General features: G+C 59.9%; 3 protein-coding genes across 8 annotated transcripts in view; all 3 read left to right on the top strand.

Moving 5' to 3' along the window:
• Positions 1-5,789, top strand: part of LOC115640446 (guanylate-binding protein 1-like) — a 24,208-nt gene extending 18,419 nt beyond the window's left edge. For all 4 annotated transcript variants that reach the window (XM_030543187.1, XM_030543186.1, XM_030543185.1 and 1 more), the window contains 8 exons: positions 559-668; positions 896-1,098; positions 1,259-1,492; positions 2,232-2,509; positions 2,782-2,994; positions 3,948-4,050; positions 4,941-5,134; positions 5,275-5,789. In XM_030543187.1, the coding sequence (XP_030399047.1) occupies positions 559-668; positions 896-1,098; positions 1,259-1,492; positions 2,232-2,509; positions 2,782-2,994; positions 3,948-4,050; positions 4,941-5,134; positions 5,275-5,391 (1,452 nt within the window). In that variant the 3' untranslated portion in view covers positions 5,392-5,789. The remainder of the gene's footprint in view (positions 1-558; positions 669-895; positions 1,099-1,258; positions 1,493-2,231; positions 2,510-2,781; positions 2,995-3,947; positions 4,051-4,940; positions 5,135-5,274) is intronic.
• An 11,277-nt stretch (positions 5,790-17,066) lies between these two features.
• Positions 17,067-42,005, top strand: LOC115640449 (guanylate-binding protein 1-like). Its single transcript, XM_030543193.1, has 11 exons — positions 17,067-17,152; positions 18,319-18,522; positions 19,032-19,165; positions 34,031-34,140; positions 34,956-35,158; positions 35,538-35,780; positions 37,513-37,793; positions 39,390-39,602; positions 40,135-40,237; positions 40,357-40,550; positions 41,191-42,005. The coding sequence occupies exons 2-11, from the start codon at positions 18,336-18,338 to the stop codon at positions 41,404-41,406; spliced, it is 1,884 nt and encodes a 627-aa protein (XP_030399053.1). The 5' UTR covers positions 17,067-17,152; positions 18,319-18,335; the 3' UTR covers positions 41,407-42,005.
• Positions 42,006-48,195: 6,190 nt separating this feature from the next.
• LOC115640447 (guanylate-binding protein 1-like) lies at positions 48,196-65,957 on the top strand. 3 transcript variants are annotated; one of them, XM_030543191.1, is made up of 11 exons: positions 48,196-48,214; positions 49,112-49,194; positions 50,283-50,492; positions 50,600-50,727; positions 52,299-52,408; positions 53,106-53,299; positions 55,136-55,378; positions 56,298-56,572; positions 57,025-57,237; positions 59,196-59,298; positions 64,810-65,957. In XM_030543191.1, exons 3-11 carry the CDS (start codon positions 50,312-50,314, stop codon positions 65,232-65,234), a joined length of 1,872 nt encoding a protein of 623 aa, XP_030399051.1. In that variant the 5' UTR covers positions 48,196-48,214; positions 49,112-49,194; positions 50,283-50,311; the 3' UTR covers positions 65,235-65,957. The 3 variants fall into 3 exon arrangements, with proteins under 3 accessions (XP_030399051.1, XP_030399052.1, XP_030399049.1); XM_030543192.1 differs by lacking the exon at positions 48,196-48,214 and having other exon boundaries at positions 48,891-49,194; positions 50,309-50,492; XM_030543189.1 differs by lacking the exon at positions 48,196-48,214 and having other exon boundaries at positions 48,891-49,194.
• Positions 65,958-67,894: the final 1,937 nt, after the last annotated feature.

The following is a 67,894-nucleotide window of genomic DNA, read 5'->3' as shown; positions in this document are numbered from 1 at the left end:
CATCTGCTCCTTGTCCCCTGCCCAGCCCCTTCCTTCCAGCCGAGACCCCTAAATTCCTTCCCTCACCAGCCCCTCCTCCGCCCTTTGTCTTCAGTCCCAGGTTGACAGGCCGCTGAGCCCCTCTCTGCTGTCTGTTGTTCCCCCCTGGCTGGACCCAGCTGGTCAGGTCCCCGGGCCCCTCTCTCCTCAGCCCAGAACCGGCTGCTCCCCATCACCAGTTGCTGGGTCCCTTATCTCCAGACCAGTGTCCGAGGTCCTGGCTGCTGGAGGAGGTCACACCTGGCCCCCCGCAATAACAAACCCCCTCCCACCCCTTGTTACACATGCAGCCCCAGGGAAACTGAGGCACACACGGTGTTCATGCAAAACACTAAGAAAATAAGAAAATCCCCCACTTTGTCACACCCCACAACCCTGCTTCTCTGCAGTGGGGTCTGATGGGCCGTGTTTCCCCCTGTGGCCTGCAGGGGGAGCACAGCTCCCTGCCCAATATCCATCCTGCCCCGCCCCTCTGCAGTGGGGTCCAACGCTGCGATTTCCCCCCTACCTTCCCCGCAGGGCGACACCAAGAACGACACGTGGATCTTCGCGCTGGCCGTGCTGCTCAGCGGCACCTTGGTCTACAACAGCCTGGGCACCATCGACCAGCGCGCCCTGGAGCAGCTGCAGTATCCTGCCCCTGCTGGGAGGGACCCAGGAGCCTGGGAGGTGGGAGCAGCTGGGATTCCCCTCCCATAACTGGGTAGCACCTGTCACACCCTCTTGGGAGCAGGGCTCTGGGGTGGGTGCCTGTAGCAGTGCCACCGTTGGGTGCCGTTCCTGGGGCAGCGGGTGCTGGGCTCAGGGACACCCTGGCAGAGGGGCCTTCGTCTCTGGTTCCTTAGCTGGTCCCCAGCTACGTGACGGAGCTGACGGAGCGCATCAAGGTGAAGGCGGCAGGCGAGGGCAGCCGGCAGGAGGGGGAGGATTCAGCCGAGTTCGTGCGGTTCTTCCCAGCCTTCGTGTGGGCCGTGCGGGATTTCACGCTGCAGCTGCAGCTGGACGGGCGGGAGATCACCGAGGACGAGTACCTGGAGAACGCCCTGAAACGCAGACAAGGTGCCAGCCATGGGTGGGGACCGGGCTAGGTGGGCCGGGGTGCTGATCTGGGAGGCAGGGAGGGGGTGAGATACTAGGGTAGATGGGCTGTGGGTCTGAGGGGGCAGCAGGGCAGGGCTGGGGGTACCAGGCTGGCTGTGACCCTGGAGGTCTCTCCCAGGCCAGCCCGAGAAGCTGGATCTGCCCAAGAAGTACCTGCGCCAGTACTTCCCTTCCCGCAAGTGCTTCGTGTTCGACCGCCCAGCCCCGCGCCGCGACCTGGCCCGCCTGGACGAGCTCCCCGCGGCAGCACTGAACCCTGACTTCCTGGAGCAGGCGCAGCGCTTCTGCAGCCACATCCACCAGCACGCGGGCACCAAAACCCTCCCGGGCGGCCACCTGGTGACGGGCACCTGTGAGTGGGGATCGGGGCGCGGCCCTCGGGAGGAGGATTGGGGCACAGCCCTTGGGGGATGGGGATTGGGGTGCATCCTGGGAGGCTGGGAGGACGGGGATTGGGAGGCGTCGTGGAGGGTGGGGATTGGAGTGTGTCACAGGTGCAGGGGATAGGGAGTGGGGCACATTCAGAGCAGGACTGGGGACAGGGGATCCCAGTGCAGGAGGAGGGATGGGGGCACATCCCAGGCTCATGTATGTGCTGCGGGGTCAGGTCAGGCTGGGGCTGCTGGCCAGGGCTGGGGGGTCCAGGGCCTGTATGGGCAGGCTGGGGGAGGGGCTGGGTGGAAGGAGGCTGCCCCTGCCCCCCTCCGGCTGCGCTGGGCCCCCTGGCGCTGACCCTGCCCCCTCCCAGTTGCACTGGGCCCCCTGGCGCTGACCCTGCCCCCTCCCGGTTGCACTGGGCCCCCTGGCGCTGACCCTGCTCCCCTCTGGCTGCGCTGGGCCCCCTGCCCCCCTCCGGCCGCGCTGGCCCCTCTGACGCTGATTCTGTCCCTCCGGCCGCACTGGGGAACCTGGTGCTGACCCTGTCCCCCTCCGGCCGCACTGGGGCACCTGGCACTGACCCTGTCCCTCCGGCAGTGCTGGGGAACCTGGCGCTGACCCTGCCCCCCTCCGGCCGCGCTGGCCCCTCTGACGCTGATTCTGTCCCTCCGGCCGCACTGGGGAACCTGGTGCTGACCCTGTCCCTCCGGCAGTGCTGGGGAACCTGGCGGTGACCTACGTGGACGCCATCCGCAGCGGGGCAGTGCCCTGCATGGAGAGCGCGGTGCTGGCCCTGGTGCAGATCGAGAACTCGGCGGCGGTGGTGGAGGCCGTGGCTGCCTACGAGGAGCAGCTGGGGCTGCGGGTGGTGCTGCCCACGGAGAGTGTGCAGGAGCTGCTGGAGCTGCATGCCCAGTGCGAGCGGGAGGCGCTGCGGGTGTTCTTGGCACGCGCCTTCAAGGATGAGCAGCAATACCAGCGGCAGCTGAAGGTACCAGGGACCCTGCAATGGGAGCACAGCCCCTCCTGCCCCAGCCTGCAGTGATCCACAGGGGAATAGGGCATGGGGCATTTCCACTCCAGGGGTGCTGGTTCCGATCTGGTCCTGGGGAGGGGACTGGCTGGGTCTGTGGAGTGAGGCATGGGGCCTCCAGGGGAGCTGGCCCCAGGGCAGGAAACTGGCTGGCTCTCTGGGGCAGGGAATGGGGCACAGGAACTTTCTCCTCCAGGGTGCACTGGCTCCGATGTCCCCTCTCTCCGCAGGACAAGCTGGACTCCAAGCGCGCTGAGCTCTGCCGCCAGAACGAGCAGGCATCGTCGGACCGGTGCACGGCCGCGCTCTTGGAGCTGTCGCAGGAGCTGGAGGAGCGGGTCTGCGAGGGGAGCTACTCGGTGCCCGGGGGCTACCAGCGCCTCTTGGACGACCAGCGGGAGATGGTGGAGAAATACCAGCTGGTGCCAGAGAAAGGGATCATGGTGAATTGACTGAATAATATTAACTGGGGCTGGGAGCCAGGACTCCTGGGTTCTCTCCCTGGCTCGGGCGGGGGTCCGCAGAGTCTGGTGGGTTAGAGCAGGAGGGCTGGGAGCCAGGACTCCTGCGTTCTCTTCCTGGCTCTGGAAGGGGAGTGGGGGCTGGTGGTCAGAGCAGGGGGGCTGGGAGCCAGGACTCCTGGGTTCTCTCCCCGGCTCTCGGTGGGGGCTGGTGGTCAGAGCAGGGGGGCTGGGAGCCAGGACTCCTGGGTTCTCTCCCTGGCTCTGGGAGGGGAGTGGGGGCTGGTGGTCAGAGCAGGAGGGGCTGGGAGCCAGGACTCCTGGGTTCTCTCCCTGGCTCTGGGAGGGGAGTGGGGGCTGGTGGTTAGAGCAGGAGGGCTGGGAGCCAGGACTCCTGCGTTCTCTCCCCGGCTCTGGGTGGGGGCTGGTGGTCAGAGCAGGGGGGCTGGGAGCCAGGACTCCTGGGTTCTCTCCCTGGCTCTGGGAGGGGAGTGGGGGCTGGTGGTTAGAGCAGGAGGGGCTGGGAGCCAGGACTCCTGGGTTCTCTCCCCGGCTCTGGGAGGGGAGTGGGGGCTGGTGGTCAGAGCAGGAGGGGCTGGGAGCCAGGACTCCTGGGTTCTCTCCCCGGCTCTGGGAGGGGAGTGGGGGCTGGTGGTCAGAGCAGGGGAGCTAGGAGCCAGGACTCCTGGGTTCTGACTCTGGCCGTAGCTCTGAGCTGCACACACAGTCTGAAGGCACCCTGTGGGGGAGGTACTGATGATGTCGCTGGATCCCGCTGTGGGCTTTTGCTCTGGGCTCGTCCTGGCCTTACGGGATGAGAGGGCAGCCCAGAGGCTCCCACTGGTCTGGGGCCCCCTCGGTATATGGGGCGGGGGCAGGTTCAGGTGGGAGGGGCTGTGGGCCCCTGCTCACCCCCTTTCTCCCGGTGCCCCCAGGCGGCCGAGGTGCTGCAGCAGTTTCTGAAGTCCAAGGAGATGGTGGCCCAGGCCGTTCTGCAGACGGACCAGAGCCTCACGGACAGACAGAGGGAGATTGAAGGTGACTCCAGAGCTGGGGCTTATAGTCCTGTGACCCCCACAGCCCTATGGATTTGTGGGTCTCTTGGCCACAGACTCACCCCCCTGAACGCCATGGCCCCATAGACCCAGTGACCCCTGGCCCTCACGGCCCCATAGACCCTGTGACCCCTGGCTTTCATGGCTCCATAGATCCTGTGACTCCTGGACCGCACAGATACCAGGGCTCTGCAGCCCCATAGATCCAGTGCCTCAGGGTAGGGTCTCTGTGGGGGTCAGAGGAGAGGATCACAATGGTCCCTTCTGGCCCGGGGGAATCTAAGAGCCAGCTCGTGGGGTCTCTGAACGTTCCTAGGCTCCGAATACTTCGCCCTCCAGGGGGGACCCAGGGGGAAGGAGGGCAGAGCCGGGCTCTCCTGGGAGCAGTGGAGTCTCTCCCTGGGGATCAGGGCCGGCTCCCTGCATTGGCACAGGGCCACCGGGGCAGGGGGGGTCGGTGTTTGGAAGCCATACCCGCGCTAGCCCTTTCCCCTGTGTCGTGCTGTGGGGTTTAGTTTCACTTTCCCTGGCCCCAGGTGCGGCGCGTTGAGGGCGAAGCTAACCTGAGCTCAGGACCATGTCCTGCCTCCCCCAACGGCCCCGTCCCTCAGCCGGCCGGCTGTCTCCTCCTCGCTCCGCTGCGGGCTCCCACTGACCGTCCTGCACAGCGCCCCTTGTTGTGGGGGCGGGTTTGTTGTGGAGGCCTCGCTCCCCACCCTGCCCCGCTCAGCTAACTCCCATGACGCCGGACACCGCTTTTTGGCACCCCCCAATCTTGGCGCCCTAGCGATTACACCGGCCCTGCTCCTGGGTGCCAATGACCCAGTGACCCCGAGCCCCTGGCCCTGACCGTGTGCCCCCCTCACCCCCCAGTGGAGCGGGCGCGGGCTGAGGCAGCTGAGCGGGAGGCCCAGCTGAGCCAGGAGATGCAGGCCAGGACAGAGCAGCTGCTGCAGGACCAGAAGCGCAGCCACCAGGAGCATGTCCAGCAGCTGACGGCCAAGATGGAGCAGGACAGGAGGCAGCTGCTGGCCGAGCAGGAGAGAGCGCTGGCCCTGAAACTGCAGGTACCTGCCCCGGGCTCCTGGGGAGCTGGGCTGCCTGGAGCAAGGAGCCAGGACTCCTGGGTTCTCTCCCATCTCTGCTCCCTACTCCTGATCCCCACAGCTTTGTGTTGGTGGCACTAACCCTCGGCTCTGTCCCCCAGGAGCAGGAGCGGCTACTGCGCGAGGGGTTCCAGAAGGAGGCAGCACAGTTGCAGCATCAGATGCAGAACCTGAGGACGGAGATGAGCCGGCCCCAGGGCTCCTGCTCCATCTTATAGCCAAATAGTTAATTTATCATCCATTTATCATCTGCTGTTTCATGTGGATCCTGTGTATTTTTATCAGTGTAGCATTTTTGGTGGAGAATGCGTTAGAGGAGCAAGCATAGTATCCCCGATTATTATAAAAAACGGGGTGCACCCCGCCAGCTTTAGTGAGCCTGGCACTGTGGGAAAAAGATGAAAAACTTTCAGTTGATTAACCACATCAACCCTGAAGGAAATAGGGGTTTAGGTTTGGATATTATTACAATAGTGAAATTGCTGTTCCAGGAGTTAGGGGGTTATAGTGATTGATATTTGTCAATTTGGTTTTGTGTTGTGATTGGTTGTTGCTCACAATTGCTGGGAAAAATGTTTAAGAAAACACAATCTAAAGATATTCTTAGAGAAAAACAGGAACTGCTGTTGTTTGTACAGAAACCCACGCCCCCCTTTAAACAACCCTTCCAAAGGTTTGACCACAGGCTGTGGACTGAAGCGGGGCTGGGAGATGCATGCGCCGTTTCAGATTTAGCGGATAGGCTTGCATGGTATGTAACCCTGTACCAGCCTGCTCCCATCAACGGGATTCAGCAGCAGTCTGGCTTTTGTGGGACGCATGCAGGGACTTCTACTCCTGCCTGCCATCCTGCCGGCTGGGGGAGAATGCCTCCCTGCATGAAAAACTCGCTCAGGTGGAGAAAGAGGCAGAAAGCTGGAAAGCGATAGGGACAGGGGTGCAAAGCCAGCTAGACCCCTCAGGGAGGCAACCAGGGAGGGCAAACAAAGGGAACAGGTTGGAGGAACAAGTTGGGGAAGATGAAAAAATAGAAACAGAAAATCAAGTGTTGCAGAGTGCAGTGACCAAGGCAGGGCTCTCCCCGCTAATCAAACATCTTACGCAGAGGCTGGGATTCCCGAACCGCCAGACAGCACCGGTGACGGCAGGGGAATGGGATTTCGAGCCCCTGGCTGGGAGGCCACCCCGTGGGAATGTAGCGAGGGCTGGGAAAGAGAGATACGGGGCAGCAATTCTGAGCCCCAGGGGCCGGTTGCAGCCGTTACCAGAATTACTGTAACAGAAACGGACCCAACGGCAGGGAGGAGCGCAGCAGCTACACCCGTCCCTGTGTCTGCAGCAGATCGCCAAGCGATAGCAAATGCTGGGGCCCCTTAGCCGTGAACCTGTCCCAAAACGGACTCTGCGTGTGCTACAATTGGCAGGCAGAGAAAATGTAACCGTCCCTGAGCTTCAGCACCTCCTGACAGCCTGTGCAGCCCCAGAATGACAGGGAGTCGCTGAGTGAGTGAGAAGAGAAAACAGAAAATGAGACTTTCTTCCCTGTTTGCGAGCCGAGGGGAACAAATACGTCGCCCCATCTACTGCTGCAGGCGGCCAGCAAGATACAGGAACCTCATGAAGACCCTGAAGGGGACCCGTCCCACAGGGGATGAATGCGGGTCATGGCAGGCACCACCCCCCCTGCAAACACCCAGGGAGCATGCAAAGAACCCTGATACGGCACAAATGCCTTAAGGGCCTGTCACGGAGTCCCCGGGCGATGCTCTGGAACTGCTCCCCACAAAGCCAGTCAGGACTTTGGGGAGCCTCCTCTCCCTTGGAGCAGACTGTCTGGTGGGCACAAAGCTGGAGGGGAGGGATAGCTCAGTGGTTTGAGCGTTGGTTTGCTAAACCCAGGGCTGTGAGTTCAATCCTGGAGGGGGGCATTTAGGGATCAGAGCAAAAAAACTGTCTGGCAATTGGCCCCGCTTTAAACAGGGGGTTGGGCTAGATACCTCCTGAGGTCCCTTCCAACTTCCCATTCTCTGATTCAATTCAATTCAATTCTCACACACAGGGCCAGCTTTAGGAAGTGCAGGGCCCAGTTTCAATAGGGCCCCAGCAGGGATGACTAAAACAAAAAACCCCTTTCATTTCTTCCGTGTCTTATTTACTTTCCATGACTATATAAGTAATAAAATTATACATTACATATATTGCATCATATATTAATTAGCTGATTTGCACTTTCATATTAGGAAAATAATTTGTTTTGATAGTTGTACAACTGATTTTCTTCACTAATGTTTATTTTATTAAAATTTATAAAATATTTCCTTATTAATATAAAATTGCCCCCTCCTTCCTGCCCCCCAGCACCACCCATCCCCGTGGAAACAAACCCTCCTTCCCCAGCTCCTCCCCATCAAAATAAGTTGGGGGAGGGGGCACAAAGAGACAGCACACATGGGGTGAACAGATCACAGCAGTAAAATAGGACCTGCCCCCTCCCTGCTCAGCCCCACCATCACACCCCTTTTCACCCCCTAGCCCCCCACTGGCTTGCTGTATCCCTCCTAGTCAGTCCCCCACCCACCACTCGCCTCCTTTCACCTTCTCCCTCCTGTTGCCGGCACAGATAGTGCCCGAGGCCAAGCAACAGCGGTTCATTGCCCAGAGTGCGAAGCACCTATGAACACCACCATGGTGGAGAAGGAAGCAAAGTTTATTTGAGCTCTCAAAGCGGTGAAGGAGATGAACGCCTCAAATCACGCACCCCTACACAAGCGGCTTTTCCCTTTTTATACGTTTTTTTTTCTTTTTCTCCCCCCCCTCCCCCTGTAGCCGTTACGTAAGCGCAGGTGCATTAAGTAATCTTGGCCACGGCAGCTCGTTAGTAAGTTTTCCTTCTGCAAGTTGTCTTGTCCTTCTGCTAAAGGTGCACAGGCCTTATCACCACTGCTTTAGACCGGGTTTAGCTGTGCTGCAACTGATCACTTCCTGTTACACATTTCATTTCACAGCTGCTGGCTTTCTAGATCAAGCAGAGTTCAACATGGAGGAGCTTTGGTTCACTGAGGCCTAGATTTATGCCCAGTGACACCAACACTCCCCTGCCAGAAACCCCCATGGCCGCCCCTAGAACTCCTGCTGGCTCAGTGCTTGCCTCTTTGCCCCCCCCGCCACTTGCCCCCTCACCCTCCCACCCAAGTATAAAGCCTCATTCAAAGACCCAGGGGTCACTATATTACTGCACGACAGTCAATCAATGCTTTTGTAGATAAATCTCTGGATTATGCATTTTTGTATAACTTTTATATGACTTTGTATTGACCCTTAGTAATATGTTATAGCGGGCCCCAAAGGTAGTGTAATTAAAGTAAAGAAAAGTGTCTTTTTGCTAGGAGTAGAATAAGATTTTCCCCCTGCTTTGTAATCAATTGCCCTGTTGAATGAATGAGGTGTGAATGAGGAAGGTGTGGAAGGCAGCACCTCCAGACAGCTGCAACCCTTGGAGAGGGGCTGGGACCCAGACCAGGGAGAGCTTTGCCCAGGCTGAGTGGGACGGAGTTTGGGTGCTGGGTGCAGGCTCTGGGCAGGGGCATGGGGTGGGGTGCAGGAAGGGTGGAGGGGTGCAGGCTCTGGGAGTGAGTGCAGGCTCTGGGGACAGAGTTTGGGGGCTGGAGAGGGGGTGGTGGGTGCTTGGGGGGGTGGGGAGGGGAGGGGACTGCCATCACATGTGGCTTCTTCCTCCTCTGCTGCCCCTCACCACAGCCTCGGTGGGGAATGGGGCTGCCCCTTGTCGAGTGGTGGCTGGGGGGGGGACCCAGTCAAACTCTGGTTTCACTCTTTCGTTGATGGTCACTTTAACCCCTTACACACCCTTTCCCGCCTCTCTCACCCCCCTTTTCTACTGCGCTTGTTTGATCTTTTCGGTGGAGCCAGATGAAAACCACAAACCCCAGTGAGAGCAACAGGCTGGGAGACTAGACTGAACCCACCACCCAGCCTAGTCCATCCCAGAGCCCAGGACTGAGGGCAAATGTCCCCCCACCCCCAGGCCACCTGCTTCCACTCCTGGCCTCTCCCAGCGCTGCCAGTGATTCTGTGTGGCTGCATCCGGTGCGATTTCAACCGGACCCCCCCCCCGCTAAATTCACCCCTGTTTTGCAACCACTCTGCACCAAGAGCACCTTCCTTCCCTGCCCTAGAGCTGCTGGATGGCTAGAAAGCTGAGCTGGGCATTTGATTGATCTGGAATATTATCATGCCCCTCCCGCCCTCTCCAAAAAACCTTAATATCCAAACAGCTTTTGGGGGGGCTATTCGCCCCCCCACCAAAGCCGGTCTATTTTATTGTTGCAGGGCAAATGAAGGAGCCATAGTTTAATGGAAATATTCAGCCCCTACAGCGGTTTTGCAGCAGGGAAAGCAGAGTTGATGGGAAGGGAACTGGTTTGGACAGGAGCCCCAGTCCCCTTCCTTTGCAAAATAATTTGGAGAGGGGAATCAGATCACGCCGTGCCTCAGTTTCCCCTTCTGCAGGGGAAGGGGGGAGATAAAAGTCTCAGCCTGCCGTGCCATGTTGCAGACCTTTCGCATTCTCCCCTCTTGATGTATTTGATTTCCTCCTCCAACCCTCCCTCTCTCTCACCTGGAGTTCACAGCACTAGGTACCGGCTGGGGGCTTTTCTCCTGGGTTCCATGACATGATCCTGACTTTAGTTCTGAAACAGACCCAGACAGGCACAACCTCTCCCTCAAACACCAACACCCCGAAAACCACAACACCAACCCAATGACAGGGTCAGACACTCACCGCTGGGAGCCCCAGCAGCTGCTCAGGTAGGTGAGGTCACTGCAGAGAGTCCTGCCCCCTCGGCGTCTCCTCCAGGTGAGCGCTGGGGGGGGGGAGGCTGCAAAGCACATGTGCCGTGTGCCTTCTCCCCCCTCCTGACCTGCAACACCCCCGCGGCTGCCTCTGCCTCAGCCCTCTGTCTGCCGGCGTCTCTCATTGCCTAGCAGCAACAGCTGCTGCTTCGGGGAGAGACGCTGCGGCGCGGGGCCCCCTCAGGCACGGGGCCCAGTTCGGGGGAATCGGGCAAATCAGCCTAAAGCCGGCCCTGCTCCCACGGCTTCACCTCCTGGGTCTCTCCTTGGGGCAGACTTGTTGCAGGGCAAGAAGCTCCCACGGCTTCACCTCCTGGGTCTCTCCTTGGAGCATTCGGCATCCTCTGCACCTCCGTGCGCTTCCCCCCGTGAGCCTGCCCCGGTGGGGTCCTGGGGGGGCCAGAGGGTCCTGCACCCCCACTTCTCAGCCAGCCAGTAACACAGAGGTCTATTCAATGACAGGAACAGCTCCTTTCCTGGGCCAGGAGGTCACATGACCTCTTTGTTCTCCCCCACCTTTAGCATCCCCTGGCAGGGGGAAGGGCCCCGGCCATTTGTTGCCAGGAGACAGAGTGTCAGTGATTTATTCACACTGGCCTTTATCCCACCACCTAGAGACTTAAGAAATTCATAGGGGAAACTGAGGCATCCACCCAGTATTCAGAAGAAACATTAAGAACAGCCGCACTTCGTCACAGGGTCCATGCTGCAAGCTCAGCATGTGGGCACCTGGCCCCCCCGCCCCCGCAAGCATGAGATCTGGTCAGACAGATAGAGCTGGCGCAAAGGAGAGCGGCAGGATGGGGCGAGGGGGCTCTGAGGTGGCTACCGCGGACGAGGGAGTTACAAGCACAGGGGCATTATTCATGGTCAGGCCCCAAGCGTCTCAAAGGAAACCCAATGGGTCCTGTGACGAACTGGGAATGTTCTTAATGTTGCTGTGAATACGGTGTTGGTGCCTCAGTGTCCCCTAGGCAGTTATTAATATCTAGGTGGTGGAATCAGGGGGTGTGATTGCTGCAAAGCAAAGGGCCAGTGCACCTAAATGCCTGGCACTCTGTCTCCTGGCAACTGATGGCCTGGGCCCCTCCCCTGCAAAGGTGCCAGCTGAAGGTGTTGGAGACAAAGGGATCAGGTGACCTCCTGGCCCAGGAAAGGGGCTGAGCAGAGAGGAGGGGCAGGAGGGGTTGTTAGTCTGGAGCTGACTGAGGGCAGACGTGGGGGTCTGGCTCACTGCCCCCCAGAATGGACCCGGCCGAGGGGTCCAGTTTGCTGTACCTACAAGCTCTGTGTTAGATCCTGTTCCTGTCATCGAATAAACCTCTGTTTTACTGGCTGGCTGAGAGTCACGTCTGACTGCAAAGTGGGGGTGCAGGACCCGGTGGCTTCCCCAGGACCCCGCTGGGGTGGACTCGCTGTGGGAAGCGCACGGAGGGCAGAGGATGCTGAATGCTCCAAGGAGAGACCCAGGAGGTGAAGCCGTGGGAGCTTCTTGCCCTGAACAAGTCTGCTCCAAGGGAGAGGAGGCTCCCCAAAGTCCTGACTGGCTTGTGGGGAGCAGTTCCAGAGCATCCAGAGTCGCCCGAGGACTCCGTGACAGGTCCCAATGACCTGACGGTGAGGGACAGAATTCCTACGCGGCCCAGATCCGCCGATGGGCCTGGCAGGCGGTAATGCGACGGGGGGTGATCGCAGGACCGGCGCCAGTGTTTCTCACGCCCTAGGCGCATGGCCATTTTGCCACCCCCCGCGCTGATCCTGCGGCTCTGGAGGGGCTGCTGCAGTGGTGCCTGTGGCTGCTCCACCAGAACCGCGGATTAATGGACCCTCCGCAGGCACGACTACGGCAGGTCAACCGGAGCCGCCTGCTGCCCCCCCAGCAAAATGCCGCCCCCTCAATAATCCTGGCGCCCTAGGCGATTGCCTAGGCTGCCTGAACGGTGGCGCTGGCCCCGGGTGATCGGGAGCACTCGGATGGAGCCACAACCTGAGAGTTAGTCCAAGAAGCCCTAAAAACACAAGTGAACCAGGGATGTGTAACGAGCGTAGCCGTAAGGGTCCCCCAGCAATCAGAACAGGGGGGCTGGCTGGACACAAGCACCCCCAATATAGGAGTGCAGCAATGGGGCTCCCAGGTAACGTTTCCTGGGATTCTGGGGGGCGACCGAACATTTCTGCCCAGCAGGAGAATCAGGCCCCTTCTCTGGCTTTAGCTGCTCCCGGAGCTGCTGTCGCTTTGATTGAAGTGGCTCCACGGTCAGGGGAGAAAGTGAAGCGAGTCACTTCGGAGCGCGGCGGGTGGGTTCCCCTGGCTCGGCTCCGTGGCTGGGTCCCTGCGCGCAGTCTGCCCCTCGCCCTGCCCAGAGCCGGCAGGACTTGCGGGGAGCTGAGCTGAGGGGAAGCGCTGCCCGGCTCCAGATGAGAACGCTGCTGGGCGGCCGCGGTGTCGGCCGCGGTGTCTTGGACGCCCCACGAGGACTCGCTGTGGCGCCCTCCTGCCGCAGTGAACCCCACGGAGCTGGGAGCAGGGCCGCGGCAGGTCCCTGTGCGGCCGGATGGGCACAGAGGTTGGGGCTCCCCCGAGCGCAGCTGAGCCCAGGATGGCTCCAGGCTGGCCCTGCAGACCGAGTCTGGCCCTCCTTCTCTGGGATTCACCCCAGCAGCTCGTCCTTCGCAGCGCTCGATACACCCCAGTCTAGCCCCTCGGGGCAGCACCCACCCCTGGGTGTCCTTCCCCCTGATGATCTCCTGGGCAAACCTGACAGAGCCAGACAAACCCAACTGAAGGGAGTTTAATACCTTTGGGGTTCACTAACTCCCAGCACCCCCCTGCTCTAACCCACCAGACCTTCCTCCCCTCCCAGAGCCGGGGAGAGAACTCAGGAGTCCTGGTCCCAGCCCGCCCTGTTCTAACCACCAGCCCCCACTCCACTCCCAGAGCCAGGGAGAGAACTCAGGAGTCCTGGCTCCCAGCCCCCCCTGTTCTAACCACCAGCCCCCACTCCACTCCCAGAGCCGGGGAGAGAACTCAGGAGTCCTGGTCCCAGCCTGCCCTGTTCTAACCACCAGCCCCCATTCCCCTCCCAGAGCCAGGGAGAGAACTCAGGAGTCCTGGTCCCAGCCCCCCTGCTCTAACCACTCAACCCCACTCCCCTCCCAGAGCCGGGAGAGAACCCAGGAGTCCTGGCTCCCAGCCCCTCCTGCTCTAACCACCAGCCCCCACTCCCCTCCCAGAGCCAGGGAGAGAACCCAGGAGTCCTGGCTCCCAGCCCGCCCTGTTCTAACCACCAGCCCCCATTCCCCTCCCAGAGCCAGGGAGAGAACCCAGGAGTCCTGCTCCGTGTCTCCCATGGGGAATTAGGTGCCTGCTCTGGTCAGAGGGTGGGGGCACAGGCCAGGAATTGCTCACTGGGTGTGGAGTGGGTGAGGAGGTGTCCCAGCATCCCAGCCCATGTTGCTCAGCGTTAAAACCTCCCAGGCCGGGACACACAGGGCCAGTCTGGGAAGCCCCCGAGGCTCCCCGCAGCCAGGACCCTGGGAAATCCGCCCAGGCTGCTCTGTGACCAACCCACAGGGATTGCAGCAAGTGCCGGCCTGGCCCGCTACTGGCAAAGGCCATGCCAGGGGGTCGCCCGGCTCCAGGCCCAGACCCTGTGCTGGGGCAACTCTGCCCCATGGCACCTATGCGGCAGCTTGATGGTGGCTGACAACGCCGCCCGGTAGGGCCAGGAAATCCCTGGCAATGGGGCATTTAAATCTGCACTGGACCTATTGCTCCCTGCAGCACTGCACCCCCCTCCGAGACCCCCGCCCTACTCCCTGTGGCACAGCGTCCCCTACTGAGCCCCCCACATCCTGCAGTGGGACATTCCCAGCTAAGCTCCCCGCCCCTGCGGGACTGTACCCCCTGTGGCGAACTGGGGATGTTCTTAATGTTTTCTCTGAATACGGTGTTGGTGCCTCAGTGTCCCCTGTGCAGTTCTTAATATCTAGATGGTGGGATAAGGGGGTGTGATTGCTGCAGAGCAAAGGGCCAGTGCACCTAGATGCCTGACACTGTCTCCTAGCAACTGATGGCCTGGGCCCCCCCTCTGCAAAGGTGCCAGCTGAAGGTGTTGGAGACAGCGAGATCAGGCGACCTCCTGGCCCGGGACGGAGACAAAGCCCAGAGAGGAGGGGCTGGAGGGGGTGTCAGTTTGGAGCTGGCTGGAAGAGAGAGAGGGGCTCCCCAATGGGCCTTGGACTTCCCAACGGGGCTGTCGTGCCCCTGGGGGCGGGCCCCCAGATGGATCTAACTGGGGGGGATCCTGTTGTCTGTGTCTGCAAGACCCGTCCTGGCCTGTGTTCCTGTCGTCTGAATAAACCTTCTGCTTTCCTGGCTGGCTGAGAGTCCTGGGGAATCACAGGAAGTGGGGGTGCAGGGCCCTGACTCCCCTCACACTCCATGACACCCCCCTACTGAGTCTCCTGCCCCGCACCCCGCAGCGGGACATTTCCAGCTGAGCCCCCCGCCCCTGCAGCACAGCGCCCCCCACTGCCTCAATGGGCCCAGTGCCGCCAGCTGCCAGAACATAAGAATAGCCAGACTGGGTCAGCCCGACAGCCCATCTAGCCCCAGATCTGGTCTTCTGAGCGTGGCGGGTGCCAGCTGCTTTAGAGGGAGTGAACAGAACAGGTCGTCAGCCACTCACCCATCATCCCCTGCCACCCATTCCTAGGGACACCCAGCGCAAGGGCTGGCGTCCCTACCCATCCTGGCTAATAGCCACTGAGAGCCCGATCCTCCAGGAACTCAGCTAGTTCTTGCTGAACCCTGCTCTACTGGCCTCCACAACATCCCCTGGCAGGGAGTTCCACAGGTTAACGGGGCATTGGGTGAAGAAATACTTCCTGCTGTTGGTTTGAAACCTGCTGCTCATTAATGTCAATGGGTGGCCCCTGGTTTGGGTGACATGTGAAGACAGATTTCTCCCCACCAGTCATGACTGTACAGACCTTGGTCACCCCCAGCCCTCGGCGTCTCTTTGCCAAGCTGACCAGCCCCTGTCTTTTCAAGCTCTCCTCAGGAGGAAGCTGGCTCACACCTCCAACTACGTTTATGGCCCCTCTTGGCCCCTCTTCCAGTTCTAACGGATCTTTTTCGAGCTGAGCCCCCACAACTGCCCGCAGTGCTCACGGGGTGGCCCGGGCGGCCCCTGGCCAGCAGCATATGAGTGTGTCTGTCTGATTATCGCTCCCGCGCCTGCCCGCCCCTCCCGGCCTGTTCACTGTTCGGGCTGCGGCTGCCCATAGAACGGATGTTTTCAGAGAATTGTCCGTGATGCCAACTCACATACCAGGCCAATGATCTGCGTGTGGCAGCTCAAAATCCCCTGAACGTGACAGAGTCAGGTGGAAAGCGAAAGCAGCCGGAGCCTTTCCTAGCATGAGGCTGATTCCGGGAAACCTGGTGGTGGGGGTGAGAGAGAGGGTTGAGTCTCTCCAAGTTGGTGACCCTGACTGACCCTGCAGCCACCAAGCTGGTGGGGATAACCCGAGCCCATGGGGCCTGCGTCTCCATCCTGGGGGTGTGTAACCCTGAGTTTGCCACACCCACTTTCCAGGTGCAGAGGCAGATGCTGGTAGTACAGGGGCCATGACACACAGCACAGTGGTCCCGAGTGCATCTAGCAGAAGGCCTTGCTGCAAAGGCTCTTGCTGCCCCCTTGCTTAGAAGACAGAGTGTGCTGGGTGTGGATGCTGTGTCCAAGCCCAGCTACAGGCACTGCCTCACCCCCCCTTGCCTCAGTTTCCCTCCCCCAAACCACTCCCTGCCACCCGGCACCCCCTACTGACCCCCTGCCCTGCTCCCTGCCACCCAGTATCCCCTACTGACTCCCACCCAACTCCCTGCAGCCTGGCGCCCCCTACTGACCCCCTGCCCTGCTCCCTGCCACCCAGTATCCCCTACTGACTCCCACCCAACTCCCTGCAGCCTGGCGCCCCCTACTGACCCCCTGCCCTGCTCCCTGCAGCCTGGTGCCCACAACTGACGCTCTGCCCCGCTCCCTGCTGCCCAGCACCCCATAGGACTGCATTGGGGCCAGCCCTTACTGGGAGGGTTGTGGAGGTGGGCTGGGAGCCTGGACTCCAGGGTTCTCTCCTGGCTTTTGGAGGGGAGTGGGGGCTAGTGGGTTAGAGCAGGGGGGTTGGGAGCCAGGACTCCTGGGTTCTCTCCCCAGCTCTGGGAAGGGAGTGGGGGCTGGTGGGTCAGAGCAGGGGGGCCTGGGAGCCAGGACTCCTGGGTCTCTCCCCAGCTCTGGGAGGGGAGTGGGGGCTGGTGGGTCAGAATGGGGGGGCTGGGAGCCCGGACTCCAGGGTTCTCTCCTGGCTTTTGGAGGGGAGTGGGGGCTGGTGGGTTAGAGTGGGGGGTTGGGAGCCAGGACTCCTGGGTTCTCTCCCCAGCTCTGGGAGGGGCGTGGGGGCTGGTGGGTCAGAGCAGGGGGGGCTGGGAGCCAGGACTCCTGGGTTCTCTCCCCGGCTCTGGGAGGAGAGTGGGGGCTGGTGGGTCAGAGCAGGGGGGGCTGGGAGCCAGGACTCCTGGGTTCTCTCCTGGCTTTGGGAGGGGAGTGGGGTCTGGTGGCTTAGAGCAGGGGGTTGGGAGTCAGGACTCCTGGGTTCTCTCCCCGGCTCTGGGAGGGGAGTGGGGGCTGGTGGTTAGAGCAGGAGGGGTTGGGAGTCAGGACTCCTGGGTTCTCTCCCCGGCTCTGGGAGGGGAGCGGGGGCTGGTGGGTCAGAACAGGAGGGGCTGGGAGCCAGGACTCCTGGGTTCTCTCCCCGGCTCTGGGAGGGGACCCAGAGCGGGGGGTTTCCTCCAGGTCAGATTGGCAGAGATGGGGGGTTCGCCCCCCGCACTACGGGGCGGGGGACACCTGGAGGCTGGAGCCGGCTGTGGGGCCGGTCCCGCTGTGGCCGAGGGGCGGCGCCGCCAGGGGGTCGGGCTGGGTCCCGGGTCCCTGAATCCGAAGCGGTTAAACCGGCCCCGCCCGCTGCTTTCGGTTTCCATCGGACTCGCTCAGCTTCCTGGCTCGGCTCGGAGCCACCGAGCGGACTCCGCGGCCCGAGCAGGTGGGTCCCGTCCTGGGCGGCCCCCGGGGGCTCGGATCCACGGGGTCAGGGCAGGGGGAGCCGGGCCGGGCGGGGCAGCCATGGGCAGCGGGCGCCTGGGGCATCGCCGGGGGGCGGGAGCTGCCCACGGGGGAGGGTGGAGCCGGGCTGGCCTGGGGGGAGGAATAGGGGGCTCCCCCCATCCTCGGGCAGCCGGAGCGAGGGGCTGGGAGCCGCTCCTGGGCCGGGTCTGGACGCGCCGGGGGCGCCAGGCGTTACGCGGAGCCAGGGGCCGGTTCACGCAGAGTGGGGCCGGTTCACGCGTGGGCTACAGGGGGCGGAGCGCACAGTCCCAGTGTCTGTCCGGGAGGGGACCCACAGGAGACGCGGTGGCTCGAGTCTCCCTGGGGCCAGGAGGCATTTGGCCCAGCCTCCCCCCCCCCCCCCCCCGAGACTGTCTCTCACATGGGAGGAGACATGGGTTACTATGAGACCGAGAAGGGGGACAAGGAAGTGGTTGAAGGGGGGACGACAGCGCGTCACCCCAAAGGGGAACTGCCAGGCTGGGGAGTCGCTAGCGGAGCCCCTCCCGGCTCCCTCTTGGGACCAGCCGTATTTACTGGGTTCATTACGGCCCTTGTCCCACGGGGGGTTTGCGGCTGGCACAGGGTGGGGAGGCATTGGCAGGGCGGGGGAGGACCGGAATATCCCACCCGGGGACCTGGGCGACCCTGTAAACTGGAGTCACAGAAAGGGAACGAGATTTAACCGTGCAAAGCGCCAGGTCCTGCATCCAGGGCCTAACGAGGAGCGGAGATGAAAGTGGGTCGATGCGGCCAGGATGCAAACCCAACCCAACGGGGGGCGAGGAAATGGGGCAGCTGCCTCTGGGCCTGGCAATTTTAAAGGGCCTGGCGCTCTGCCTGCTACTGCAGTGGCCAGGAGCCTTCGGCCCTTCAAATCGCTGCCAGAGCCCAAGGGGCACCGGCTGGGGTCTGCAGTGATGCCCAGGAGCGCCAGGGCTTGCCTGCCCCGGGGTGAGCTGCTGCGGGCTACGCTGGGGTCCGTACGCTGCATGCGGGTGGGTGGAAGGGTCTCCCGCAGTTTGGGGGGCTTGACTCTGTGTCTCATTCCCCTCCCATGTCTCACCCCCCCCGCGCTGACCCTCCCCGCTCTGTGTCCCGCAGGCCGCCCCCCCAGCGCGATGGAGATCCCCATGCCGGCCCCCATCTGCCTGATCGAGAACAGCCCGGCGGGGGAGCTGCGGGTGCAGCAGGAGGCGCTGCGGGTGCTGGCGGAGATCTCCCAGCCCGTGGTGGTGGTGGCCATCGCCGGGCTGTACCGCACCGGCAAGTCCTACCTCATGAACCGACTGGCCAGCAAGAGAACGGGTGAGAGACGTGAGCCCGGCCCCCGGGTGCCAGGACTCCTGGGTTCTCTCCCTGGCGCTGGGAGGGGAGTAGGGTCTAGTGGTTGAGGGGGGTAGGACTCCTGGGTTCTCTCCCTGGTGCTGGGAGGGGAGTGAGGTCTAGTGGGTGAGAGGAGGGGGGAGGGGCTGGGAGCCAGGACTCCTGGGTTCTCCCTCTGGCGCTGGGAGGGGAGTAGGGTCTAGTGGTTGAGGGGGGTAGGACTCCTGGGTTCTCTCCCTGGTGCTGGGAGGGGAGTGAGGTCTAGTGGGTGAGAGGAGGGGGGAGGGGCTGGGAGCCAGGACTCCTGGGTTCTCCCCCTGGCGCTGGGAGGGGAGTAGGGTCTAGTGGTTGAGAGGGGTAGGACTCCTGGGTTCTCTCCCCGACTTTGGGAGGGGAGTAGGGTGTGATGGTTAGAGCAGGGGAAACTAGGAGCCAGGACTCCTGGGTCCCCTCGCTCTGCGTCTGTCCCAGCTCCGCCCCTCTCTCCCCAGGGTTCTCGCTGGGCTCCACCATCCAGTCGCACACCAAGGGCATCTGGATGTGGTGCCTGCCCCACCCCCACCCCCGCCGGGCCGGCCACACCCTGGTGCTGCTGGACACCGAGGGGCTGGGCGACGTGGAGAAGGTGAGTGGGGGTGGGGTGGGGGGCAGCGTATGAGAATCAGCCAATCTGCAGAGCAGGATGGAATGTCCCTCCGGATGGAGCGCCCCTTGCTGTTCCCAGGGACTTCTGGGACTTGTAGTTCCCAGGGGATGCTGGACATTGTAGTTCAGGGCAAGGCATGCTGGGAAAGGGGACGGCGTATTTAAGGGGCTCCCCCGGCTAAGGAACAGACTCAGCGAGCCCCATGTAGGGGAAGGAGGGGCTGTCTGATGTGGGGTGATGCCCTCTGAAGGGGATAGTGTCAGCGCTGGAAAGGCTGGGGATGTGGTGGTGGGGCTGAGAAGGGAGGCTCAGGGACGTGGCTGGAAACATTTGTCCTGCCCGGGGAGAACTGTTGAAATATTGAAAATGTTCCTTGTCCCACATCTTGATGAAAAGTCAAAATGGGAGGAAAGTGCCAGGGCCTGAAAATCGGAAACGTGTCCTGGGTCCAGGTCACACAAAAAACTTGAATAATTTTCAGACATTGCATTTTGATTGTCCACTTTTTTTTCTTTCTTAACTTGGTACAAATTTACCAAAACATTGGCAATGAGACGTCATTTTACCTTGACAAATGGAAAGTTTCTGTTTAGACAAATGGCCAGTCGGGCCATTTCTACAATTCTGAAACTTTTTTCCCACTAATTTTTCAAGTTGGTAAATTTGCCTTAAGTGACCCTGTTTCGCTAGTGATTTTGGTATCAACAATTCAACGTTCTCCTGTGACAATTTCCCAACTCGTTGTAGCAATGGAGGGCAGAGCTGGTATTTAGGAGAGCCGGGTTCAAATCCCTGCTTCACAGACCCTCGGTTTGACCTTGGACTCAGTTTCCCCACCTGCCTGCCAGAGGGAGTGTGGCGGTAAATACATTCGCTCTGGAGCGGGGCTCAGACACGGCTGATAAGATGGAAGGGCCGGTAATGCCAGCCAGCAAAAGGCAAAATATAGTTGGGACCCGAAAAATGTACGAGAGCAGCTGCAAATGCCGTGCCCTGCAGTGGGGGCTGCTGCAGCTGAACCCTGTGGGGCAGGGAGGTTTCACCTTCCCAAAGCTTTAATGCAGCCACATAGGTTGGAAACTTACTTCAGCAAGAGGGGAGCAATGAGAGCTCCCTCCCCTCCCATGTCTCCGGGAGCTGGGGATTTCACAGGGTGTGTGGGGGGAAATACCCCAACTCCAAAGAGTGACTCTCTGTGACGATGGTGCCTGTGGGAGCCAGCTGAGGTCACTCAATCAGGGTGACCTGCAAACAGACCGGGGCAGACAAACCCCAAACACTGGTGGATATTCCAACAAGGGTACGGCTACACTTGAAACTTCAAAGCGATGCCGCGGCAGCACTTTGAAGTGTGAGTGTGGTCACAGCGCCAGCACTGGGAGAGAGCTCTCCCAGCACTGCACGTAAACCACATCCTCTACGGGTGTAGAGAGCTCTCCCAGCACTGCACGTAAACCACATCCTCTACGGGTGTAGAGAGCTCTCCCAGCGCTGCACGTCCTCCACATCCTCTACGGGTGTAGAGAGCTCTCCCAGCGCTGCACGTACTCCACATCCTCTACGGGTGTAGAGAGCTCTCCCAGCGCTGCGCGTACTGCACATCCCTTACGGGTGTAGAGAGCTCTCCCAGCGCTGCACGTACTCCACATCCTCTACGGGTGTAGAGAGCTCTCCCAGCGCTGCGCGTACTGCACATCCTCTACGGGTGTAGAGAGCTCTCCGAGCGCTGCACGTCCTCCACATCCTCTACGGGTGTAGAGAGCTCTCCGAGCGCTGCACGTCCTCCACATCCTCTACGGTTGTAGAGAGCTCTCCCAGCGCTGCACGTACTCCACATCCTCTGCGGGTGTAGAGAGCTCTCCCAGCGCTGCGCGTACTGCACATCCTCTACGGGTGTAGAGAGCTCTCCCAGCGCTGCACGTAAACCACATCCTCTACGGGTGTAGAGAGCTCTCCCAGCGCTGCGCGTACTCCACATCCTCTACGGGTGTAGAGAGCTCTCCCAGCGCTGCGCGTACTCCACATCCCTTACGGGTGTAGAGAGCTCTCCCAGCGCTGCGCATACTCCACATCCTCTACGGGTGTAGAGAGCTCTCCCAGCGCTGCACCTAAACCACATCCTCTACGGGTGTAGAGAGCTCTCCCAGTGCTGCGCGTACTCCACATCCTCTACGGGTGTAGAGAGCTCTCCCAGTGCTGCACGTACTCCACATCCTCTACGGGTGTAGAAGGCTCTCCCAGCGCTGCGCATAAACCACATCCTCTACGGGTGTAGAGAGCTCTCCCAGTGCTGCGCGTACTCCACATCCTCTACGGGTGTAGAGAGCTCTCCCAGCACTGCACGTAAACCACATCCCTTACGGGTGTAGAGAGCTCTCCCAGCGTTGCGCGTACTCCACATCCTCTACGGGTGTAGAGAGCTCTCCCAACACTGCACGTACTCCACATCCTCTATGGGTGTAGAGAGCTCTCCCAGCGCTGCGCATAAACCACATCCTCTACGGGTGTAGAGAGCTCTCCCAACACTGCACGTACTTCACATCCTCTACGGGTGTAGAGAGCTCTCCCAGCGCTGCGCGTACTCCACATCCTCTACGGGTGTAGAGAGCTCTCCCAGTGCTGCGCGTAAACCACATCCTCTACGGGTGTAGAGAGCTCTCCCAGCGCTGCACGTAAACCACATCCCTTACGGGTGTAGAGAGCTCTCCCAGCGCTGCGCGTACTCCACATCCTCTATGGGTGTAGAGAGCTCTCCCAGCGCTGCGCGTACTCCACATCCTCTAGGGGTGTAGAGAGCTCTCCCAGCGCTGCACGTAAACCACATCCCTTACGGGTGTAGAGAGCTCTCCCAGCACTGCACGTAAACCACATCCTCTACGGGTGTAGAGAGCTCTCCCAGCGCTGCGCGTACTCCACATCCTCTATGGGCGTAGAGAGCTCTCCCAGCGCTGCACGTACTCCACATCCTCTACGGGTGTAGAGAGCTCTCCCAGCGCTGCGCGTACTGCACATCCTCTACGGGTGTAGAGAGCTCTCCCAGCGCTGCACGTACTCCACATCCTCTACGGGTGTAGAGAGCTCTCCCAGCGCTGCACGTACTCCACATCCTCTACGGGTGTAGAGAGCTCTCCCAGCGCTGCACGTACTCCACATCCTCTACGGGTGTAGAGAGCTCTCCCAGCGCTGCGCGTACTCACATCCTCTACGGGTGTAGAAGGCTCTCCCAGCACTGCACGTACTCCACATCCTCTACGGGTGTAGAGAGCTCTCCCAGTGCTGCGCGTACTCCACATCCTCTGCGGGTGTAGAGAGCTCTCCCAGCGCTGCGCGTACTCCACATCCTCTACGGGTGTAGAGAGCTCTCCCAGCGCTGCGCGTACTCCACATCCTCTACGGGTGTAGAGAGCTCTCCCAGCGCTACGCGTACTCCACATCCTCTACGGGTGTAGAGAGCTCTCCCAGCGCTGCACGTACTCCACATCCTCTACGGGGGTAGAGAGCTCTCCCAGCGCTGCGCGTACTGCACATCCTCTACGGGTGTAGAGAGCTCTCCCAGCGCTGCACGTAAACCACATCCTCTATGGGCGTAGAGAGCTCTCCCAGCGCTGCGCGTACTCCACATCCTCTACGGGTGTAGAGAGCTCTCCCAGCGCTGCACGTAAATCACATCCTCTACGGGTGTAGAGAGCTCTCCCAGCGCTGCGCGTACTCCACATCCCTTACGGGTGTAGAGAGCTCTCCTAGCGCTGCACGTACTCCACATCCTCTACGGGTGTAGAGAGCTCTCCCAGCGCTGCACGTACTCCACATCCTCTACGGGTGTAGAGAGCTCTCCCAGCGCTGCACGTAAACCACATCCTCTACGGGTGTAGAGAGCTCTCCCAGCGCTGCGCGTACTGCACATCCTCTACGGGTGTAGAGAGCTCTCCCAGTGCTGCGCGTACTCCACATCCTCTGCGGGTGTAGAGAGCTCTCCCAGTGCTGCGCGTACTCCACATCCTCTGCGGGTGTAGAGAGCTCTCCCAGCGCTGCACGTAAACCACATCCTCTACGGGTGTAGAGAGCTCTCCCAGTGCTGCGCGTACTCCACATCCTCTACGGGTGTAGAGAGCTCTCCCAGTGCTGCGCATACTCCACATCCTCTACGGGTGTAGAGAGCTCTCCCACCGCTGCACGTAAACCACATCCTCTACGGGTGTAGAGAGCTCTCCCAGCGCTGCGCGTACTGCACATCCTCTACGGGTGTAGAGAGCTCTCCCAGCACTGCGCGTACTCCACATCCTCTACGGGTGTAGAGAGCTCTCCCAGTGCTGCGCGTACTCCACATCCTCTACGGGTGTAGAGAGCTCTCCCAGTGCTGCGCGTACTCCACATCCTCTGCGGGTGTAGAGAGCTCTCCCAGCGCTGCACGTACTCCACATCCTCTACGGGTGTAGAGAGCTCTCCCAGCGCTGCACGTACTCCACATCCTCTGCGGGTGTAGAGAGCTCTCCCAGCGCTGCACGTACTCCACATTCTCTACGGGTGTAGAGAGCTCTCCCAGCGCTGCGCGTACTGCACATCCTCTACGGGTGTAGAGAGCTCTCCCAGCGCTGCACGTAAACCACATCCTCTACGGGTGTAGAGAGCTCTCCCAGCGCTGCGCGTACTCCACATCCTCTACGGGTGTAGAGAGCTCTCCCAGCGCTGCACGTACTCCACATCCTCTACGGGTGTAGAGAGCTCTCCCAGCGCTGCACGTAAACCACATCCTCTACGGGTGTAGAGAGCTCTCCCAGCGCTGCGCGTACTCCACATCCTCTACGGATGTAGAGAGCTCTTCCAGCGCTGCGCGTACTCCACATCCTCTACGGGTGTAGAGAGCTCTCCCAGTGCTGCGCGTACTCCACATCCTCTACGGGTGTAGAGAGCTCTCCCAGCGCTGCGCGTACTCCACATCCTCTACGGGTGTAGAGAGCTCTCCCAGCGCTGCGCGTACTCCACATCCTCTACGGGTGTAGAGAGCTCTCCCAGCGCTGCGCGTACTCCACATCCTCTACGGGTGTAGAGAGCTCTCCCAGCGCTGCGCGTACTGCACATCCTCTACGGGTGTAGAGAGCTCTCCCAGCGCTGCACGTACTCCACATCCTCTACGGGTGTAGAGAGCTCTCCCAGCGCTGCGCGTACTCCACATCCTCTACGGGTGTAGAGAGCTCTCCCAGCGCTGTGCGTACTCCACATCCTCTACGGGTGTAGAGAGCTCTCCCAGTGCTGCGCGTACTCCACATCCTCTACGGGTGTAGAGAGCTCTCCCAGCGCTGCGCGTACTCCACATCCTCTACGGGCGTAGAGAGCTCTCCCAGCGCTGCACGTAAACCACATCCTCTACGGGTGTAGAGAGCTCTCCCAGCGCTGCGCGTACTCCACATCCTCTACGGGTGTAGAGAGCTCTCCCAGCGCTGCACGTACTCCACATCCTCTACGGGTGTAGAGAGCTCTCCCAGCGCTGCGCGTACTGCACATCCTCTACGGGTGTAGAGAGCTCTCCCAGCGCTGCGCGTACTCCACATCCTCTACGGGTGTAGAGATCTCTCCCAGCGCTGCACGTAAACCAGATCCTCTACGGGTGTAGAGAGCTCTCCCAGTGCTGCGCGTACTCCACATCCCTTACGGGTGTAGAGAGCTCTCCCAGCACTGCACGTAAACCACATCCCTTACGGGTGTAGAGAGCTCTCCCAGCGCTGCACGTACTCCACATCCTCTACGGGTGTAGAGAGCTCTCCCAGCGCTGCGCGTACTGCACATCCTCTACGGGTGTAGAGAGCTCTCCCAGCGCTGCGCGTACTCCACATCCTCTACGGGTGTAGAGATCTCTCCCAGCGCTGCACGTAAACCAGATCCTCTACGGGTGTAGAGAGCTCTCCCAGTGCTGCGCGTACTCCACATCCCTTACGAGTGTAGAGAGCTCTCCCAGCACTGCACGTAAACCACATCCCTTACGGGTGTAGAGAGCTCTCCCAGCGTTGCGCGTACTCCACATCCTCTACGGGTGTAGAGAGCTCTCCCAGCGCTGCGCATACTCCACATCCTCTACGGGTGTAGAGAGCTCTCCCAGCGCTGCACGTAAACCACATCCTCTACGGGTGTAGAGAGCTCTCCCAGTGCTGCGCGTACTCCACATCCTCTACGGGTGTAGAGAGCTCTCCCAGCGCTGCACGTACTCCACATCCTCTACGGGTGTAGAGAGCTCTCCCAGCGCTGCACGTACTCCACATCCTCTACGGGTGTAGAGAGCTCTCCCAGCGCTGCACGTACTCCACATCCTCTACGGGTATAGAGAGCTCTCCCAGCGCTGCACGTACTCCACATCCTCTACGGGTATAGAGAGCTCTCCCAGCGCTGCGCGTACTCCACATCCTCTACGGGTGCAGAGAGCTCTCCCAGCGCTGCGCGTACTCCACATCCTCTACGGGTGTAGAGAGCTCTCCCAGCGCTGCACGTACTCCAGATCCTCTACGGGTGTAGAGATCTCTCCCAGTGCTGCGTGTAGTCCACATCCTCTACGGGTGTAGAGAGCTCTCCCAGCGCTGCACGTAAACCACATCCCTTACGGGTGTAGAGAGCTCTCCCAGTGCTGCGCGTACTGCACATCCTCTACGGGTGTAGAGAGCTCTCCCAGCGCTGCGCGTACTCCACATCCTCTACGGGTGTAGAGAGCTCTCCCAGCGCTGCACGTAAACCACATCCCTTACGGGTGTAGAGAGCTCTCCCAGCGCTGCACGTAAACCACATCCTCTACGGGTGTAGAGAGCTCTCCCAGCGCTGCACGTACTCCACATCCTCTACGGGTGTAGAGAGCTCTCCCAGCGCTGCGCGTACTCCACATCCTCTACGGGTGTAGAGAGCTCTCCCAGTGCTGCGCGTACTCCACATCCTCTACGGGTGTAGAGAGCTCTCCCAGCGCTGCACGTAAACCACATCCTCTACGGGTGTAGAGAGCTCTCCCAACACTGCACGTACTTCACATCCTCTACGGGTGTAGAGAGCTCTCCCAGCACTGCGCGTACTCCACATCCTCTACGGGTGTAGAGAGCTCTCCCAGTGCTGCGCGTAAACCACATCCTCTACGGGTGTAGAGAGCTCTCCCAGCGCTGCACGTAAACCACATCCCTTACGGGTGTAGAGAGCTCTCCCAGCGCTGCGCGTACTCCACATCCTCTATGGGTGTAGAGAGCTCTCCCAGCGCTGCGCGTACTCCACATCCTCTACGGGTGTAGAGAGCTCTCCCAGCGCTGCACGTAAACCACATCCCTTACGGGTGTAGAGAGCTCTCCCAGCACTGCACGTAAACCACATCCTCTACGGGTGTAGAGAGCTCTCCCAGCGCTGCGCGTACTCCACATCCTCTATGGGCGTAGAGAGCTCTCCCAGCGCTGCACGTACTCCACATCCTCTACGGGTGTAGAGAGCTCTCCCAGCGCTGCACGTACTCCACATCCTCTACGGGTGTAGAGAGCTCTCCCAGCGCTGCACGTACTGCACATCCTCTACGGGTGTAGAGAGCTCTCCCAGCGCTGCGCGTACTGCACATCCTCTACGGGTGTAGAGAGCTCTCCCAGCGCTGCACGTACTCCACATCCTCTACGGGTGTAGAGAGCTCTCCCAGCGCTGCACGTACTCCACATCCTCTACGGGTGTAGAGAGCTCTCCCAGCGCTGCACGTACTCCACATCCTCTACGGGTGTAGAGAGCTCTCCCAGCGCTGCGCGTACTCACATCCTCTACGGGTGTAGAAGGCTCTCCCAGCACTGCGCGTACTCCACATCCTCTACGGGTGTAGAGAGCTCTCCCAGTGCTGCGCGTACTCCACATCCTCTGCGGGTGTAGAGAGCTCTCCCAGCGCTGCGCGTACTCCACATCCTCTACGGGTGTAGAGAGCTCTCCCAGCGCTGCGCGTACTCCACATCCTCTACGGGTGTAGAGAGCTCTCCCAGCGCTACGCGTACTCCACATCCTCTACGGGTGTAGAGAGCTCTCCCAGCGCTGCACGTACTCCACATCCTCTACGGGGGTAGAGAGCTCTCCCAGCGCTGCGCGTACTGCACATCCTCTACGGGTGTAGAGAGCTCTCCCAGCGCTGCGCGTACTCCACATCCTCTACGGGCGTAGAGAGCTCTCCCAGCGCAGCACGTACTCCACATCCTCTACGGGTGTAGAGAGCTCTCCCAGCGCTGCGCGTACTCCACATCCTCTACGGGTGTAGAGAGCTCTCCCAGCGCTGCGCGTACTCCACATCCTCTACGGGTGTAGAGAGCTCTCCCAGCGCTGCACGTACTCCACATCTTTTACGGGTGTAGAGAGCTCTCCCAGCACTGCACGTACTCCACATCCTCTACGGGTGTAGAGAGCTCTCCCAGCGCTGCACGTAAACCACATCCTCTATGGGCGTAGAGAGCTCTCCCAGCGCTGCGCGTACTCCACATCCTCTACGGGTGTAGAGAGCTCTCCCAGCGCTGCACGTAAATCACATCCTCTACGGGTGTAGAGAGCTCTCCCAGCGCTGCGCGTACTCCACATCCTCTACGGGTGTAGAGAGCTCTCCCAGCGCTGCGCGTACTGCACATCCTCTACGGGTGTAGAGAGCTCTCCCAGCGCTGCACGTAAACCACATCCTCTACGGGTGTAGAGAGCTCTCCCAGCGCTGCGCGTACTCCACATCCTCTACGGGTGTAGAGAGCTCTCCCAGCGCTGCACGTACTCCACATCCTCTACGGGTGTAGAGAGCTCTCCCAGCGCTGCACGTAAACCACATCCTCTACGGGTGTAGAGAGCTCTCCCAGCGCTGCGCGTACTGCACATCCTCTACGGGTGTAGAGAGCTCTCCCAGTGCTGCGCGTACTCCACATCCTCTGCGGGTGTAGAGAGCTCTCCCAGTGCTGCGCGTACTCCACATCCTCTGCGGGTGTAGAGAGCTCTCCCAGCGCTGCACGTAAACCACATCCTCTACGGGTGTAGAGAGCTCTCCCAGCGCTGCGCGTACTCCACATCCTCTACGGGTGTAGAGAGCTCTCCCAGTGCTGCGCATACTCCACATCCTCTACGGGTGTAGAGAGCTCTCCCAGCGCTGCACGTAAACCACATCCTCTACGGGTGTAGAGAGCTCTCCCAGCGCTGCGCGTACTGCACATCCTCTACGGGTGTAGAGAGCTCTCCCAGCACTGCGCATACTCCACATCCTCTACGGGTGTAGAGAGCTCTCCCAGCGCTGCACGTAAACCACATCCTCTACGGGTGTAGAGAGCTCTCCCAGCGCTGCGCGTACTCCACATCCTCTACGGGTGTAGAGAGCTCTCCCAGTGCTGCGCGTACTCCACATCCTCTACGGGTGTAGAGAGCTCTCCCAGTGCTGCGCGTACTCCACATCCTCTGCGGGTGTAGAGAGCTCTCCCAGCGCTGCACGTACTCCACATCCTCTACGGTTGTAGAGAGCTCTCCCAGCGCTGCACGTACTCCACATCCTCTGCGGGTGTAGAGAGCTCTCCCAGCGCTGCACGTACTCCACATTCTCTACGGGTGTAGAGAGCTCTCCCAGCGCTGCGCGTACTGCACATCCTCTACGGGTGTAGAGAGCTCTCCCAGCGCTGCACGTAAACCACATCCTCTACGGGTGTAGAGAGCTCTCCCAGCGCTGGGCGTACTCCACATCCTCTACGGGTGTAGAGAGCTCTCCCAGCGCTGCACGTACTCCACATCCTCTACGGGTGTAGAGAGCTCTCCCAGCGCTGCACGTACTCCACATCCTCTACGGGTGTAGAGAGCTCTCCCAGCGCTGCACGTAAACCACATCCTCTACGGATGTAGAGAGCTCTCCCAGCGCTGCGCGTACTCCACATCCTCTACGGGTGTAGAGAGCTCTCCCAGCGCTGCGCGTACTCCACATCCTCTACGGGTGTAGAGAGCTCTCCCAGCGCTGCGCGTACTCCACATCCTCTACGGGTGTAGAGAGCTCTCCCAGCGCTGCGCGTACTCCACATCCTCTACGGGTGCAGAGAGCTCTCCCAGCGCTGCGCGTACTCCACATCCTCTACGGGTGTAGAGAGCTCTCCCAGCGCTGCGCGTACTCCACATCCTCTACGGGTGTAGAGAGCTCTCCCAGCGCTGCGCGTACTCCACATCCTCTACGGGTGTAGAGAGCTCTCCCAGCGCTGCACGTACTGCACATCCTCTACGGGTGTAGAGAGCTCTCCCAGCGCTGCACGTACTCCACATCCTCTACGGGTGTAGAGAGCTCTCCCAGCGCTGCGCGTACTCCACATCCTCTACGGGTGTAGAGAGCTCTCCCAGCGCTGCGCGTACTCCACATCCTCTACGGGTGTAGAGAGCTCTCCCAGTGCTGCGCGTACTCCACATCCTCTACGGGTGTAGAGAGCTCTCCCAGCGCTGCACGTACTCCACATCCTCTACGGGCGTAGAGAGCTCTCCCAGCGCTGCACGTAAACCACATCCTCTACGGGTGTAGAGAGCTCTCCCAGCGCTGCGCGTACTCCACATCCTCTACGGGTGTAGAGAGCTCTCCCAGCGCTGCACGTACTCCACATCCTCTACGGGTGTAGAGAGCTCTCCCAGCGCTGCGCGTACTGCACATCCTCTACGGGTGTAGAGAGCTCTCCCAGCGCTGCGCGTACTCCACATCCTCTACGGGTGTAGAGATCTCTCCCAGCGCTGCACGTAAACCAGATCCTCTACGGGTGTAGAGAGCTCTCCCAGTGCTGCGCGTACTCCACATCCTTTACGGGTGTAGAGAGCTCTCCCAGCACTGCACGTAAACCACATCCCTTACGGGTGTAGAGAGCTCTCCCAGCGCTGCACGTACTCCACATCCTCTACGGGTGTAGAGAGCTCTCCCAGCGCTGCGCGTACTGCACATCCTCTACGGGTGTAGAGAGCTCTCCCAGCGCTGCGCGTACTCCACATCCTCTACGGGTGTAGAGATCTCTCCCAGCGCTGCACGTAAACCAGATCCTCTACGGGTGTAGAGAGCTCTCCCAGTGCTGCGCGTACTCCACATCCCTTACGAGTGTAGAGAGCTCTCCCAGCACTGCACGTAAACCACATCCCTTACGGGTGTAGAGAGCTCTCCCAGCGTTGCGCGTACTCCACATCCTCTACGGGTGTAGAGAGCTCTCCCAGCGCTGCGCATACTCCACATCCTCTACGGGTGTAGAGAGCTCTCCCAGCGCTGCACGTAAACCACATCCTCTACGGGTGTAGAGAGCTCTCCCAGTGCTGCGCGTACTCCACATCCTCTACGGGTGTAGAGAGCTCTCCCAGCGCTGCACGTACTCCACATCCTCTACGGGTGTAGAGAGCTCTCCCAGCGCTGCACGTACTCCACATCCTCTACGGGTGTAGAGAGCTCTCCCAGCGCTGCACGTACTCCACATCCTCTACGGGTATAGAGAGCTCTCCCAGCGCTGCACGTACTCCACATCCTCTACGGGTATAGAGAGCTCTCCCAGCGCTGCGCGTACTCCACATCCTCTACGGGTGCAGAGAGCTCTCCCAGCGCTGCGCGTACTCCACATCCTCTACGGGTGTAGAGAGCTCTCCCAGCGCTGCACGTACTCCACATCCTCTACGGGTGTAGAGATCTCTCCCAGTGCTGCGTGTACTCCACATCCTCTACGGGTGTAGAGAGCTCTCCCAGCGCTGCACGTAAACCACATCCCTTACGGGTGTAGAGAGCTCTCCCAGTGCTGCGCGTACTGCACATCCTCTACGGGTGTAGAGAGCTCTCCCAGCGCTGCGCGTACTCCACATCCTCTACGGGTGTAGAGAGCTCTCCCAGCGCTGCACGTAAACCACATCCCTTACGGGTGTAGAGAGCTCTCCCAGCGCTGCACGTAAACCACATCCTCTACGGGTGTAGAGAGCTCTCCCAGCGCTGCACGTACTCCACATCCTCTACGGGTGTAGAGAGCTCTCCCAGCGCTGCGCGTACTCCACATCCTCTACGGGTGTAGAGAGCTCTCCCAGTGCTGCGCGTACTCCACATCCTCTACGGGTGTAGAGAGCTCTCCTAGCGCTGCACGTAAACCACATCCTCTACGGGTGTAGAGAGCTCTCCCAGCGCTGCGCGTACTCCACATCCTCTACGGGTGTAGAGAGCTCTCCCAGCGCTGCGCGTACTCCACATCCTCTACGGGTGTAGAGAGCTCTCCCAGCGCTGCACGTAAACCACATCCTCTACGGGTGTAGAGAGCTCTCCCAGCGCTGCGCATACTCCACATCCTCTACGGGTTTAGAGAGCTCTCCCAGCGCTGCACGTAAACCACATCCTCTACGGGTGTAGAGAGCTCTCCCAGCGCTGCGCCTACTGCACATCCTCTACGGGTGTAGAGAGCTCTCCCAGCGCTGCACGTAAACCACATCCTCTACGGGTGTAGAGAGCTCTCCCAGCGCTGCGCGTACTGCACGTCCTCTACGGGTGTAGAGAGCTCTCCCAGCGCTGCACGTACTCCACATCCCTTACGGGTGTAGAGAGCTCTCCCAGTGCTGCGCGTACTCCACATCCTCTACGGGTGTAGAGAGCTCTCCCAGCGCTGCACCTAAACCACATCCTCTACGGGTGTAGAGAGCTCTCCCAGCGCTGCACCTAAACCACATCCTCTACGAGTGTAGAGAGCTCTCCCAGCACTGCGCGTACTCCACATCCTCTACGGGTGTAGAGAGCTCTCCCAGCGCTGCACGTAAACCACATCCTCTACGGGTGTAGAGAGCTCTCCCAGCGCTGCACGTACTCCACATCCTCTACGGGTGTAGAGAGCTCTCCCAGCGCTGCACATAAACCACATCCTCTACGGGTGTAGAGAGCTCTCCCAGTGCTGCGCGTACTCCACATCCCTTACGGGTGTAGAGAGCTCTCCCAGTGCTGCGCGTACTGCACATCCTCTACGGGTGTAGAGAGCTCTCCCAGCGCTGCGCGTACTCCACATCCTCTACGGGTGTAGAGAGCTCTCCCAGCGCTGCACGTACTCCACATCCTCTACGGGTGTAGAGAGCTCTCCCAGCGCTGCACGTAAACCACATCCTCTACGGGTGTAGAGAGCTCTCCCAGCGCTGCACGTACTCCACATCCTCTACGGGTGTAGAGAGCTCTCCCAGCGCTACGCGTACTCCACATCCTCTACGGGTGTAGAGAGCTCTCCCAGCGCTGCACGTAAACCACATCCTCTACGGGTGTAGAGAGCTCTTCCAGCACTGCACGTAAACCACATCCCTTACGGGTGTAGAGAGCTCTCCCAGTGCTGCGCGTACTCCACATCCTCTACGGGTGTAGAGAGCTCTCCCAGTGCTGCACATACTCCACATCCTCTACGGGTGTAGAGAGCTCTCCCAGCGCTGCATGTACTCCACATCCTCTACGGGTATAGAGAGCTCTCCCAGCGCTGCGCGTACTGCACATCCTCTACGGGTTTAGAGAGCTCTCCCAGTGCTGCGCGTACTCCACATCCTTTATGGGTGTAGTTTGCACCGCTGGGAGCTGCGCTCCCCGCACTGCTGCCCTGATTACACTGGCGCTTTACAGCGCTGTATCTTGCAGCGTTCAGGGGGGTGTTTTTTCACACCCCTGAGTGCGAAAGTTGCAGCGCTGTAAAGTGCCAGTGTAGCCATGGCCCTAACCAAAACAGCTTCTGTGTTACTGCCCTGCTTGCTCGAAAGTCCAAACAACGCATTTCCCCAAAGTGCCCAGCCTCAGGCCCCCATCCAGGTACCCACGTCAAAACATGATGATTTCTGACACTCTTATTTCATCAAATAAAATAAAAGTTTCTTCTGATCCCAAAGGACCAGCCATGTGCCCAGGTCAATATAGAGCTTAGATCTTACCCCAAAATCATCCTTGTGAACTAAACTAAAGTGTAGTAAACAAGAAAAGAGAGCAAGTGTCGGTGAAAAGATCAATGTACAGACAGACGTGAGTTCAGTTCTGAAGGTTCAGACACAGCAGAGATGAGCTTGCAGTTGCCAAAAGTCCTTCTAGAAACAGTCCCGAGGTTCCAGTCCAATGTCCGTATTCAGGGTGACTCCAGCCAGTGACTGGGATCTCAATCCTTGTGGCTTAAGCAGATCTGCGACAAACAGGATCAGGTCCCAAGGCTCTTTATCCGTCTCCAGCAGCCTCTGGACCATTCAGTCCTGGGTGAACAACAGACTTTTGATCCAGCTCTTTGTTTTCCCGATATCCTGGTGATTAACACGAGGGCATTTGCCCATTAAGCAGCTCATAGACCATTTACCACAGACTTTAAAGAGGTGAACAACGCTGCTGCTTCGAGGTTCTCCTCAAGTCACCTTCCCCTTCGATCTCTGGAGCAGTAGCGCTGGGAACGGACAGGAACTGTCTGGTTACACGGTTAGCAGCTAACAGGGAGAAGGAAACGTTCCTAGCTAGTAATTACCTCCACTCTCCAACAATCCACGTTTGCACTTCGAAGTTCCATCCTCGCTGGCATTGAATGGGCCTAGTGATCATTTGCACAGTGGCCTCACCTGCCTCTCCAGGTTGCTGTGGGTCACTTGCCCGGCGGGATGCTTAACCCATTCTGGCTGTGGGCCATACATCAATGAGAGGTTATATTATAATCAGATAACGTCATATTCTCCAGGCTCCGGGAACTGGAATTCACTGTGGTCTGGGCTGGGACTCTGGAGATCTGGGGGCTGATCCCCTTGCCAACCCTCCCCCGTGCCTCAGTTTCCCCATCTGTGCCATGGGGCTGCTGATCCCGCCGTGCTCTGTGATGGGCTGTGAGCTCTGCGGCTGGGACGTGCTTGGGACGGTGACGGTGGGTGTCGTTCCAGGGTGACGGGAAGAACGACACGTGGATCTTCGCGCTGGCCGTGCTGCTCAGCAGCACCCTGGTCTATAACAGTCTGGGCACCATCAACCAGCAGGCCATGGACCAGCTGCAGTATCCTTGCCTGGGGGCTGGGGCTGGGGGTCCTGGTCTGGAGGCTTGGGAGGCCCCATGTCCCCAGGGAAGGGCCCCGTGGTTCCCTCCAAATGCTTCACCTTCAGTGAAATTGTGACCCTCAGTGCAGGGTGTGCACCATGGCCTCCTCTAATGGCCGCTCTGCATGATGGGTAACAACCCACTACTGCCACCAGTTGGCGGAGTCACTGCTTCAGCTCCAGTGCTTCAGTGGGCTGCTCTGGACCCTGGAGGTAGTGGATTTGATCCCTGCTTCTGAGGGTTGTGATGGAATAGCCTCCCCATCCCCTGGTCCATTCTGAGCCCCCGTCGCAGGTGGGTAGGGGAGACTCTGAGGGATCAGGACCCCCTGTCACGGAGTGTGGGGAGTCCGGCCCTGCACCCCTCTTCCTGGGACCCACAGTGACTCTCAGCCAGCCAGTAAAACAGAAGGTTTATTGGACAACAGGAACACCGGTTACAGCAGAGCTTGCAGGCACAGTCAGGACCCCTCCACCGAGTCCTTCTGGGCTTTCAGGGTGCTTGGATCCTAGCTAGGATCCCCTGAATTCCGCCCATGCAGCCCCAAGCCCAAACTCCAACTGCTTCCCTCCTGCCACTCCCTTCCTTTGTCCCCTTCCCGGGCAAAGGTGGTGACCTTTCCCCTCCCTTACCTAGCTCAGGTTACAGGCCCTGGCATCGTCCATCCCCTAAAGTCCTCCCCTGCTCTCCCACTCCCCACACAGACAGTCCCTACTCCATCACACCCCCCTTGCAGGGAGCACCACATCTCCAGTTCCTTAGCCGGCCCCCAGCTATGTGACGGAGCTGACGGAGCGCATCAAGGTGAAGGTGGCACGTGAAGGCGGCCGGCAGGAGGGGGAGGATTCGGCCGAGTTCGTGCGGTTCTTCCCGGCCTTCGTGTGGGCCGTGCGGGATTTCACGCTGCAGCTGGAGCTGGACGGGCGGGAGATCACCGAGGACGAGTACCTGGAGAATGGCCTGAAACTAAAGCCAGGTAGGGGAGCGGTGCCGGCCCCAGTGCAGCTCTAAGGGGCACCGGGATGCAGGGTGTGTGTGTGTGTGGCCTCTCCCCTGGCTGTCAGGGCTGGCCCCAGGGTGGCACTAGGAGGCGCTGTGCTTGCAGAGGGGGTGACTTTTGCTCGAGACACAGATCCCAGCCATTGACACCTCGCGGGGGTTACCAGTCCCTGAGAGTTTGGGTGTTTGCTGTCCCGGACACATTCCAGCTTGGACGGTTCCCTGGCTCCCCTCAATCCCCTGTGGATATTGGGGTCTCTTCCCCAGGGGAATCTGTCCAACAGCTGTTGTGCTGCCCCCCAGAAGCAGCTGCATGTTGGCACAGGGCTGCTGCCCAGCTCCCGTCTCCTCCCCAGGCAGCAGCCAGCGAGCCCAGCTCTACAACCTGCCCCGCGAGTGCATCCGCCAGTTCTTCCCGGGCCGGAAATGCTTTGTCTTCGTCCAGCCGGCCAGCAGGAGGGACCTGCCCCAGCTGGAAGAGCTGCAGGAGGCCGAGCTGGAGCCTGAGTTTCGGGAGCAGGTGGCCCGGTTCTGCCACCATGTCTGGGAGACGTCGAAGCCCAAGACCATCCCAGGCGGCCACGTGGTGACTGGGGCCAGTGAGTGTCGGTAGCCCTTGAGTTGGTGGGCACTGGGGCAAATGGGGCTCATGGGGTGCTGCGTGGGTGAACCGAGCTGGGAGGGGGTCCCATGTAGCCGGCGCTGGTGGGGCCAGCGCTGCTGCCTGTGCCCAACTCTGGGGTGCGCGGTTAGAAGGGGCGCTGGAAATTGTCAAGGGGTGGAACAGAGCCGCAGAAACGACCCACACGGGGAGAACAGGCCAGGTGGGGGGAGCCCAAGAGAGCAGATCTGGTCAGTGGATCCCAGGGGAGATGGGGAGAGGCCTGGATAGCAGGGTGGGCGTGTTTCCCTGGGGAGGGACGCCTGGGTCCCAAGGGGCCCTTAGTAGGGCCCTACCATTTGCCCAACCATGAAAAATGTGTCACGGACCGTGAAATAAGCCCCTCCCCGTGAAATCTGATGTCGCCTTGTTCCCAGGAGCACCCCAGCAAAGGGGTCCCAAGCTCCAGCTGGGCAGGGGGACAGGACTTGTCCATCTCCTGCACAGCTGCTTGCAGGGGGGAGGAGGGGGAGATCAGACCCACGTCCACCTCCAGGAACCCCCTGCAGCTGCTGCCTTCAGTGTCCAGCTCTGACCCCAGCACAGTCCCATTTTGGGTCAGGACCCCCACGGTTACAATGAAATTTCAGATTTAATCATCTGAAAATGTGCAATTTACTAATTTTCAAATCCTATGGCTGTGAAATTGACCATAATGGACGGTGAATTTGGCAGGGCCCTGAGCCATTTCTCTGCAGGGCCCCACGCCTGGGGGTGAAGCCGGGCGTGTCCCAACGAGGAACGAGGCACCAGTTGTTCATGGAGAGAAGGGATTAGGGTGCATCGGGGTGGGGAAGGAGGCACATCCTAGGCTCCGTGTCTGTCGTGCAAGGCGGGGCAGGGAGCAGGTGGAGTCATGGAGAGTGTGGGAGAGGCTGGGTGGGGACCTTACTCCTGCTCGCCTTTGGCCATCCTAGCGCTGACCCTGCCCCTCCAGCCGCACCGGGCCCCCCGGCGCCGACGCTGCCCCCCTCCTGCCAGGCAGGGCCCCCTGGTGCTGACCCTGCCCCCTCTGGCTGTGCTGGGCCCCGCGGCGCTGACCCTGCCCCCCTCCGGCTGCTCTGGGCCTCCTGGTGCTGACCCTGCCCCCCTCCAGCTGTGCCAGGCCCCCCGGCGCTGACCCTGCCCCCTCCAGCCACGCCGGGCCCCCTGGTGCTGACCCTGCCCACCTCCAGCTGTGCCGCGCCCCCTGGCACTGACCCTACCCCTCCGGCCACGCTGGGCCTCCTGGCACTGACCCTGCCCCCCTCCAGCTGCACTGGGCCCCTTGGCGCTGACCCTGCCCCTCCAGCCGCTCTGGGCCCCCTGGCGCTGACCCTGCCCCTCCGGCCGCTCTGGGCCCCTTGGCACTGACCCTGCCCCCTCCGGCCTCTCTGGGCCCCCTGGCGCTGACCCTGCCCCCCTCTGGCCATGCTGGGCCCCCTTGCTTTGACCCTGCCCCTCCAGCCGCGCTGGGCCCCCTGGCACTGCCCCTGCCCCTTTCGGCCACTCTGGGCCCCCCGGCGCTGACCGTGCCCCCCTCCGGCCATGCTGGGCCCCCTGGCACTGACCCTGTCCCTCCGGCTGCACTGGGCCCCCTGCCCCCCTCCGGCCGCGCTGGCCCCTCTGACGCTGATTCTGTCCCTCCGGCCGCACTGGGGAACCTGGTGCTGACCCTGTCCCTCCGGCAGTGCTGGGGAACCTGGCGGTGACCTACGTGGATGCCATCCGCAGCGGGGCGGTGCCCTGCATGGAGAGCGCGGTGCTGGCCCTGGCGCAGATCGAGAACTCGGCGGCTGTGGAGGAGGCCGTGGCTGCCTACGAGGAGCAGCTGGGGCTGCGGGTGGTGCTGCCCACGGAGAGTGTGCAGGAGCTGCTGGAGCTGCATGCCCAGTGCGAGCGGGAGGCGTTGCGGAGGTTCATGGCACGCGTCTTCAAGGATGACGACCGCCGCTTCCAAGGGGAACTCATGGTACAGCCCCTTGCGCTGGCCCTGGAGGTTATGGGATAGCTGTCCCTCTGCAGGATATGGGGGATGGGGCTCCCCTGCACCCTGACCCCCTTCCCTGGGGGATATCCCAGCCCTGGTGTGATAGGTGCCACCCAGAACTGGGGTACCACAGAGCCCCCTGACCCACCAGCCTGGGCTCCCTCTCACCCTGTGCTGCTGTGACAGGCTGCAAAACACTCCAGGTGCACTTCCACCAGCGTTCACACAGGGTGGGGTACACCCACCTGCAGTTACGCACAGGCTCTCTGACCAGCCCCTGCATGGGCAGGCTACTCCCAGCTCCTCAGGCAGCCCCCCCCGCTCCCCGGAGTGTAAAGCCAATTTTTTTCCATCTTACACTGTACAGTAAAAGCTCATAAAATTCGCCCCCTCCGTCGATGTGGAGAGGAATATGCAACAGCCTTTTGCCCCTGAGCTACGATTCCCGCACATTTCACTCCGACTCGCTGGTTTAGATAAAGCAAAAAGACGTTTTTAACGACAAAAGCTCAATTGTAAGTGATTATAAGGGAAAGCAAAACCGATCACCCAGCAAATTCACCAAACCGCAAACTACGTTAATACACTAACTGGACTGGATGTGGATTTGCAGTCTCACCCTAAGGGATGATACAAGGCGGCTGCAGATCCTTAAGGGACAAACTGCCCCAGCTCACAGCTTGGCGTCCCCGGCTGTTCCATACACAGGCCAGAAATCCCTTAGCCTGGGTCCAGCACCTCCCCCCGGTCAGTCTTTGTTCCTCGGCTGTTTCCAGGGGTCTGTTTGGGTGGGGCGTGAAGAGCCCCAGATGACGTCACTCCCCTGCCTTACACAGCGTTAGCATCTGGCGGGAACCTTTGTTCCCAAGCTTGGTTCCCATACTGGGTTGTGGGGAAATACTGACACCCCAAGATGGAGGCTGGAGTCATGTGGTCTCATGACATGTCCCTGTAGAGTCATAGCAGCGTCACTCACAGGCTGTGGGGGGGTCTCAGGAAGGCCCCCCAGGTTGGGGAAAAGCTTCTCCTAAGGGCCAGTGTCTTTTCCTAATGGCCCTGAATAGGCCATTCCCCACCCGCTATGTAGACGGAAAACATCTCACCCAGTGGGCGTTCCCCAGCTGTGACTACGTTTGAAATACAGACACATGGTCAGTGTTTGTCACTTCACATATGGAAACGCTCCAGGCACACACCTGGGGTAATGGTGTTCAGCAAATCCTCACTTGTCCAATCACTCTGCACATGCCTGACCTTGCAGAAAATACACCACAATGATGCCAGACTCGTGTCACCATCACATCACTGAACAATATGGGTTGCAGTGTCACACTCGGCCCTGCTCAGCTGGGGACCCGAGATGCCAGGCCAAGGGGACCCAGCCCAATCTCCAGCCCCAGGTGCATGTGGATCGGCTCACAGGCCTGCCCCATTCAGGCCCTGTCGTGGCTCGTACCCCAACCCCATCTGCACCCCCCCGGCTCACACCCGCCCCATCTGCACCCCCCCCCCAGCTCACACCCGCCCTCTCTGCACCCCCCCGGCTCACGCCTGCCCTGTCTGTGCCCAACCTGGCAGCACCGCTTGGAGGAGCAGAAGCAGGAACTTTGCCACCAGAATGAGTTGGCGTCCTTGGACCGCTGCACGGCCGCCCTGCTGGAGCTGTGGGACGAGCTGGAGGACCGGATCTGCCAGGGGGTCTATTCAGTGCCCAGGGGCTACCAGCGCTTCCTGGATGACCGGCAGCGCGTGGTGGAGAGATACCGGCAGGTGCTGGGGAAGGGAGTAAAGGTAGGAAAGGGCTGGTGCTCGGCTCTGTGGGTCTTTGTGCCCCCTCGTGCAGCCTGGGAAGCCCTGCTGAGAACTAGGCATCAGTTTCCCTCACCTGGGTAGTTCCTGGCTCCTCCCCTGAGCGGGGGCAGCATCACAGAGTGAAGCTACCCCACTCTCACAGCCCTCCCGCCTGCTAGCGTGCCGGGGGACCTGGTTCCCATGGCCCCTCCAGCCCTCGGCTGCTCTGCTGGGGGGCGGGGGCCTGGTTAGTGCCTGGGTGATGGGGCCATTTGTCCTGTTGCAAACCGGGTTCAGCCCCCAGCTCATCTGGAACCAGCGTCGAGGGTGTCGAGTGGGAACCAAATGCTGACTCTGGAGCTGGATGGGAGCTGGCGCCCTCTGGAGAGGAAAGGCCCCGTGTCCCAGCCCCTGTCCCGCTGAGCCAGGAATTCCCATTACTCTCCGGTGCCACGATCCAGACTCCCCACCTGGATCCGGCCCCGTGTGACAACCCCCCCCCGACCCGATGGCTCCCACTCTCCACCCCCAGGCCGAGGAGGTGCTGCAGGAGTTCCTCCAGTCCAAGGAGGCCGTGGCCCAGTCCATCCTGCAGACGGACGAGGCCCTGACGGAGAAGGAGAAGGAGATGGCAGGTACCCACCGGGGGGCATTGCACTGCTGGGGCAGGGGAGAGGGTGCCTGGGCTGCAGCCTGGCAGGCAGAGTCACTATGGCCCTCCCCATGCTGACCCAGTTCTCTCTCCCTGTCCCAGCCGAGCGAGCCCGGGCCGAGGCGGCCGAGCGGGAGCAGCAGGTTGTGCAGCAGAAGGAGGCTGAGCTGCAGCAGAAGCTGGAGGACCAGGAACGCAGCTACCAGGAGAACCTGCGGCAGCTGGAGACGAAGCTGGAGGACGAGAGGAAGAAGCTGCTGGAGGAGCAGGGCAAGATGCTGGATCAGAAACTCAAGGTACCAAGGGGACCACAGGTGCTTGGCGCTGCGGGGGATGGATGGGCAGACCCGTCGGGGTCAACCCTGGCCCCATGCTTTGGGGGGGTCCCACGCTTCAGGGGAATGTGGGGCCTCGGTGGCACAGGGGCTGGTAGCAGCTCTGCTCTACCCCATTTTGACGGCTCCCCGCAATGATTGGAAGAGGAGGGGGCAGGGCAGAATGGGGGCAGGGAGGGGGCAGGAAGAGGCAGGGTGGGGCTGGGGTGGGAGGTGTGTTCAGACTCTGCACCCGCCTAGGGACGGTCCTTTGGATGGGCACAGCCTGGGCAAGGGTGCCCCTGCCACCAGCCTCTGCACGCCCAGGGGTGGGACTCCTGTCTGTGGGGCAGCCGGGGTGCTGGCATATGGCAGGCAGTGGCAGGATACTGGGCTAGGTGGGCCCATGGGGTGGATCCCCCTGAGATGGGATTGCTGGGGGGCGCAGTGTGGGGAACGGCGCATGCACACACACTGCAGGGCTCATCCCTTCCTGCAGAGGGTGGCAGGGACACACACACCTCGGCCCCACATCCCCCCAGGCCAGCCCCACGCTGTTGCTGTGACCTCTCCCTGCTTGTGGGGCGGGCTGGGGATCCCCTCACGCTCTCGCTGCCCCCAGGAGCAGGAGGCCCTGCTGACGGAGGGGTTCCGGGAGGAGGCCGGACGCCTGGAGAACCAGATCCGGCGCCTGCAGGAGCAGAACGAGGAGATCCAGAAGCCATCGTGGATCCAGTCAGCGCTGGGGGTGCTGATGGACGTGGTCCCCTTCGTGCTACCCGGCTTCGTCGGCAAGGCTACCGGGGTCGTCACCAACTTCATCCGGCGCCTGTTGTGATGGGATCCCCGGCCGCCCACTCGCTTCTGCACCCCAGCGCCCATTCACCTGCGGAACCCCCTGCCACAGGACGCTGTGCCGGTGAGCAGCTTAGGAATGTCCAGCAAAGGCTCCCAACCTCCTTGCTTCCTGGCCAGGGCTGGCCCCCCACTGGATTCAAACATGGCCTCATTCCAGACCCACCAGCATGCTGGGGCTCAGCTTTGCCCCCTAAGCAGAGGGCAGCAGGATTCTTTCTGTGGGTGCACTCGGAACTGCTGTGCTGCGTGTCATGGCCCCTGTACTGCCAACAACTGCCTCCATGTCTGGAAACCTGGCATGGCAAACATAGGGTTAAACATCCCCTGTGTCAGGATAGAGACACAGGTCACAAGGGCTCTGACCTGCTCCCCTTGCACCTGCGGGGTCATCCCCACCAGCTGGGCGGCTGCAGGCTCAGCTAGGGTCACCAGCTCGGAGAGATTTGCAGTGATGCTGACTCTCATGAGTCTGTCGTGAGTCTCATGGTAATTATCCTTTCCCGTAAAGCCCCAGCTCCTGGAGTCAGGTGGCTCATGTCTGTGGAGAAAGCTTCAAAATGCTGGTTACAGATCCCAGCCCCTGCTGCTCTAACCCGCTAGACCCCACTCCCCTCCCAGAGCCGGGGAGAGAATCCAGGAGTCCTGGTTCCCAGCCCCCCCCGCTCTAACTGCTAGACCCCACTCCCCTCCCAGAGTCGGGGAGAGAAGCCAGGCGTCACACTGGGAAGGGCCTTACAGCCACAGGATGTGGGTTCACAATAGCAGAGGGAAAATGCCATTATGCTGTTAGCCCCTTTGCAAATGACTCTAGGGTTGTGGGAATGGGCAGTAACTGTGTGTGTTTGAATAGCTGCTGCCCGGTGCTCATTGTTAATTATCTGCACAAAACGCCTCCTCATCCAGATGAAAACAAGCGTTTTTACCACACTGTAACAACTGGAGGACGTGATTTCCCATGTCCAGCGCCTGCGTTCAGACATAACCAGTGGCAGGTAACATACACTTTGTACTCCAAGATAAAGCCTCCACCTACTGGAGTGAATCTGACTGTTTTAAAACGACTGCTTGCGCACCCCTATTGAAGGAATTATTGACCCGCTGTGTGACACGGTCAGGCCAGATGGCTACAGGAGAGTTACAAGGCAGATATCTTAGTCCCAGATTGAGCAGATCCCTCTTCCCTGGGTAAGGTAACAGGGGCAGTTCCAGATGAAGCAGGAACTTGCTGGAACCAATTGAGGCAGGCAGGCTAATTAGGACACCTGGAGCCAATTAGGAAGAAACTGCTAGAATCAATTAGGACAGGCTGACTAATCAGGGCACCGGGGTTTAAAAAGGAGCGCCCTCCAGTTTGTGGTGTGCGCGTGCGAGGAGCTGGGAGCAAGAGGTGCAAGGAGCTGAGTGTGAGAGGCTGTGCTGCTGGAGGACTGAGGAGTACAAGCGTTATCAGACACCAGGAGGAAGGTCCTGTGGTGAGGATAAAGAAGGTGTTTGGAGGAGGCCATGGGGAAGTAGCCCAGGGAGTTGTAGCTGTCATGCAGCTGTTACAGGAGGCACTATAGACAGCTGCAATCCACAGGGCCCTGGGCTGGAACCCGGAGTAGAGGGCGGGCCGGGTTCCCCCCAAACCTCCCAACTCCTGATCAGACACAGGAGGAATTGACCTGGACTGTGGGTTCTACCAGAGGGGAAGGTCTCAGAGGTTCCCTGACCCACATGGTGAATCTCTGAGGCGAGCAAATCTGCCAATAATCGCAGGACCCACCAAAATAGCAGAGGAGTGTTGTCACAGTTGCTAAGGAAGAAGCATGCGGAATCGAGGTCCATTACTCCACCATAAGATTAAACGTGTTTAAGAGGGTTAGTAAAGATTTGAAACACAAATTGTGGGAATCTTTGTTGGGTTGGTCTCCCATGGGGCCTCACATCCAGCTGTGGTGAGGGTTCAGCTGGTTTTACTGGTAAGCATGGTGGCTTTGGCTTGCCAGGGAAGGAGAACTGTGCAGAAGGTATGAAAGGTTGGGATACGAAGTCCACAAATGTCAATCTTGGCCTTCCCCAGGAGGCAAGCCTGAGCTCGGCAGGTCTGAGCATTGGATTCCTGTGGTGGTGACAATGGCTTTGGTAAAGTGCTATCAAGGTGGGGAGTGTAACGAGAGGCCTGGGCTTGACATGACCCACAGCCACCTTGTATCTGGACTTAGCATCACCTGCAGCCATCTTATGTGCTCAGCCACCACGAGTGGAAACAAAACTGTGGAGTCAGGAGAATTCAGCCTTGACGTAGCAGACAGAGAGAAAACGATGAGCTCCAGCTGCAGCGTTACTCACGGGGCTAGATAGTCACACAGTCATTGGAATGGGGAGAGACTGCAGAAGCTAACCTTGAGCTCCTGCAGCAGATTCTTGGTAATAAAAAGTCGGAGGTTGTGCTATTGCAAGTGAATCCCACTAACGAAGCATAAGGATAAATGACCTTGAGAACTTTTTACTAACTGAAAAATACAAAAGCGAATGAGTAGGGAGTCTTAGCCACGTGAACCCGTGTCGAGAAAACGACTGGTCAGTGGCTTTGCATAGCGATACGTTGGATAAAAGAATTGTTGAAGACAGAGATAGGAGAAATCCTTATCTTTACCTTTATAATGAGGGTCAGAAAACAAGTTTGTTGGAACGTAAAACCAGGCTACAGTTCAAGACCGAAGCTTCTCTGGCCCTCGGGAGATGTCTCTCTGCCTTTGTTGGGAGTGAAAAGCATGAAGATGCTTGACATGTGTATTCTTTTGCTTTGTTGCTAATTATTCATAAATACTTGCACATGTTTAAGGATATTCACTGGAGGAAAAAGTCCTTGCAGATCCATCCCCGGGGAATGGGTGTTGCTCTGAGCCCACTGGAAATGGGGGTTAGCCCTGAGCACCTGGAGGGTAAAGCTTGGTCTCTACCTATGAGGATGGGTAGGGGTGGGAGCCCTATATTATACCCTGAGTACCCACGAGGGAGGGTTAGGGGTGAAGTCATGTGTTAGGTGGGTAACAGATTTGGTAAGGAATGTGGGCATGCTAAGATCATTTGGACCAAATTGATCGAGTCTAACACAATGAATAATAAAAGAACACCCAGGCCATTCCGCTAGCCAAGATTTGCCGCGTAGTGGCAGAATGCCCACTCCAGACACCAAGGAAGGGGACACGAGGGGTGGGGGCTAGCCAAGGAGCCCATCTTCCTTGGTAAATGGGTAGTAAAATGAGGTTCGTGCACATGTGGACAGGAGCCTTCCAGGAAAAGAAGGCACTTCGGTCTGCTTGTAAGGGATTTGAAGTATATTGTAAAGGCATGAAGCCAAAACCAGATAAAGATATGATACCGGCAGTGTGACAGGTTCGTTGACAGAGACCCCCTTGGGACTGTCACCTGATGTGTCGAAACTACCTCTGAGCCCATTTTCCTTGCCAGCTTGGGACTCCAGAACTCTGCCTTGTTGAGCCAGACACGCCAGCCTGCTGCAACACAGATCCTGTGAGAGCCCCAGCCCTTCATTGTTCCTGGCCTGACTCACAGGAAGGTTTGCAAGTAAACAGAGGCATTTACAACCAATTGTCCTGGTTGATGGGAGCCATCAAGATTCTAAACTGCCATTAATGGTCCAAACTTTGCATAATTATAACAGGACTTCAGAGTTATACTTCTAGTTTTAGATACAAGAATGATACATTCATACAAACAGCATGACCACACTCAGTAGATTATAAGCTTTGTAATGATACCTTACAAGGGACCTTTTGCATGAAGCATATTCCAGTTACAAACGTATTTTTATAAAGCACGACAAGTGCAGCGTCACGGGCAGCATTATAGAAAGCTGCCAGGAATCTTTCAAACTTGGTGTTGCTCCAGGAAAGGCAGCTGGCGCTTGTAAATTGAAGTTAGGGATGGTTACAGATAATTTTGTGCTACAGGGTGTGGAGTTAGAAGCAGCTGCCTTAAAAGACAGGAGCTATGACTTGGTAACCAGGGCGTGGAGAAAAGAGTTTCAAAGTGGAAAATGGAGAGTGAGCAGCTTAAAGTCTAGAACTGATGTATTAACACATGGAGTTGCCCAGAAACCGTTAACTGCAGCAGAGAAAGGCAGTCCTGCCATCGCCCCGGCATGCAAAAAACCCAACAGCCACTGGGGGAATAAATTCAGGGTTTGCAAGAACAGGTAACGCCCTTCACTTTCCTCCCAGAGCCAGGATAACAACCAGGGGTGAGGGTTCCTCACTGTCTTAACCCAGAGAGCCCCATTCTTTGCTCATCGCTTGCTGCTTTTCGACTGTCCTGTAAAATGACTTTGCAGGGTTAATCAGTTGCTTCCCCTCCCCCCCTTGCACTTTTGTTTTTCTGAAGTATGAACGGGGTGCACTTTGGATACCTGTGTGAAAAGTTATTGGGGTTGTTTTGGCCAAAGCATCCCCGAGGTCTGCTGTATTCCACTGACACGTTAAAAGCAAAAGGTCCACAGGCAGCCATGGAGACGAATGTTTTTCTGCCTTTCTGACCAATCCTAAGGTAAAGGAAGCACAGAGCGAGGCAGCTGCGTGGCAGGGATTGTGCTGGGTGACTTTACCAGCCATGTGCGCTGCCTTAAGCAAAAAGCATAAGGCTTGAGGCCGGGATGTTGTGGAAACAGCAGCTGATGAACACGGCGCTCGGAGTGAGGGAATGGGGGGTTTGAGATCACAAAACCACATTGCCGATGTTTTCCCACATTTCCAAAACCTCAGTGGTGATAAATCATTGAAACTGCCATTAAAAACAGGCTTAGAACACAACCCCGGGGGGGCAGGTTCACCTCCTCTGTTAGGCTATTAACAACTCCTGAAATGTGCCTATTGTCATTCTTCGAGGACTCGGGGCCTTCAAAGCGCAGTGGCAAAATGACCTCAGGAGTACACGGCTCGATAGCGTTCATCACCATGTATTTTTGACAGGTTTCCACGCTCCGTGTCCCGCCCTCCCTCCCCGTTTCCGTTGGTGTCGAGGTTTGGCGCCGTCGGCCATTTTGAAAAAATAATTGATAATTGTTTATGTCTGAAGAGGGGGGATGTTGGGTGCTTGTGCTGTGATACATTTGGTTGCTTGTTTAGAGAAAAAAGGTTGAAAGAACAGAGTGTGTTTCCGTGAGGACAGTTTGAAGCAGCAGCAAAACCAGCGTCTGGGAGCCCGTGGATCGGAGAGGAGATGATTGCTTCTTCCCCCACGTTTTAACAAGTGGAGGTGAAAGGTAGATTACGGCTCGTAAAGCAATAAATGCTTTACAAGACCAGCCGATCTGAAGACACGTTCCTCCATTTAGCACTTTTGCATTTGTTTCAATAAAAGGGATCCTGCAGAAACATCCCAGGGTGGAAACCACAGAGAACCTGTTTATAAGGACACCCAGGCATCCTTGCGACTGACTGCCCAGGCACCTCGGGATTGGCACTACCCATAGGTCTAATGACCCTACTTGGGCAGGATCCAGGGGGGCCGGAATCTTGGTACAAGTGGGGGGGCCAAGAGGTCCCACCCCCTCCATGGCTCTGTCCCTGCTCCTCTTCTTCCCCCCGACACCCTGCCCCGACCAGGTCAGAAGCCAGAGCTGCTGTGGGGAGTCCCAGCTGATGCACCTGAGGGGGTGGGGACATTGGCTGGGTCTGCTTTCATCGGGTGACCCCGGTTCGCCTGGCATGGGAAGGGGTCACGTGCTCTGCACCAGCCGTAATGTTACGGACCTCGCTCACCCCCCTTTGTCATCTCTTTCCCAAGCGGGACAGTCCCAGTTCAATCTCTCCTCAGGCGGAAGCTAGTCCAGCTCCTCCACCCCATGTGGTGCCCGTCTCGGCCCCTTTTCCAATTCGAATTGATCTTTTTGGAGCTGGGGGCCCAGAACTGCCTGCAGTGCTCACGGGGTGGGCGGCCCCTGGACAGGGGCATTATGAGCATGTCTGTCTGATTATCGCTCCCTCTCCTGCCCATCTCTGCGGCCTGTTCGTCCTTCGGGCTGCTGCTGCGGGTGGAGCGAATGTGTCCAGAGAAATGTCCTGGTACTGGGAGGGGGGCAGGCGGGGGAGAGACGAGCTGGGGCTGGCTGCTCTGAATCCTGTGAATGCACCAGTCAGATGGAAGCCGAAAGAGCCGGAACCTTTCCTGGCACAGGGCTGATTCCGGGAAAGCTGGAGGGGTGGGGCAGTCTTTCCACCAGAGCTCCCCTAACACCGAGCCCCCACCCCTGCAGCTCGGTGCCCCCTGCTGAGCCCCCACCCTGCTCCCTGCAGCACAGCGCCCCCTAGCACGGCATTGGACCAGCACCGACCCTGAGGGGTGGGGGCTGGGACCCAAGGGTTTTTCGCCTCCCCCTGCAGTGTGGGGCACGGGGCACTCGCAGGGTGAACGAGGGGATTTGCTGTCCCTGGAATATGTCACTGGTGCTGTGCGGCTGGCAGGGATTCGGCCCGACTTCGGGGCTGGTACAGGGGCTGGGCGAGGGGCTGCACCGCGCAGGGGGTCAGACCAGATCCCAGGGTCCCTGCAGGTGTCCCCGTCCCTGAGTCTGAAGCAGTTAAACCAGCCCCAGCCCTTCCTGCTCTTTCGGTTTCCATCTGACTTGTCCTGTTTCCAAAGCAGCTGTGGGGAAAGCCCGGCTCTGAGCCGCACCGACGGCTGGACAGACGGGCGCGTGGCTGGCCACCCTCACCCCGGGCAGGAAGGGCCTCAGCTGCTCCTCTGCCCCCCGAGGCTCAGATCCACAGGGGCAGCTGTTGCGGGTCAGGTGCCAGCCGTGGGCAGAGGGCACTGGGGGCCGTAACCTGGGCGTGCAGCAAAGGGAGCGGCTGCTAACGTGGGGGCTGGGTTGATCCAGGCTGGGGGAGCCGGCAGGGTCACCCCGGGTTGGCACTGGGGGAGGGGGTGAAGAGCAGGGTCCGACCCGACTGCCTAACACCTCCCCACTGTGCTGCAGGGGTGAGGGCAGTGCTGGGATCCCAGGACCCCAAGGGTGGTGGGTTCCTGTTTCATTACCCGAGGAGGGAAGATTTTCACTTTGGAGGGGGGAGATGGGGAAACTGAGGCAAAGGGGGGGTCTGAGGCAGCAGCTGCATCTGAGGTTGGACATGTCCCCTGCACTCCCAGCACACTGGGGCTCAGCTTTGCCCCCTAAGCAGGGAGGCAGCAGGAGGCTTTCCCCTGGGTGCACTCTGGCCGCTGTGCTGTGTGTCATGGCCCTTTTACTGCCCACAGCTGCCTCTGTGCCTGGAACCCGGCTTGGCAAACCCACGGTTAAACACCCTCAGGATGGAGACGCGGGATCGCAGCCCCCACCCGGGCAGCTGCAGGCTCAGCCGGGGCCCGCAGAGACTCGCCCCCCCCAGCCAGGTTTCCCGGAATCAGCCCTGTGCTGAGAAAGGCTCCAGCCGCTTTCGGTTTCCATCTGAGTCTGACACGTCCAGGGATTGGAGCTGCCGGACCGCCTCGTCCCCGGCCCCGGGATGTGGGTCGGCAGCTGCGGGGGGGTCACAACCGCCGCTCTAACTCACCAAGCACCCCCCCCAGCCAGCCAGGGAAAGAACCCAGGAGTCCTGCTCCCAGGTCCCGCCCCAGCGGGAGGAGGATCAGAGTGTCACGCAGGGGCTGAGCGGGGCTCTGCGTCTTCTCTCCCTTTCCAGATTGGCTGGGGCTGGTGACCGAGCAGGAAAGACGCTGCCCCCGCTGAATTCAGCCGGCTTCAAGGCTGAGCGACCAGCCCCTGGTAAGAGACCCCCTGCACCTGCGGGACAGATCTGCCTTGCTGGCCCTGGGAAGCGAACCCAGGAGTCCTAGCCCCCAAGCCCCTGCTCTAACCACCAGACCCCACTCCTTTCCCAGAGCCAGGATAGAACGCAGGAGTCCTGGCTCCTAGCCCCCCAGCTCTAACCACTAGCCCCCACTCCCCTCCCAGAGCCAGGGAGACAACCCAGGAGTCCTGGCTCCCAGCCCCCACTCCCCTCTCTGAGCTGTGGGTAGGGCCTGTCAGGGCACAGAGCTCTGACCCGCTCATTAGGGAGTTCCCCAGGGAGGTCCTGGCAGGACAGTTTAAGCAGCGGGCCTGGCTGGCACACATGGGGGTAGGGGGGCCGTCAGGAAATGGAGAGGGAACCCAGCCCCGCTCCCCGGCTGTGTGAAACCCAACCGGATCTGGCCCTGCCGGGGGGCTGTCATCTCGCTGCTGGGGCAGCGTGTGGTTCAGCCTGCTCCACTCCGTGCTCAGGGATCGCTCGGGCCTCGCCCCCAGGCTCCAGGATCCCCCTAACCATAGGGACAAAGCACAAGGACTGTGAAGGGGGCTTTCTGCCCATGAAAGCTTAAGCCCAAATACATCTCTTAGTCTTTAACTCCTTGTTGTTTCTGTGGATACAGACTAGCACGGCTCGTCCCTGACGCTGAAAGACGGGGTGTTCCTGCTGAAATGATCAGCAATGGGGGGGGGGCCCTAGCACCAGTGAGAATCCAGCCCTGCCTTGCCAGCCTTTGTGGCTGCAAAGAAAACATTTCCAGATGTGATCTCTTCCAGACAGGGTTTTCTGCCTGAGTGTGCAGAGATTCTGAGCCAAAAGCCCTGTGAGTGGCATGCACTGCCTTGTTTCTAGTGTTGGCATGTTAACCCTGAAACCTAATGATGACACAGTGAGCTATTTCACTGCTCATTCCAGCTATGGGTCGGCCCAGGCATAGCACCTGAGGTTGGAGCCACTTGTTGCTGGGCGGGGGGAAATTTGGGAGAAACACTCCCTTTGTGTGCGCCTCTGGGGCAGAGCACCTTGAACACCAGCTGTTGACACCCTCCTATCCATTGTGCAGGGCTCAGTGCTGCTCCCTCTCTTTAGCCCATGCCCATGGAGGGGCCCGTGTGCCTGGTGGGGAACGGCGCCGATGGGCAGCTGGAGGTGATGGAGGAGGCGCTGGGGATCCTGCGTGGCGTGGCCCAGCCCGTGGTGGTGGTGGCCATCGTGGGGCTGTACCGCACCGGCAAGTCTTATCTCATGAACTCCTTGGCCGGGAAGCAGAGAGGTAAGAGGTTTCCCAGCCCCCTTCCCGTAGGCCCCGGGCTGGAGCCGGGAGCGAGGGGGCAGGTGCAGCCGGGTGCTGGGTCTCTACCCCGTCTCCTCTCTCCCCAGGGTTCTCGCTGGGCTCCACGGTGCAGTCGCACACCAAGGGCATCTGGATGTGGTGCCTGCCCCACCCGCGCCGGGCTGGCCACACCCTGGTGCTGCTGGACACCGAGGGGCTGGGCGACGTGGAGAAGGTGAGCGAGGGGCTGGGGAGCTGGGGGAAGGGGCATGCGGCCCTTGCCAGGGGAGCAGATTCTGAGACCCCCAAGGCCAAAAGGATCCTATGACTGTCTAGCCTGGCCCCAGGTTCGGTCTAAGAGGTGGGTGGCTGGGTCCCGGCCTCGGGTGCGGTACTCAAGGGGGTGCCGTGCTGGGACCTCCCACCCACTGGCCTGCTGAGGGGCTAGGGGCAGCCAGGCAGGGGCGGCAGTGTCTGGAGGAGCTGCAGGGGCGCAGGTGGAGCAGTCAGGTGTCTCCTCCCAAGTGGGGGTGCCCCTCCTCCCCTGCTGCCCTGCTCCACTGCCCCCTCCGGGGGCGGAGCCGCCCGCCCAAGCTTGGACCTGGAGCCTGGCGGGGGGCTGGTGCTGATGTGGGGGTGTCCCCCTCTCCCCACCTGTGTATCCAGTCTCGGCTGAGCTGAGGGGGGGCTCCGGGGGAGCCTCTGGCCAGGGTTGCCAACTGCGGGAAATTATTTATATGGACGGTACAGAAAAAAGTGATGGATGACCCCATCTTTTTACGGAAATGTTCTTCCAACATAAAGAGCCAGGGCTGGCCCCACTGCGACTTACCGGCGGGGAGCCTGTGGGAGGCTGCTGTGCCCTGCCCCCCAACTCCCCCCAGCTGCGGCCAGCCCGGCAGGGGCTGCACTGCCTGCCCACGTGCCTGCCCATCCGCCCACCTGCCTAGAGTTGCTGCTGGCTGGTGGGGGGAGAAGAGCAGCCCCCCACCAGCCAGCAGCAGGTCGGGGGGATCCCCTGCCAGGAGAATTCCCTTCCCCCCTGCCCCAGGAATTGTGGACTCCCTGGGGCTGCCCCACGGCACGGACCTCACCCCGAGCCAAGGGGAGGGATGACTCAGCTCTGCTGCAAAGCTGGTGGTTTTTTATTAATATTGAAACATGTTTATGGATTTACGGACAGGCCCAGTTTTCGCTCTTTCTCACGGACTGTCCATGAATTTACTGACGGTCGGCAGCCCCGGGAACAGCCCCTTGATTCCAACACTGCCGGGGACGGAGAATCCCCCAAGCCCCTGGGCCGGCTGCTCCCAGGGTTCGTTCCCCTCCCTGCTCAAAACGGTGCCTGATTCCCAGGCTGAATTTGCTGCATTTCATCTCCCGGCCACTGGCTCACGCCCCCCCGCCCACCTCTGCTCAACGCCGCGAGCAAATCTCTGCTCCGGACGGACGGACGGACGGACGGACGGATGGACAGACGGGGATTGTGGCGCCCTAGATCCTGCCCTGGGCCCAGCTGAGCAGCGGGAGTCCTGGCCTGGCTCGCTCTGGGTGGGTGTGGGGATGGCCGGCCCCAGCAGTGGGCATGGGGATGGCTGGCCCCAGATTGGGCACATGTCCAGCATGTCGCCTTCAGGCCAAGCCCAGAGGGGAGATCCCCTCCCTGCTCCCACTGGAGAGCCCCCGTTGGGATCCCAGGCCGGCGCTAGCACGGGCGGCTGGTGCGCTCGGCCCCGTAGCAGCCCCCTCTCGCCCTGTGCTGGACACCCGGCCTCGTGCTTCAGATCCACCCCCCTCGCTGCCCAGGGCGACACCAAGAACGACGTGTGGATCTTCGCGCTGGCCGTGCTGCTCAGCAGCACCCTGGTCTACAACAGCAAAGGGACCATCGACCAGTACGCCATGGAGCAGCTGCAGTATCCTTGTCGTGGGGTGGCCATGGGGGGCATGGGGCTGGGGGCTATGGCGTGGTCCCTGGGGAACGTGGGGCTGAGAGTGCTGGGGGATGGTCCCGGGAGGGGCCTAGCGCTGGTCCTCCTGGGAGGTGGCCCTGGGGGATGTGGGGCTGGGGCTCCTGGGGGTGGCCCCTGGGGGATGTGGGGCTGGGGGCTCTAGGAAGTGGCCCTGGGGGATGTGGAGCTGGGAATGGTCCCTGGGGGGGCCTAGTGCTGAGGCTCCTGGGGGGTGGTCCCTGGGGGATTTGGGGCTGGGATTTCTGGGGAATGGTCCCTGGGGGACGTGGGGCTGAGGGCTCTGGGAGGTGGCCCTGGGGATGTGGGTTAGAGGCTCCTGGAGGGTGGCCTGTGGGGGATGTGGGGCTGGGGCTCCTGGGAAAAGGTCCCGGGGGGGGGCTAGTGCTGGGGCTCCTGGGGAATGGTCCCCGGGGGATGTGGGGCTGGGGCTGCTGGGACTTGGCCCTGGGGGATGTGGGTTAGAGGCTCCTGGGGGACATGGGGCTGGGGCTCCTGGGGAATAGTCCCTGGGGGGGCCTAGCGCTAGGGCTCCTGGGTGGTGGCCCGTGGGGATTTGGGGCTGGGATCCCCCCATTCAGTCCCACGCCGGCTGGTAGCACCCCGGCCTGGCCCCCATTTGAGCCCTCAGCCCCCGGCCCAGCTTCGTGTCGGAGCTGACGGAGCACATCAAGGTGAAGGCGCGGAGAGGGGACGACGCAGAGGAGGACACCGAATTCGTCCGCTTCTTCCCCAGCTTCGTGTGGGCCGTGCGGGATTTCACGCTGGAGCTGAGGATCGAGGGGCAGCTGGTGACGGAGGATCAGTACCTGGAGCACGCGCTGGCCCTGAGGAAAGGTGAGCTGGGGTCAGCTGTGTGCAGGAGGGGCCCATCACCCCTGGTATCCTGCCTCCCCCCCCCCGAGATCAGACCCAGGGGCCCATCTACCCCGGCGTCCCGGCCCCTGGCACTGAGGGCCAGGCCCAGTCGTAGCCCAGGAGCCCAGTGCTGCACAAACAGAACAAAGATACAGGCCCTGCCCCCATGAGCCGACGGAGTAAGAGACACATGGTGGAGATAGATGGGGGTGCACCCGGGACATAACAGGGCAACGTGATCAGAACGGCCCTTCTTGGCCCTCGCAGCTGTGAACGTTTCTTGGCCAGGTCCAAATGAAACCCGAACCCAAGAGCAAGGAGCGCTATTCCTAGGACCCCTAGCCCCTAGCCCTAATCCCTAACCTTAACCCCAATCCTAATCCTAACCCCTAACCCTAAACCCCAATCCTAATCCTAACCCCTAACCCTAAACCCAATCCTAACCCTCATTCTAAGTGGCCTAATCCCAGCTCGATCTGTCCTACCCATGTGAACCAAAACTCAAACTCTAGGTGCTACCCATAAGAATCCTAACCCTGACTCCAAGTGGCTTAACCATAGAAACCCTAAATCTAGGGCGGGGGGCCCTGCTCATAGGATCCCTAACCCTGACTGCAGGAGTACCACCGAGAATAACGCTAACCCAAAGGCAGGGAGGCCTAGTAAGAAGAACCTGATCCCTAACTCTAACCCTAACCCGATCCCTAACTCCAAGTGGCCTACTTGAAGGAACCCTAACCCTAACCCTAAGAGGCATAACCCATCCAAACCCTAACCCCAGGGAAGGAAGCCCCATTCATAGGAACCCTAATTCTAAGTCTAAATGGCATAACCCATAGGAACCCTAAACCTACTCAAACTGATTGACCCATAGGTACCCTAGCCCCAGAGCGGGGAGCCCGACCCAATAGGATCACTAATCCTAGCTGCAAGTGGCCCTACCCACAGAAACCCTACGGAGGGGAAATGTACCCACAGGAACACTAACCCTAACTCTGAAGAGCCCACCCATAGGAACTCGACCCCTAGCGTGGGGATCCATCCCTATAGGATCCCTAACCGAAAGGTGGGGAACCCTTTTCATATGAAACCCTAAACCTAATTCTATGGGCCCATAGGAACCCTCACGCTAACCCCAAGTGGCCGACCCATATGAACAAGACCCCAAGGGCAGGAAACCCTATTCATAGGAACCTTAACCCTTACTCAGTGGCCTACCTACAGGAAGCCTCATCCCAACTCAACAGATCCTACCCATGCAAACCCAAACCCTAACGCTACGTTGCCTACCTCCGAGCTCTGCCATGACCGCTGGATAACATGCTGGTCTCGCATCTCCAGGGCGCTAGGCACCCCCGACCCCCCGAGCTCTCGAGCGGCGGTTGGGAGAGGTGTGTAGTCACAGCCGACCATTTGGGTTTGGGTTTGGGGAAACCTGCAGATTAAGGCACCATTTCACAGGGTCTGGTTGGGTTTGTTGACTTGTTCTGCTGGGGGTAAAATAAATAATAAAAAAATACAAAAAATTGGATGTTTTTTTCTTTTGGTTTTAAATAACGTTTGGTTCCAAAATCTCCATTTGACTTTATTCCACGTCCCAACTCCAGACGTGTTTACAAATGGCCAGGATGAAAACACCACGTTTCCTTTGGCCCCAAAGTAGGCTTTTTTCAGCTTTTCAATTTGCCAAAACTTCTCATTTTCCATCTGACCTCAGCCAAATTTCCCCCTGATGTTTGGAAGCTGCCAACGATCCAAAACTCCTTTCTTTGCCCAGTGCTGGGTGTAGCCTCCTGCTTCTCCTTGGCTCTCCAGGTAACAGCAAGAAGGTGATGGACTACAACCTGCCGCGGCAGTGCATCCGCAGCTTCTTCCCCACCCGCACGTGCTTCGTGTTTGTCCAGCCGGTGTCACGGCAGGAGATGGGCCAGCTGGATTCGCTGCCCACCAGCGCCCTGGACCCGCAGTTCCTGGAGCAGACCCGCCGGTTCTGTGACTACGTCTTCCAGTGCTCGAACATCAAGATGGTCAAAGGAGGGATTCCGGTCAACGGGCGAAGTACGTCAGCCCCACGGCTGCTCGGGGAAGATGCAAGCTGATGGCTTTGCTGGCCGATCTGCCCTCTGTGGCCGAGAGAAACCCAGCCCTGAGGAGGGGGGAATTTCCCCTGCATGCAGGGGCTATTTTCAGAGAGCATTTAGCAGGTGTTGGAGAATTGAACCATCTGTGACTCTGGGAGATCCCCTGGGTCCTTGTCTCTCTCCCTTTGCCCCTGTCTAGCGCCAACACGCCGGGGTGAAAGCAGAACCCTCCCAAGCAGGAGCTGTTAGCCCTGGAGCCAGGGAGACGAGGGTCCCCTAGCAGGCTGTGACCGCTCGGATCGCCTAGGGATGGGCATGGGGGGCGGCACCGGTAACACACTGTGCCGTGGGTTGCACCTGGCCTTGTAGCAGAGATGGAAACTGGGGGCTCTCCTGCATTCAGGGATCCTTGAGCCGCTTGGCTTCAGATTTGGCCAGATGCCGATGCTCACCCGCCTTGGCAAGCTGCCAGTTAAACGGCCCCGGCCCGGTCCCAGCTCTGCAGAGAGGCCACGCGGAGCCCTGCTGACTGCTGAGATGGTGCTGGCGTCATCCACCGGTGGGCAGGTGTGATGGGTGCCTCTCGCCCCGAGCTGACCTGCCGTGGAGAGGAGCTTGGTCCGGGCCCGGCTACGGAGCCCTGGCTCGGCTCAGAGGATGCTTGTTCTGAGCCTCTTGCGGTTCAAATCCCAGACGAGCCCCGTTGGACTGGGGTCTGCAGAGCTAAAAGCAGGAACTCTGTGTCTGCGACCAGAATAACCCCTATCCCCCAGGGGTTGGCACAAAGGAGAATCTGGGACACGCTCCCCAGTGAAGACCCCGGGGTGCCAGGTGCTGTACAAATATACAGTCCCCTCCCTCCCCCAGCTCTTAACCCTCCCCCTTCCCTTGCCCAGGGTTCGGTGCCTTAGTCCGGAGCTACGTGGACACCATCCGCAGCGGGCAGGTGCCCTGCCTGGACAACGCGGTGACCGCCATGGCTGCCATCGAGAACGAGGCGGCCCTCAGGGAGGCGCTGGCTCACTACGCGGCCGGGATGGAGGGGCTGCGGCTGCCGGTGGAGCTGGGCGAGCTCTCGGCGGCGCACGGGACGTGCGAGGCGGACGCCCTGCGGCTTTTCATGCAGCGCTCCTTCAAGGACGAGGAGCAGGGCTTCCAGAAGCAGCTAGTGGTAGGTGGGGGCGTCCCGGACTGGGCCCAGCAGCAAGGAGAGAATTGCTGGGATGGATCTGCACTGCGGGGAGCCCCCTGGGCACCAATGGTGGGTCAGGGCCCCTTTGTGCCAGGCGCTGTACGGAAACCTGCTCCAGGGACCGTCCAATCCCCAGGTGACCTGATAGGCCAATGGACCATTGGCACTTCCAATCCTCCGACTGGCCAATGGATCGCTGACCCTCCTAACCCCCGATTGGCCAGTGGACCATTGGCCTCTGTTCCCCTGATTGGCAGTGACCCATTGACCCGCTGATCCCCCGAGTGACCAGTGAGCCTTCGGCTCGCCCGTTCCCCGCGTGGCCAGTGACCCACAGTCGGGTGCAGGCGTCAGCCAGGGGAGGCAGGAGGGCACCGCAATCCAGCCCCAGCCGTTGCTCTGCGACGAGGTTTCTCCCTTTCGGTGCCCAGGCCGGGATCACGGAGCGATACGCAAACATCCTAGCAGAAAACGAGGCCGTTTCGGAGCAGACCTGCCGTGTCCTGCTGGATGAGCTCTCGGCCGCCATGCAGCAGAAACTCAGCACCGGGCTTTACTCCCAGCCTGGCGGGTACCAGGCCTACGACAGGGACCAGAACCAGGTGGTGGAGAATTACCGGGCCAAGCCCAACAAAGGGGTCAAGGTGAGTGTCTGAAATTAGCCCCCCCGTCTCGGCATGGCAGTTACAGGAGCTAGTGCAGCTCCAGACGGAGGAGCCGGATTCTGCTCCGGCTTGTACCTCGCCCGCAGAGCTGGCACCTAAACCCCAGCGGCCGAGTCAGGCTTCCCCGCTTCGCTGAGGACAAAGCAGAGGGGCAACGGCAGGGAAACGCCGTGCGGTAACCGGGGTCTGATCAGTGACAGTTAGTGGGGCCCTGTGCTCAGTTTCGTTTTTGGGTCCCCCCTGTGGGGGGAACATTCTCTCTTATTTCCCCCTATTTTTCATTTTTTTCTCCATTCTCCTGGGGCTCAGGGTTGGGGTGCAGGGTCTGGAAGGGAGTTAGGGTGTGGGAGGGGGATCAGGGTTGGGGTGCGGGGTCTGGAAGGGAGTTAGGGTGTGGGAGGGGGATCAGGGTTGGGGTGAGGGTCTGGAAGGGAGTTAGGGTGTGGGAGGGGGACCAGGGTTGGGGGTGTGGGGTCTGGAAGGGAGTTAGGGTGTGGGAGGGGGACCAGGGTTGGGGGTGTGGGGTCTGAGAGGGAGTTAGGGTGTGGGAAGGGGCTTAGGGTGGGGGTGAGGATCTGGGTGGGAGTTAGGGTGCAGGAGGGGGCTCAGGGCTGGGGCAGGGGGTTGGGGTGCAGAGCGCTTACTTGGAGCAGCTCCTGTTTGGTGCCGGGGGTGCAAGTGGCTCCGCATGTCCCCCGCAGCTCCCATTGGCAGTGATTCTCAGAGCCCCCCCTTCCCCCCTGCTGCCAGGCTGGGCTGCCCAGAACGCCGGGGCTTTGGGGACTGCAGCCCAGGGCCCCAGGCTAAGGGGGCCCCAGAACCCCAGGCTGCAGCCCCAGAACCCCAGGCTGCCCCCTTTCTGAACCCGGCCCTGCAAGCACAGGAGGAGCACGGGGCGGCCACGCAACTGGCGGCCGGAGAGAAGCATCAGTTTCCCCTTCAATGCGCCGCTTCTCTCCGGCTGGCTGCATGTCCGCCCCATGCTCCTCCTGAGTCCTCTAGCCGTGTTCACGGCGCTCCTGCTGCCTGCACCTCCCGCCTGCTCCCCTGAGGCTGGGGGGAGCCTCTCTCCCTGCTCCCTTGCCCCCCACAGCTTCTGCTCCCCGCAGTCCCCTCCTGCTGGTGCTGAGCTGCCCAAGTGCCCGGCCCTGGGGCCCCCTGTTGTTGGGGGGGCCCCATGCCAGGGCACAGTGTGCTTCATAGTAAATCTGCCCCGGGTCTGATTGTGACCTGCAGTCACTGTGGCCCATGGTGATGGACTCCGATCCCACGTGGGGGTTTTGGGGAGCTGGAAAGGTCTCGCAAAGCCCCTTGGTCATGGAGCAGGAAGGCCCCAGGATCCTGCCCCACTCTGCATGGGCCCCATCCAAATCTTTCCATTGGCTGTAATGGGCTTTGGATCAGGCTCTGTATGAACAGCGACTGGGCCCTGGGTGAGATGACACCACACATGTCATAACTTCATCGATTCTCAGCCCACGAGGGACCCCTGTGATCAGCGGGTCCGACCTCCTGCACAGCACAGGGCGTAGCACGTCCCTGAAGTGATTCCTGTTTGAAGGAGAGCAGATCTCACAGAGAAACACCCCACATTCCCCTGTGGGCGACAGTGTTGGCCTTGCGCGCAGGCAGCTCCTCTCGACCCGGTCGCTTGCTTTCTAACCCCGGGCTCTGGTGCACCATCGGGAAGTCCCCACAAAAGTGCCGATTTTCCTCCCCAAGAGAATGAGGCCGCAGAGAGGTGGGATCAGCCCCTGTGCTGCAGCTCTGCTCCCCTCACTCCACCCGACCCCAGCTCCTATGATCCTCTGGCTTCACGGGGAGAACATTTTGCCCCGAGGTGGAGTAAAGTGAGGCCTGCTCCCCTGAAAAAGGAGGGAGCTCATTAGCATATTGATTGGATGAATAACCCAGCTCTTGGCCATCTCTGGTCCCAGGCGGAGGAGGCTCTGGAGCAGTTCCTGGCCAGTAAGAAGGCGGAAGCGGAGGCCGTGCTGAAGGCCGACAACCTGCTGACTGAGGCGGAGAAGCACGTGGCCGGTGAGACCCCACAAACAAGTCCCTGCCCCCTTTTCTTTGCAGCAGAAGCAGTTTCCATCACTGCAGTGTGTCTGTGCAGCGCCTGGCGCCGTGAGGCCCTGGGCCGGGATTGTGGCTTGTAGGTGCTATGGCCAAGCAGACTGCAAATAATACCAGGGTCACATGCTGCAGAGCGTCTGTCGACCAAACTCATTGCACCCACCAGGAGCTCCCTGCACCCCCCCCCCAGCAAACTCCCCGGGTGCTGCCTCCCAGCCCCCTTTATTTTAGAGACTCCCTGCAACCCCCTGCCCCTCCTCCCATGCAAGGTGCTCTGAATGCCCCCCACTTCCTCCCATGCCCAGGGCTCTGTGGGTCCATGTCACGGAGTGTGGGGGGAGTCAGGGCCCTGCACCCCCACATCTTGCAATTCCCCAGGAGTCTCAGCCAGCCAGGAAAGCAAAAGGTTTATTCAGACGACAGGAACACAGGCCAGGACGGGTCTTGCAGGTACAGACAACAGGATCCTCCCAGTTAGGTCCATCTTGGGGCCCCAGGAGCATCACAGCCCCCTTGGAGGGTCAGAGCCCTGTCTGTCCTTCCCTTCCTCCCCCAGCCAGCTCCAGACTAACCACCCCTCCCAGCCCCTCCTCTCTCCTCAGCCCCTTTTCCGGGCCAGGAGGTCACCTGATCCCTTTGTCTCCAACACCCTCAGCTGGCACCTTTGCAGGGGAGGGGCCCAGGCCATCAGTTGCTAAGAGACAGAGTGTCAGGCATTTAGGTGCACTGGCCCTTTGCTCTGCCAGATACTTAAGAACTGCCATGGGGACACTGAGGCACCAACACAGCACTCACAGCCCCCAGTAAGAACAGGCCCAGTTCCTCACACCTCTCCCCCCTTCGAGACCGAACAGAGCGAGGTCACTTCAGCCAGTGACCTGGGGAAGTTTGAACCCACCCACATTCCCAGGGACGCCCCAACATCCCTCCCATTCCTTGGGGAGAATTACCCCAGGCCCTTCCAGTTTCCTGCCCCCCTTTAGGTCGGGAGGGCTCGAGGGCACTCGTAGTTCACAGGTGGGAAGGCTTATGCAACCCGTGCCCTTTCCCCACCCCAATACCCCTGGGGTACAAGCTGGGCTGGGGTCTTCTCCCCGCATTCCAGTCTGGGGGGCTGTGATTCGGGCTCTCCTGGTTCAGAGCCCCCCTTTGGACCTGGGCCCCCCTCTGGAAAGGCTCCTCTGTGCTGGGCAAGGGTCCTCCAGCCACTTTCCGCTTGTCCCAGGCCTCCCTCACCCTCTGGCAGGGGTCACAGGAGCGGCAGCGCTGCCGGACAGGAGTAAAGACCCCAGGCCAGTAAAAGTTCCGTAGCAGCCGCTGCTGCGTCCGCCAGGTTCCCTCGTTCCCTGAGAGGGGGATGTCATGGGCCCAGCACAGCAGCTGGCAGTGATACTTCCGGGGCACCACCAGCTGCCTCCTGATCCCCCATGACTCCATTTTCCCTGGGGGAGCCCATTCTCTGCACAGGAACCCCTTCTCCCACAGGAACCTTTTCCGGCAATGTGCTCCCATGGTCTGTACCGCACTGAGGTTGGCCAAGTCCCTTATCTTCCGACAGGAGGGATCTTTCTGCAACTCGGCCTGGAACTCAGCAGCTGGGGCAGGGGTGGAGATCTGCTCCCTTCCGCTGGCTGGGTCCGAAGTCGCAGCCTCTCTGAGTCGTGTCCCTGGGCATTCCCTCCCCACCGGGTTAGGATCCTGCGCCTCGGGCAAGGCACCCTCTCCATTGTCAGGGCGTTGTGCCCCTTGCCCGCTCTGTCTATGGGTCCCGACTAGGGCACCCTGGGAGCTGCTGGGCCAGTCCTCCAGGTCCTCCCCCATCAACACCTCTGTGGGCAAATGTGGGTGTACCCCCATGTCCTTGGGGCCCTCCTTGGCCCCCCACTTCAGGTGTACCCTCGCCATGGGGACCTTGAATGGGGTCCCGCCCACACCCATCAGGGTCAGGTAGGTGTTGGGCACCATCCGATCTGAGGCCACTACCTCAGGCCTGGCCTGCGTCACCTCTGCGCCCGTGTCCCAGTTCCCAGTGACCTTCCTCCCATCTACCTCCAGGGAAACAAGGCACTCTCTCCGGAGGGGCACCCTGTAAACCAAAAACTCGGAGCCTGGAGCATCCAGTCCCCCAGAGGAGCTGACCTGGGAATGCTGCCCCTCGTCTGGTTGGGTCTTTACCCAGTTAACCGTCTGTGGGTTGGGTCTGCTCAGTCTGTCCCTGAGCTTGGGGCACTGGGCCTGTATGTGGCCTCTTTGGCCACAGTAATAGCAACCCATGTCCCATGGGTCCCCTTGAGCAGAGTTCTCCATGCTTCCCCTTCGGGAGGTCCCCAGGTCACTCTCTTTCCACATTGTGGCAGCCCTGCTCCTTTGGGACTCCTCCCTGCCATCCCCTGCCCGACTGTCCACAAACTCGTTGGCCAGCTGGCCTGTGTGCGGAGGGTTCTCTGGCTTCTGGTCCATCAACCACAGCCTCAGGTCGGACGGGCACTGCTCATACAGGTGCTCCAGTATGAATAGGTCAAGCAGGTCCTCTTTAGTTTGGGCCCCAGCTGTCCACTTGCGGGCATACCCCTGCGCCCAGTTGACCAGTTGTAGGTATGTGACCTCATGGGTTTTACGCTGACTCTGGAACCTTTCCCGGTACATCTCAGGAGTCAGCCCAAACTTGCGGAGCAGGGCCTGTTCGAACAGTTCGTAGTCCCCTGCCTCCGCCCCTTTCAGTCGGCTGTACACCTCCACGGCTGTGGAGTCCAGTAAGGGGGTGAGAACTGCGATCCTGTCTGCAGGGTCAACCCTGTGCAGCTCGCAGGCCTTCTCAAAGGCCGTCAGGAAGGTATCTATGTCCTCCCCTTCCTTAAGCCGGGCCAGGAAGTACTTATCAAAGCTCTTTGTAGTCCTGGGTCTCCCCTAGCTCACTGCAGCTGGGGCCTCCGCTGCTCCTCAGCCGGGCCAGTTCCAGCTCATGCTGGCGCTGGTTCTCCTCCAGCTCATGCTGGCGCTGGTTCTCCTCGTGTTTACGCTGGTTCTCTCGCTCCTTCAGTTCTTGCCTCCTTAACTCGAGCTCTTCCTGTCTCAGCTCCCTGTCATGTTCCATCCGCATCCGTTCCAGGGATGGGGAGCTCCGCCGGGATGATCCCCTGCTGGCCGCGGGGGTCAGGGTGCCCTTGGTATTCACTGGGCTTCCCCCAACCCCTCCCCTAGGTATAGGTGGGCAGGGTCTCGGGGTGTCCTCGGCAGCAGTCTGGCCCCTCCCAGCCATGTCAGGCCTCGGGGCCCACGCTGCGTCCGCTGGGCGGCTTCCCTCAGGGACAGGGCCCGGTTCACCTAAGCGATCCTTCTCCTCCAGCTGGGCAATTAGCTGGTCTTTGGTGGACCTCCCAGTGCGCAGCCCCCTCTGCCTGCACAGCTCCGCCAGGTCTTTCTGTTGTACCAATTATATTAGACCAGTAAAAACCAGCAGGCTCTTATTAAAGGGGACAAGGCAAAGATGCCACATTTATTATGATAACAATTTATGACTAATAACTAATATCTTAATTCTTATACACACACATTATACCTATTACCTGTACACACACACACACACACACACACACACACACACACACACACACACACACACACACACACACATTATACCTAATACCTACACACACACACACACACACACACACACATCCACATCCACATTCATCAGGTGTTCTGCAGCTGCTGCATAGTTACCAGTCCTGAAGATAGCTGAAGTTCATAGCTTGATTTTGTAGCTTGGGTTCGTAGCTTGTGGCAGCTAACTGGCCAGGAAAGCTGGGCACAAGGACAAGCTGGATCTCTGTTGGGCAGGCACTGATGTTCTTCCATGTTGGCAGCAGAATGTTACCCAAAGTCTCTCATCTCACCCTTCTTTTTTTATAGGCTTTTAGTTTGGATTCAAAGTCTATAGGTCTTGCTGTGTCACGCTGCCTCTGGGTTTAGATTGATCACCCATCAATTGCAGGCGTGACTTTCAGCCTTGGACCTGGCTTTGATCTTCCTTCTGTTGTTCTGTTGTCCTTTTCTTTTTAGGGTGGATGCTTCTTACTTTGTTTAGGGCTGTTGTCTAGGTCTTCAGCGGTTGGTATTTGAACTTTATCTCATCAGGACAGGCTGGGGCTGGAGGTTGATTCCATCATTCATACATACCTCATTCACACATCTAAACTAAACTAATAAGATTACAGCAGGGTTTGCAAAAATGAAGGTTGGAGGAAGCTTTTACAAAATGGAGTGAGTGTTTTAAAATGGGGTTTGAATTACAATATGGAACAGAAGTTACAGTATAGGCAAGTGTAGTGAATGGTGAACAGAAGTTACATTAATAAAGTGAACAATTGAAAACAATTTCATTTATCAGTTCTACATTTCCTAAGGCGTTTAGCATACATCTTCCTGCTGGCCACTCGCCAGCCTGTGCTCTCAGCTTCCCACCGGTTCCAGGCAGACCCTCGTGCACCAGCCCTTCTTCAGGTCACCCCCTCTCTGTCAGGGTCGAGCTGCCGACTCCTCTGCCCCTGGGACTGCTCCTGCAATCCCCCGGGGGACCCTGTTACTGCAAAGTCCTTCTCTCTGGTCACACGCTCCCAGGGGTTAATCACCCCCTGACCCCGTCTCTCTCTGACTCTTCAGCCCACCTGGTCCACGTCAATCCCCCTTCGTTTGGCTGCTCCCCGGTCACTTACTGCAGGAAGCACTATCCACGGGGTGAAGTAGATCCCACCCCTGCCACCAGTTGTCACGAAGTGTGGGAGGAGTCAGGGTCCTGCACCCCCACATCCTGCAATTTCCCAGGACTCTCAGCCAGCCAGGAAAGCAGCAGGTTTATTCAGACGACAGGAACACAGGCCAGGACAAGTCTTGCAGACACAGACAACAGGATCCCCCCATTTAGGTCCACCTTGGGGCCCCAGGAGCATCACAGCCCCCTTGGGGGGTCAGAGCCCTGTCTGTCCTTCCCTTCCTCCCCCAGCCAGCTCCAGACTGAAACCCCCTCCAGCCCCTCCTCCTCTCAGCTCCTTTCCTGGGCCAGGAGGTCACCTGATCTCTTTGTCTCCAACACCTTCAGCTGGCACCTTTGCAGAGGGGGGGCCCAGGCCATCAGTTGCCAGGAGACAGCGTCAGGTATTTAGGTGCACTGGCCCTTTGCTCTGCCAGATACTTAAGAACTGCCATGGGGACACTGAGGCACCAGCACAGCATTCACAGCCCACAGTAAGAACAGTCCTAGTTCGTTCCAGTCCCCATCCAAACTGCCCTTCGAGCTGTGGTTAGGTGGGTCCCATGCTGAGATGCTGGTGTCAGGGGCTGGCTCCCTAGTTGTCCGCCCCTGTCTCATGCCAACCAAGTCGGAGGTGCGGGTTTGCATGGTGCCTGGGAGCTGCTCCAAGTGGTTGGGGGAGGGGTTGTGCCTCTATTTCCCCCTTTCTTTCCCCCCCAAAGAGGAGAAGCAGAAGGCAGAGCTGCTGGAGCAGCAGCGGAAGGCGGCGGAGGAGAAGCAGCTGCAGACAGAGCAGCTGATGAAGGACCAGGAGCGCAGCCACCAGGAGAACGTGAAGCAGCTGGAGGCCAAGGTGGCGGAGGAGCTGGCCAGTGCCCGGCAGGAGGCAGAGCGGGCACTGCAGAGCAAGCTGAAGGAGCAGGAGGCCATGCTGCAGAAGGGCTTTGCGGAGAAAGCCAGGCTGATGGAGGACGAGATCTCAGGCCTCCGGCGGGAGATCAGCTCCGCCAGCAAGACCGACTTTCTGTCAAACCTTTTCAGCACCATCAGGGAGGGGCTGAGAGCTGTCGCCAGTGTGTCCGATTTTCTAACATCCAGGCACCAGTGGGGGAAGGGGATGCGTATCCCGAGTAAAACCCAGAGATGAAAGTAGCCGGGCCCCTGTGGTTCCCCCCTGGCGGGAAGTCCCACAAACGCTGCTTCTCTGCACAATTGAAAGCTTCTGCTGACTAATTCCTGTGATCTGCCAGATCCCACAGCTACAAACACAGGGCCCGGCGCTATCTGCAAAAGGAAATCACAGGATTCCTGGGTTCTGTCCCTAGCTCTAGGAGGAGAGCAGGGTCTAGTGGTCAGAGCAGGTGGGCTGGGAGCCAGGATGCCTGGGTTCTGTCCCCATCTCCTGCACTGTAATTCTGTGAACCTTTATGCTGATCACATGACTGTTCCATGCCTCAGTTTGCCCTCTGTGAAATGGGGACCTTCCCTCTGGGTTGGGAGGACAAAGCCTTGTTTGTCTGTTAGGTGCTGAGCGGATGGTGCTCTCTACACGCACAGTGTTAACACGGGGATCTCCAGCAACCAGCTCCCAATTTCCCTGCATGCCCCTGCAGCCGTGTAAATGCAGCCCCACTCCCAGGGCTCCCACCTGCCGATGCTGTAATGGGGCTGCCAGGTGTCTAGGGCGAGGCAGCTGTGGGGATGTCTCCTTTCCCCAGCTCAGCATGCTTAGAGCTGGGTCATTATCCCCCCGTCTGTAACGAGCGGGGCCGGCAGGTGGCTACAAGCTCCAACGCCTGTATCTCCCTGTGCCGGGAGACTCTGCGCCCTGCAGCCCGGGTCAGAATTAAACAGGTTTGCATGAGCTGGAGCAGCCTGTCCCAGTGTCTTTATTAATGACATCTCTCACTCTCCCTCCACCTGTAAATCCAGGAAAACAGAGCCAGAGGGGCTATTTTTCTCCTCCAGTGGAACCACGCACCTGTCCCATAAGGCTTTGCAGCATTAGATCCCCCTCGCACATAGACAGATATCGATATGGAGAAGATTCTACAATCAAAGGCTAAATGGAAGGAGCAATTAAGCCCCTTCACGGAGTGAGATTGCCAGAAATTACAGAAGTCACTGTCCAAGGCACTAGGCCACAGGCCGAGGCTGGCGCTAAAATTAAAGGCAGGTAGTTTCCCTGGTTGCAAAGGCAGTGGCGGAGGTTTGGGCTTATGTGTCTGTGGGTGTTTAGTGCAGAAGATCCAGGAGAAGGGGAGAAAAGCAATGGGGAGCTAGCATGACCCCGAGCAGGAAGCAAAGGGACAGCTTCTTGGGCACAGATCTGGCTGGTGAGGCACGCGGGGGATGTCTGAGCAAGGAAACTGCCCACTATTGTCCGTCTCCATTGTGGCCCGGGCAGCAGGCCTGGGCGTTCATTGTACAGACATATGATTGCATCCAAGAACAGACCTGACTCGTGGCTTCAATTTCTCCTTCTCCTGGAAACACCCTGCAAAGCCCAACTATCAGCAACGCCCATGGGCCCCGAGGGGTGGCAGCAGCTTTCTGAACGGCAGCCGGCCCAGCTGTGGGGAGAATCCAGCACCTCCCTTGGGAGTGTTTTCCCACGGCTAATCACCCGCCCGGTTAACTAGATTGGCCTATTTCCAGCTGGAACGTGTCTGGCTTTCGCTCCCAGCTGGCAGTTCTCGTTCTGCCTTCGCCACCCGCTCACAGAGCCCTTCGGTGCCTGGGAGATTCTCCCCGCGGCCGGCCTGACATCCCGGGATCAAGTCACCCGGGCCCCCTCCTTCTGAGCGAGCTCTGAGCCTTTCCTCAGATGCCGTTTTCCCCTCCCGAGTTCGAACAGCCAGCGTGTCGGGGAGACAGGCAGGGCCTCTGCGGGGCGTCAGACGGCAGGACGCCCACTCCTGAGCAGGGGCGGGGTGGAGTCTGGGCATTTAACTCAAACTGCTTTGACCAGCGCACCCCGAATGTGCACCAGGGACTCTGTGCTGCAGAGCCGGGCGCGGGCACTGCCGGGCCTGCCGAAACAGCTGCTTTTAGCTCTGTGTGTGTGTGTGTGTGTGTGTGTGTGTGTGTGTGTGTGTGTGTGTGTGTGTCCCTGCCGCCCCCTGCTGGAGGGGCTGAGTCCTGCTCTGTGTGTGTGTGTGTGTGTCCCTGCCGCCTCCTGCTGAAGGGGCTGAGCCTGCTCTGTGTGTGTGTGTGTGTGTGTGTGTGTGTGTGTGTGTGTGTGTGTGTCCCTGCTGCCCCCTGCTGGAAGGGCTGAGCCCTGCTCTGTGTGTGTGCATGTGTGTAAGACCACCATCTATTGGCACAATGAACTAACAGCATCCGTTGCGGTGTTCGCACGTTGTCGGTTCAGTCCAGCTGCTGGCCTGCGGGTGGCCGGGGGCGTCTCTGACCCCTTCTCCCCTTGAGACACATGAGCTGATTTTCAGACTCGACAGGTGCTGTGGGGGCTCAGCCCCCCCCCCCAAACTAGGCCGAGGGGGCAGATTGCCACAGGGCTTTAGGTGCCTAGTGGGATGCTCAGCCCGGCCTGAGGCGGTTGGGGCCAAACGCCCATTGATCTCGCTGGCCGTGCTGGGGCAGACCCGGCCCAGGCAGTTCATACCGTGCTGCGTTAGCTCCCTGGAGAGCAGACGGCATCCGCACTCAGGGGCCGTCTACACTGGGACGACAGCGGGGGGCAGACCCACGCCAGCTCTAGGTAGCTTATGCAGTTAAAAAATCTGGGAATCTGCAATTACGCCAGCACCTGTGGCCTTTATTATAAGTAATCAGGGGCCTGAGGCT

Source organism: Gopherus evgoodei, unplaced genomic scaffold, assembly GCF_007399415.2.
Source record: "Gopherus evgoodei ecotype Sinaloan lineage unplaced genomic scaffold, rGopEvg1_v1.p scaffold_31_arrow_ctg1, whole genome shotgun sequence".
Lineage (NCBI taxonomy): Eukaryota > Metazoa > Chordata > Testudines > Testudinidae > Gopherus > Gopherus evgoodei.
Note: the sequence above shows the minus strand (reverse complement) of the source record. Positions and strands in the feature narration are given on the sequence as shown.

Bases quoted from the DNA above. Each gene is read 5' to 3' on its own strand.
- LOC115640449 (XM_030543193.1), top strand. From the start codon at position 18,336: ATGGAGATCCCCATGCCGGCCCCCATCTGCCTGATCGAGAACAGCCCG. The intron at 35,159-35,537 runs GTAGGGGAGCGG...TCTCCTCCCCAG, and splicing joins TGGCCTGAAACTAAAGCCAG to GCAGCAGCCAGCGAGCCCAG. The intron at 40,238-40,356 runs GTACCCACCGGG...TCCCTGTCCCAG, and splicing joins GAAGGAGAAGGAGATGGCAG to CCGAGCGAGCCCGGGCCGAG.
- LOC115640447 (XM_030543191.1), top strand. From the start codon at position 50,312: ATGCCCATGGAGGGGCCCGTGTGCCTGGTGGGGAACGGCGCCGATGGG. The intron at 52,409-53,105 runs GTATCCTTGTCG...CCCCCGGCCCAG, and splicing joins TACGCCATGGAGCAGCTGCA to CTTCGTGTCGGAGCTGACGG. The intron at 57,238-59,195 runs GTGAGTGTCTGA...CTCTGGTCCCAG, and splicing joins AGCCCAACAAAGGGGTCAAG to GCGGAGGAGGCTCTGGAGCA.